The sequence below is a fragment of the Camellia sinensis genome, chromosome 3 (genome assembly GCF_055761805.1).
Source record: "Camellia sinensis isolate YWXY chromosome 3, ASM5576180v1, whole genome shotgun sequence".
NCBI lineage: Eukaryota > Viridiplantae > Streptophyta > Magnoliopsida > Ericales > Theaceae > Camellia > Camellia sinensis.
The window spans coordinates 218255894-218327576 of record NC_138963.1 but is presented as its reverse complement, the minus strand read 5'-3'; the positions used below and the strand labels follow the sequence as shown (position 1 = coordinate 218327576).

Sequence of the window (71683 nt, the reverse complement as noted above, 5' to 3'; positions counted from 1 at the left end):
CTTCATTTGCTGGCAAGTAAGGCACTTAGACACAAAGGATGTGACATCTCGCTTCATACTCGTCTACCAAAACTGACGGCTAAGGTCTCGATACATTTTGGTGCCTCCCGGATGTACTGCAAGGCGTGAGTGATGGAACTTCCGAAGCACTTCTTCCCTATAAGATTCAGGCACAAACAGACGATCTAGATAACATACACTCTGATCCAAGTGAATGTTCAAACCCTTTTCTTCTTTCCTATTGGAGATTCTATCACGAATCAACTCTACTTCACGGTCTCCTTGTTGTGCCACCACAACTCTACTAATCAAGACAGGTTGAGCACTCAAGGTAAACAATGTTGCACCCCCATCGAACTCATTCAATTGCAATTCAAACTTGCTGACTTCACCCAACATGACCCACTCCCGGATGGCTACACTCGCCAAACTACTCACGGGTTTTCGGCTTAAGGCGTCAGCCACTACATTGGCCTTTCCCAGGTGATAGTGTAACTCGAAATCATAGTCTTCTAAAAACTCCATTCACTTTCGTTGGCGCAAATTCAAGTCTTTTTGGGAAAACAAATATTTCAAGCTCTTGTGGTTGGAGAAAATCTCAAATTTCTCACCATACAAGTATTGCCTCCAAATTTTCAAGGCAAACACTACTGCGGCTAATTCTAAGTCGTGAGTAGGATAATTCTTCTGATGGGCCTTCAACTGCCGTGAACCGTATGCTACAATCTTTCCCTCTTGCATCAAGACATAACCAAACCCATCCCGAGACGTATCACAATAAACGGTGTAACCCAAGCCTCTCTCCGGAATGATCAACACCGGTGCCGTGGTCAATCTAGTTTTAAGTTCTTGGAAAGACTTCTCACACGCTTCACTCCATACAAACTTAACTCCCTTTCTAGTTAACCTAGTCAAAGGTGCAGCTAGTTTAGAGAAGTCTCTCACAAATCGCCAATAGTACCCCGCCAATCCCAAGAAACTTCGGATCTCAAAAATATTTTTAGGTTGCTCTCAATCTTGTACAGAGTCTATCTTGAAAGAATCTACGGTTACCCCTTCACTTGACACTACATGGCCCAAAAACTTCACCTCGGTGAGCCAAAACTCACACTTCTCAAACTTGGCATACAACCGGTGTTCTCTAAGCAAGTCAAGTACTATTCTCAAATGAGTCTCGTGTTCCTCCTCAGAAGTCGAATAGATTAGGATATCGTCTACAAAGACAACCACAAAATGGTCCAAATACTCCCTAAAGATTCGGTTCATCAAATCCATGAAAGAAACCGGTGCGTTAGTCAACCCAAATGGCATTACAAGGAACTCATAGTGGCCATAACGCGTGCGAAAGACTATTTTCGGGATGTCCTCCTCCTGGACTCTCAACTGATGGTACCCCGACCTCAAATCTATCTTGGAGAAGCAACAAGACCCTCTAAGTTGATCAAACAAGTCATCTATTCTGGGTAAAGGGTATTTATTCTTGACAGTAACCCGATTCAATTTACGGTAGTCGATACACAACCGCAATGACCCATCATTCTTCTTTGCAAAGTGTGACAACCCTCACCACTGTTTATTGCTAAACTGAGACTAAGCATGTTAATTGACTGATTGACTGAAAGCCTGAACTGATTGATTGAGTATATGAGTTTAATTGCATTTCTCTCTGTTTAACTAGTAAATTATATGTTCATGTTCTGTGTTTAAACTGCGAATTGAAGGCCTTATCGGCGGCCGAATCAGAAATTGATTAATGTTTTAAATGATCATTAGAAATTGTGTGATTTAATGGTATATTTATTTAAAATGCGATTTGGTATGATTAAATTAGATTAAAATAAGCTAGACTACAAGAGTTGGCCCTATTTACCAATTTGCCACCTAGTCGATTAATCTAGGCAACTCCTCTCCACTTCATACACTCTTGACTAAACATTTCATCAGCCCATTTTGAGAGTCACAACCGGCTAGAGAGAGAGAGGGTAGGAGAAAATCTTGAGTTCTTGAGAATTGGCTTTGAGATTGAGAGAAATTGAAGGGATTCTTGCATATTTGTGCTTCTACACTTGAATTGAAGACATAAGGTAGAGAAATCACTCTCTTAATTGTGTATCTAAGTTGTATCTAGCATGAATCATGGTAGTTTAGAGAGCTAAGTCTAGAATTGGCTCTAGTATGTTGTATTGTAGCTCAAATCATGCATGCATGTTTACATTATTGAGTTTGGAGGTTGGATTTCATGAGAATCTTGCATGCATGTTCATGTTTGTGTTAAAATCCATGAATTCATCTTGTCTTTGAAGAAATTGACTCACTTGAGCATGTATTTGAAGCTTTAAAGTTGATTTAACTCATGCATATTGCATTGAGGTCATGTTCATGAAATTTGGTTTGAAATTGGGTTTAATTGAATTACCTTTGGGCTTCGATTTCTCAAATGGATCTTTGAAACATGTAATGTTATGAGTATTGAAGTGTTTTCCAGAAAATTAGCCCAAAATGATCGAATTTGATACATTTGAAGTTAATTTTGAGCTTGAGGTTCAAATCTGGAAATTTCAGATTTTGGACTCACGCTCGAGCGGGGTGACTGGCGTTTGAGCGTGAAATTCGTGCATCCAGCACTTTAGTTGTGTTTGCAGTTCGCTCGAGCGGGGTATTGGACGCTCGAGCCAGATCTTGTGTCTCACGCTCGAGCGGGTGTAGAGCGCCTATCGAGCGTGATTTTCACACATCCAGTACTTTTGACTGTTTTACAGTCCGCTCGAGTGGGTAAGTATACGCTCGAGCGGAACCCTTTTGTTGCATGTCTGCTCGAGCGGAGATAGTCACGCTCGAGCAGGACCTCTGTTTTCTAAAAATTCTGAAAATATTTTTAAGCGCATCTTTGCATCCTCATTTTATTCTAGGCATTCCTAGGCCTAGTTTAAGGCATCTTAATGAGGATATTGATGTAGAACCACACCGAGGCAAATTAGGGATTAGGTTATTATTTTTTCCCAACTATGTAGCTTAGTGTGTGTTCAATCTGTAACTATGTAGGGTTGGCATTCCGGAGATGCTCTAGCTTATCTGTAGCCCAGAACTCTGTGAGTAACAATGTTGTAAAGATATATTCAATAATGATTATCTTCTGAACAACTGAACTGTGCTGTTTTCTGAAATGATACTGTTACTAAATGAATGATGTCCTATTTGTGAACTGTATTCGTGGCATCCATAGTAACCTACTATTACTGTACTATACTGCTACTGTCACAGAGATCTCTGTCGGTTCCCATGTTGGAACCACTACTGTTTACTGATATGATGGCCATCAACTGACTGTTCAGTCTATAAGACCTACTGTACTGTTTTGCTATTGGATGTACCACATATGACTATTATAGTTTCTGAATGACTGTTGGCATGAAATATGAGCCATAAACTGAATGACTGATATACTGTCTAATTGACTGTTTTCAATACTGAAAGGACATTCATTCTTAACCTCTTTACGCATATGTTATTCACTGGGCTTTAGCTCACTGCTCATATATATATGTAGGTGTTCAGGCACCGAACCGTGGCTAGGGGCGTCAGGCAGGCTCTTGTTTTGTCAGCCAACCATTGTGCCTCACTACGAGGTTCCAAGTGTGGTCAAGCTTAGGCTGCTTTTGGGATGTCTTAGTTTCACCCAACTGTCACTGTTCTGTAATACTGTATAGACTGAATGTTTTTGAACTGTACTGTTTACATAGGGATTAAGTCCCTGTCCTGAAAGATTGTAAATATTGTGCATACTGTTTGGTACTGACTGTATACATGTATGAAAAGTCTTTTGCATACAGACTGTCACAGCTCATTGGATAACTTTAATTACTGTATTGGCTTCCGCCAGCCCCTATACTCTGTATTATTGTTCTACTGTTAAGCAGGCCTTCGGTAATCTCAGATTACTGGCCGATTACGATGCTAAACCCATAGGGGCGGGTTTGGGTCGTGACACAAAGAGAGCCGGCGCTCCCCAAGGTGACGTGCTAAGGCGAATAAAGCCCTTGTCTAGAAGGTCTTGGAGTTGGATCTTCAACTCATGTAACTTTGTAGGTGCAAATCTATACGGCGCCATAGAAATTGGTGTCGTTCCAGGCACTAAATCAATGGTGAACTTAATCTCCCGGTGGGGTGGCAAGCTAGTAAGGTCCTCGGGAAACACGTCCAGGTATTTACACACTACCCTAGGCAGCTCAACTCGAGTTCCGGCACTCTCATTATCCAGAAGAGTAGCAAGAAGGTCACTAAGCTCATTCCTACCACGAGGATCAAATACTGGTGACAAGACCCTATCAACCCGGTCTCCCAGAAAGTAAAAACAATCACCACTCGATGTGCACACTATGACCCTCCACCGAAAACAATCAATCACTGCCCGGTACAAAGACAACCAATCCATACCTAGGATGACGTCAAAACTCGGCATGTTAAGTTGCTTAAGGTCCTTGAACTCCTGCCTCAACCTCTCCCTAGCAGTAAGGGGTAGGTACTTGTCTTGGAAGGCCACCACAAAAGCCACCTATGTTGGTGCTATTTGGCCCTTGGCATACTTCCACCATTGTCTCGCATCCCCTTTGAAGTAGTAACTCACAAGAGTCACCCTCAACTCACTATCTTTTATATGGAGCATCTCAAAAGACTTTACCGTTTGTTCTAGCCATTCATCTGCCTTCTTCGGATCGGGGCCACCATGGAACTCATCCGGTTTGACCCACAAAAACTCTCTCGTAAAGAAGCTCGCCCTTGTTTCCGCAACATTCTCCATTGCTTGAGTCTCCGCCCTAAGTATATTCATGGACTCTTTCAATGCCCCCGCCATCTCCAAGGCTAGAGCCCCTATTGCGGCTTGGCCGGCTTGTCCCGGCACCTCCACTTGCCCCACTTGTTCGGCCATGTCAGCTTGGCCTAGACCCTCTTCTTGTATCGAAACCTCGTGGGCCGGTATCTCATGTACACCCAGGCGACCTCGACCTCTCCTTCCACCCCTACCACCTCTTGTTCGAATTCTTCCCGACATCCTAATTAAAGAACAAGGTAGATAATTTAGTACATAATTCCAAATGTGCTCATAACTTGCCTCACACGTCAAACTATAACCATTATACACATTCTAGCACACAAGCAATCCAATTCATTCCACATAAGCACTCCACACAAGCACGTAGTTACATAAGCATATACGAATTATCCTTTAGTGATGAGATTCGTCCCATGAGAAACCAAGAATTCTTAGTAGAATGAGTATTGATCAGGTACCCTTTTAATAAGACCTCAAGGAATCTAATAGGCACAAATAACATCCCAAAAAGTCTAATCCCATACCCACATAGTCACATAAGCATGCTATCACATAATCACATAGACAAAACATTTCCTAATCATGCGAAATGAGCCCATTGTGGTATGGCAACCACATCCTGCGAGCCCCAAGTATTCAAACCCGGTAGCTCTGATACCAAGTTATAACGCCCCGAAATAATTAAACATGAACTACCCACATTAATAAGCATTCACTAAACAATGACAGTAATCCTTCCCTCTCTAAATATTAGATATTGGATTTTATACAAAAGTTTCACATGCGGATATACATTCAATGGTCAAACTACACATGAATCTATAGCATGTGAAGCACCAAATCTCAAAATAATAAAATGCCCTTAAGGGCTTACATCTTTCAAGGCAATAGCCCGGTTACACAGAAGTGGTCCTTCGGACCCATACACGTTAGCCCTTGGCTTTACAAAGAAAAATCACAACAAAAGAAGAGCCATGTGCTCTTTACAATTATCCACGCCCTCAACTTGGCGGAATCACCACATCTTTACCTGCACTAAACCCCATAGGGGTGAGCATAAAGCCCAGTAGATAAATACCAAACAAAGTATATATATTTATGTTAGATGGCCAAAATTTAATGCAAGTGCACATGCAATGCAAAACTCCCTTCAACGTATTATTTATGTCTTTCTTGAGAAACACCATGCATTTCATTTACAATTACAATCTCATCAATTTCCAAATTTCAACTTTTTAATCACAAGGGGCAGTAAATATGACACTGGTAATCCCTAGACTGGTGTCTGCAAGTAGACTCTACGAGTACTACCAAACTGTCATTTTTACCGGTATTAACCAGAAGGCTCGACACCTATACGCGCGATTTTTTGGTCTTTCACCATGGGCGCTCAGGCCAACTTATCAAATTCATCTACACCTCCTAACCGGACTTATCACCGTATTTACCCCTTACACAGCTTCATAGTTCTCATTACAGTGTAATCCTTCTCCAATTAAACATGATGAGGATGTGCAATAATAATAATAAATCAAATGGGAACATGATGCAATACAAAACATCTCAAAACATTTTTCCGTCTCAAAACGTTTCTACAACAAAATCAATTTACTACCTTATTCATTCATTCCTCTCAATAATATGCCACAATTGGCCATATCTTCAATTTAAAGCAATATCAATCTCTCCTCATGCCCGATCCACAACAAGTTAGCCCCTTAAGGCTACATGTGGTGCCTTTCAAACATCACTCCAATGTTCACAATTTTCACATTTCAAGATGCAAAATCATTTGTTACTCCATAACAATGCACTTTCAAATGTTTAACAATGAGGTTAGAGTGGTATTTCATTTCTCATATATCAAGTAAATCGTCATTTTTGCTAAATATAAGACGAAAGTTCACTCCCTAATATTAAACAACAAGATGTCCTCAAGACATGTTTTTGTCTTTCAAAATTCCCAAAATTTCTAGGGTTTTTATGTCAAAACCAAAACAAACATCTCCCCCTCTTATTAAGTTAGTTAAAGAAAATTCTAAGAGTTAATTTAGGAAGAGAGAAAGACCAATCCCACCTTCATAGCCCTAGCATTTATGAGACACAACCAAACCTTCAAAATCATTTATGAAAACCTTAAATCAACCAAATCTAACATAAATATATATATATATATATATATATATATATATATATATATAACTCATGGAGATTTCCCTACCTTAAAGTTTGATAGAGAAGTGGAGTAGAAACCCTAGAGTTCAAGGGTGAGAGAGAGCTTGGATCTTCACCACAACAAGTGAAGTTCTTGTTCTAGATCTTCAAGGTTGTGAGAAATGATGATGATCTAACCCAATGAAGCAAGAATCAAAGGTTTTTGGTGCTTTGGTTAGGGTTTTTAGAGAGAAGGAGGAGAGAAAATGTATTTAGAGAAAGAGGGAGATACATTAGAATGAGACACAAATAGCCCAAAAGAGTGAAAAAAAATAGGGTTTTCGAATTGACCCCGCCCCACACGTGCGGCACGTGTCCCTGCATGTGCGGCTGCCCTCTCCCGCACGTGCGGCCCTGATCCCCGCACATACGGCTGGTCCCGCACTTCCTTCTCTACACCTACAATTTAAGCAGAGAGCAAGCCAACGATCCCCTGAATTTCGCAAGTGCGGCCTCACTTCCTGCACGTGCGGTCCTTGATTTCCAGCCCAAAATTTTCCCGTCTTGCTCCCGGGCATTCCGGGTTTGGGCACGCACCCTCCGAATCAAGAGATATTCAAAACCCAAAACAAGACAAAGACAAAAACTACATTTTGAGAACCATATCCGAATGAGTCAAAACCAATGAAGACAAAAAGGAGGGCGGAGCAAAGGAAGGAGTGAAGAAAAGAAATGAAAAAAGAGGAAAAAACCTGGTCGTCACAACGTACCGAATTTATTTTATTGAACCAAATAAATATTTAAAAGATCAAGTCGAGTATGTGACACGCTGTCCTTAAGACAGATTCGCTCCGCTACGGTGCTTACGGACTAATGACGCCTATCTCTCAAGATATAATGATCTTCACAAATTTGTAGTAGCACTCCAAACAAATTTGTACGGCAAACTAGAACCTGTGTTCTATACTCTCTAAATTTTTTCCTAAAAAATATATGAAGAATATGTGCAACAAAGCAAAGATTGGACAGCAAAAAAGAATTTTTTCAAATGTCCAAACTGCTGAAACAATGCAGGTATTTATAGGAAGAATGTTCTGCCCGAATAGGTGTAAAATTGAATTGAACCGGTGCTTGACAGATTTGCAAACTGTTTGGTGGTTTATCCCAATTTGTTGGACAGTTTGAACCTGTTGAATTGCTGGAAAATGGATATAGTTTGGGGCAGGGCATGGCATGGCTCGGCTCGGCTGAGCGGCGGCGTGCGTGTGTGGTGGTTTGAGCCAATGTTTCATTTGTCTATAACTCCTCCCTTCTACAAACTTGGGGTGCCCCTTGAGACCCAACCCAAGTAAGTACACTAAGAGCTTATATACTCACAAAAGCTCTCTTAAAGTTTTAATGCGGGACAACTCATTTCTAGGAAACCCACATTTAATTTTTTAAATGTCCATTCTACGAACCCAAAAACGATGTCAAGTTCCCATTCACTCATAAATGGTTTTGACGAACCGTCTTCATCGAGTGACTTGCCATGCGGTAAGGAACACATTACCTCTTCGGACCTACCCCAAAAGACGTTTGGGGCCAACTCAATTTTGGGCTCAAAATTGGCCCAAAATAAGCCTTATAGAACAAAATTTTCCAACAAATGTGACAAGTGACTTAATTTAGTTTTGCCAAAAACTTATTTGCTACACCATATTTTATTTGATTAACAAATGACTTACTGCATCATTTTAACACGTAGTAATGTTTAATTTGGCCATCATATAATATTGATTTGAGACAAATTAGACACGCGGCAAGATTTAAATTGCTAATAATTGTGTGATATTTTGTAAACTTTTGTAATACATAACAATTTATAATTTTTGAATTTTTTTTTGCTTACAAATGCCTTCTCGAAACTTACATGCGTATACGTCTTAGAAATATGAAAAGTGAGCATATACATTTTAGAAATATGAAAAGTGAGCGGGACACTATGTCATTGTGTCCTAGAACTACCAAATAACTTCTTGGTAGCTGAAGAGCATTGTAACCCATAACTGTGCTTTGTTTTGTTTTTTTTTTTGTTTATCGAACTTTTGTGCTTTGCTCCTCATGCCAACTTTTCCCTTCATTTCATATTCAAACATTCTCAGGTCTTCAATATTTTAGGTAAAAAAATTCGAAAGTCATTATAAATTATCATATTATTTTTTATTTTTTGTACATTTTTTTTATAAAAAATTAAAAATTATTAAAATATCCCACCTCCAAATGAGGCCAACCATGCCCAATACACAGCTTCTACTTTGCCTTGTTTTGATACTGATTTATTAGTAAAATTATTATGGATTTTTCTTCTTCTTCTTCTTTTTTTTAAGTTAATAAGTCAAATTTTGTTTCTTATCACATTTTCATGTCCATTTTCTCAAATGACATTTGATCAAAATTCTTGGTTGGATGAGTTGTGTTGGCATGAATAGTGTTGTTAAACTTGACGCAAAGTTTGACAATTTCATTTTTTAACAACCTTTTTAAAATTGAAGAGGAATTTTTTAGACAGAGTTACTGTAAATAGAAACTATTATAACAGTTTACTAGAAAATTGTTCTTATTATAGTATTAGTATAGACTATTTTAAAATTATAAAAGTTCACCCTTTGTTTGAAAATTTAATACATGACTTTCCAACTTTTTTTTAAATATTGTAAATCTTAGTATACAAATTTCTCAATTAAATACAATCAACCTCTGAAATTAAATTTTACGTCTATCTATGGCCACTATCTTTATATTGTTCCTTCGTTTTTTTTTTCTTTCTTTTTTGTTATTTGTTTGACAATAGATGGATTGAATTTATGTGAACATGATTGTCTTTTTTCTTTTTTGTTATTTGTTCTTTGTTTTCACAACCCTTTCCTCAGCTTTCCCTGATAGCAATTCCAATGGATGGTCAAACTCATTGCCATTTGTTAGCAGATATTTTAATAGTATAATGTGTTATAGATTATATTATGTGACTGGGCTCCAAATAACTTGTTAATCCTTTCTTTTCCTCCAAGAAAACTTGCCCACCAAGTCTCCAAGTCAAGTCTTCTTCTCCAAGTCTTCCAAGTCATGTCTTCTTCTCCAAGTCAAGTCTTCTCCTCCTCCAAGAAACTTATCCACTAAGTTTCTTCTCCTCCAAGACACTTGTCTACCAAGTTTCATCTTCTATAAATTGATCTAACCTCTTATCTTGGAAGTGAGAAGAAGTTTTTGTTGTATTATTATGTTTTGTGTGAGATTATTAGGCAAATAAAAAAGGATGTGTGTGATAAAGCTTTGGGTTCAACCAATTGTGTAGTATTGGTGAACCATACGACTTAGTCGATCTGTTATATCCTGGAGGGACAAGTCAAGGTTTTTCTACTGCACCGGTGTGAGGCTTTACCTAACCGTAGAGGGCTTGAATCTCCTTAAAGAGAGCGAATTTCTCGCGCCTTAGCCTTTACAATAGTTATTGTAATTTTTATTAGTTGTATTTTTCAGTGTTTTATTTGTAATTATCACCAACAATTTTAAGGAGATTCAAATAGCAAAAATTCATGGAGCCAGTACTGGAGAAGCCCAACAAGAATACTAGTGATCTCAACAAGGCCTTCCGGTTCAAAGGAGCCCATTTCAAGAGATGGAAAGGCAAGGTGCTTTTCTACCTCAGTCTCCTCAAGGTGGCCTATATCCTGACCGAGAATAATCTGAACAAAGTCTCCACTGAAGAGATGACCGACGAAGAGCATGTTGCTCATCTTGAAAAAATTTAGAAATACAACACAGATAAGTATAAATGCCGATATTATCTTTTGAATTGTCTTTCAGATCAATTTTATGATTATTATGATACTACTTACACCATTGCCAAGAAAATTTGGAAAGCCTTGCAGAATAAATATTACACTGAAGAGGCAGACGCTAAAAAATATGCTGCAAGCCATTTTTTCCGCAATCAAATGATAGATGAAAAATCAGTGGTGGAGCAAGTTTAAGATTTTCAGATGCTAGTGGCTAAAGTTAGATCCGAAGGCATCAAAATTGGAGACAATCTTGTTGTAGCATGTATTGTTGACAAACTACCATCATCTTGGAGGGAGTTCTAGAAGTCAATGCGTCACAAGCAAAAAGAGACGTCCTTGGAGACTCTAATCACACGGATTCAGGTGGAGGAGGAAGCACGAGGACAAGATGCGCTTATAACACGAGCATTCCATTGCAAAGGTAAATTTAACTTTTGAAAATACTTTATCTAAAGGTCGATTTCATAAAAATAGTCACTTGAAGCGAGTTAAGAAAATTGGAAAAATACTAGAAGGCCGCAAAATAAAAATTACCCGAGGCAAAAGAAATGGAACCAAGAACCCCATTCACAAATCTGACAAATGTGACATGTTTTGTGTGTGGCAAAAGTGGGCATATTGCTCGAACTTACAAATTTTAGAAACAACAGTCTCGACCACAGGCTAATGTCACCGATGAACCATTTTTGGCTATGATTACAGATATTTTTATGGTTCAATCTGTAGAAAGGTGGTGGGCAGACTCTGGTGCCAATAGGCATGTCTGCTATGATAAAGATTGGTTCAAAGATTTTACTCATTTTAATGAGGAGAGGACTGTTATGCTTGATGACTCCAGTTTAACCAAGGTGCTTGGGTGTGGGGATGTTGAGATGGATTTTACCTCTGGACGTGTGCTTGTTTAAAAGATATGTTGTACATATCGTCCATGTGGAAAACTTTGAAGTCGAGTTATTTGCTCAACAAAGCTAGTTTCAAGTAGACTATTGAATCTGACCAATATGTAATCACCAAAAAAGGCATGTTTGTGGAGAAAGGGTATGCCTGTGATGAAATGTTTGAATTAAATGTTGAGAATAAGAAAGCACACGTTTCTATTTACACGTTGTCTTCTATGAACTTTTGGCATGCTCGTTTGTGTCATATTAATAGCCGATATGTGGGAGTCATGAGTAGTTTAGGATTAATTCCCAGACTAACAAATAAGTTTGAGAAATGTGAAGTTTGCAGTCAAGCAAGGATAACTAAAAGGCCTCATAAAAGTGTGGAGAGAAATATTGAATTGTTAGAATTAGTTCACACTGATTTATGTGAATTTGAAGGAATTTTAACACGTGGTGGAAATAGATATTTTATCGCTTTTATTGATGATTTTTTAAAATACACTTATGTATACTTGTTGAAAAATAAAAGTGATGCTTTTGAAAAATTTAAAGAATTCTTTCTTGAAGTTGAAAATCAATTAAGTAAAAAGATTAAAAGATATAGAAGTGATAGAGGCCGGGAGTATGAATCTTTTGGATTCAACTCGTTTGCTCAGTCTTTAGGAATAATCCATGAAACTACTCCACCATATTCACCTACATCTAATGGTGTAGCAGAAAAGAAAAATAGAACTTTAACTGATTTAACAAATGCTATGCTAATTGAAGCAGGTGCTCCTTCAAATTTGTAGGGAGAAGCAATTTTAACTGCATGTTATGTTATGAATAGAGTGCCACATAAAAAAACAAAAGTTACACCTTTTGAGTTGTAGAAAGGGTATAAGCCAAATTTGAGATATTTGAGGGTTTGGGGTTGTCTAGCTTTTGTTAGACTTGTGGACCCTAAAAGACTTAAATTAGGCGTGAAAGTTGCCACTTGTGCTTTTCTTGGATATGCGACAAATAATACAGCCTATAGATTTTTTGATATGGAAAACAAAATAATTTTTGAATTAGGTGATGCAATTTTTCATAAAGAAAAATTTCCTTTTAAATCTAAAAATGGTGGGGGTCAAAATTATCAAGAAAATATTTTACCTGAAACCAGTTCCTCTACTCCTCTTTTACAAAACCAAGACACTGTAGTTTTTGAACCTAGAAAGAGTAAAAGAGCCAGATTAGAAAAAGATTTTGGCCTTGATTATCATGTTTTTCATGTGGAGGAAACTTCATTAACTTTACAAGAAACTTTGGCATCTCTTAACTCTGTTTTTTAGAACGAGGTTGTAAATGATGAGATGGAATCATTATTATCCAATAAAACTTGGGTATTAGTAGATTTATCACCAGGTTGTAAAACTATTGGCTATAAATGGGTTTTGAGAAAAAAACTTAAACCGGATGGAACTATTGATAAATATAAAGCAAGGTTTGTTGCAAAATGTTTTAAACAACAAGCCGATCTTGACTTTTTTGATACATTTTCTCCGATTATTAGAGTTACATCCATTAGATTATTAATTGTAGTGGCTGCAATTCATGCTTTAAAAATTCATCAAATGGATGTTAAAACAGTTTTTTTAAATGGAGACCGGAGTGAAGAAATCTATATGGATCAACCTGAGAGTTTTGTGGAACCCGATCAAGAAAGCAAAGTGTGCAAGCTAGTTAAATCCTTATATGGCTTAAAATAAGCCCCTAAATAGTGGCATGAGAAATTTGATTCCTGCATGATTGAGAATGACTATAAAATGAACGAATGTGATAAATGCATCTACTATAAATCTGAAGAAAATTCACATATCATTATTAGCCTCTATGTGGATGATTTACTTATATTTGGCTCTAATTTGCATATCAATTTTGAGAAAATATAATTTTTATAAGTGCAAGCATGTTCTTATTCCTTTCGATCCTCATGTGCGTTTATTTCCTATTGAAAATGATGAGGATGTGATTAATCAAAAGGAATATGCTAATATGATTGGTAGCTTGCGTTATGCGACTGACTATACTAGACCTGACATTGCCTATGCAGTTGGCAGGTTTACTAGCAAGCCTGGCAGTGATCATTAGCTAGCCATTAAGCGGATTATGAAATATTTATCTGATACCATAAAAATATGGCTTGTTTTATAAAAAGTATCCTGCAGTACTTGAAGGTTACAGTGATGTCGATTGGAATACCTTGTCAGGTGATTCATTATCAACCACTGGTTACTTGTTTACATTGGGAGGTGGTGCTATAAGTTGAAAATCGAAAAAGTAAACCATTATTGCTAATTCAACAATGGAGGCTGAGCTTATTGCTTTAGCTACAGCTAGTAAAGAAGCAAATTGGTTGAGAGATTTGTTAAATGAAATCTCTTATTGGGAAAAATCGGTTCCACCTATATTGATTCATTGTGATAGCACCACAGCAATTGGTCGAGTTAATAATCGTTATTATAACGGTAAATCCAGACCTATCAGAAGAAAACACAGTACTGTGAGATCTTATATGAATAATGGCATCATAAATATGGATTATATTAAATCTGGTGATAATCTTGCAGATCCATTAACTAAGGCCTTAGTAAGAGATAGAGTCTGGAATACATCGAGGGGGATGGGGTTGAAGCCCATTGAATATAGCATGAGTCATATATGAGGATACTCAACCCAGGGACCAGAGATCCTGTAATTAGGTTCAATGAGAAAAACGATCATATGATGGCCGTGAGAAATGCACTAAATTACTTTTTACCTATCCTTATGATGTAAGTGCATTTATCCTGTAACGTTGTAGAGGTTGAATTATTAAAAAACTCTTAATGAATTTCTGTAGCTCTTATTGAGTGTGGTGTCATAGTTACAGGAGCACCCTTGATAAAATTCACCTATGTGAGTGTGGTAGTGGGGCCGCTACCTATGAGATTTGGGCTAATTCTCAAACATACTCATGAATCCTGGGATCGTACAAGGCCGTAATGTGCTGGCTCTTAAAGCTTATGTGAACACCTGGAATATTATGTGTGTGCAATAATTATTTATTTCCCTTAAGTAGTCATAGTTCAATGCTGAGCATACTGTTGGCTCTGAAGTAGACATTATTGTTTCACTAATGGAGGTTCAATGCAGAGCACACCTACCATGATGTATAATATCCTTATTTGCTTAATAATCTCAGTTTTTGTTACCTATAATATTAAAATAGGTGGGAGAATGTTAGCAGATATTTTAATATTATAATGTATTATAGATTATATTATGTGATTGGGCTCCAAATAACTTGTTAATCCTTTCTTTTCCTCCAAGGAAACTTGCTCATCAAGTCTCCAAGTCAAGTCTTTTTCTCCTAGTCTTCCAAGTCATGTCTTCTTCTCCAAGTCAAGTCTTCTCCTCTTCCAAGAAACTTATCCACCAAGTTTCTTCTCCTCCAAGACACTTGCCTACTAAGTTTCATCTTCTATAAATTGATCTAACTTCTTATCTTGAAAGTGAGAAGAAGTTTTTGTTGCTTTCTTATGTTTTGTGTGAGATTATTAGGCAAATAAAAAAGGGTATATGTGATAAAGTTTTGGGTTCAACCAATTGTGCAGTATTGGTGAACCATACGACTTAGTCGGGCTGTTATATCCTGGGGGGACAAGTCAAGGTTTTTTCTGCTGCACCGGTGTGAGGCTTTGCCTAACCGCAAAAGGCTTGAATCTTCTCAAAGAGAACGAATTTCCCGCGCCTCAGCCCTTACAATAGTTATTGTAATTTTTATTATTTGTATTTTTTATTATTTTATTTGTAATTATCACCAACACCATTCAATTCTAATAAGTTGACAAATTACTTTTCAAATTATAAATTTGTTAAATTTTGTACCAAATCTAACACAAGATTTGACTAGAATTTTCTCAATTTTCCTCTCTTCTTATAATGTGATTCACAAACATTTTTTTGTAGTTAATTTTGTTTTCTCTATATCCTGTACCATTAAAATAAAATTGTCAAAAGTTTATATTTTAGGGTACTGTTATGGTGTGCAACCCCTTAAGGTTGCACACCATATGCAACTAACACAAAAGGTGTAAATGGAAGGTGTAAATATAAAATAGGACAGCAAACAGAAAGGCGTAAGTGTAAGGTGTAAGTTGCACACTTAAGAAAAGTCCTATATTTTAATGCTATAGTTAGCAAAATATGAGCATTAAAATTAAAATTACTCTTACCCTATGTGAAATGATTTAAAAAGATGTACTTTTAAATGTAAAAATTACTTTTCTTGAATTTAAAAGAAAATATTGTATCGCAAATGTATAAAAAAAAGGTCCAAATATTTCTAAAAAGAATAGTGACCTTTGTCAGAATAATATAAAACTAATTCAAATAAAATAATTTATTACTATATTTTTAATTTGTTAATATTACTATTCGTATACTGGGAAAATACTTCACCTAAGCACAATTTGTTAGATAATCTTCACCGTATTTAAAAGGATTTAATTCTGTTGTGTACAAAACAACAACCAGAATAAAAGAAATAGAGAAAAAGGAGAGAATATGTTTGATTTGTACATAAATAAACAAATTAAATATGCATTAAAATGTTCTTGTAAGGAAAGACATGTTCAAAAAACACAGCATTCCTGGACTCTATAATAGTGTTCACATTTATATCAGGTATTTCTGATTTATAAGTCAGAAACCGATATGCACTACTATTCTGAGCATAACCAATAAACACACAGTCTATTGTTTTTGGTCCAATTTTAGTCTTTGTAGGAACAGGTACTTCAACTTTTGCCAAACACCCCCACACTTTTAAGTATTTGTAGGAAGGTGGTCGACCTTTCCACAATTCATAAGGAATGCTTTTGGTTTTCTTGTGGGGTATTCTATTAAGAACATAATTAGCAGACAATATTGCTTCCCCCCACAAGTTCTGTGGTAAACCTGAACTTAGTAACATGGCATTCATCATTTCTTTTAGGGTTCTATTCTTCCTTTCAGCAATTCCATTTTGCTGTGGAGAATAAGGGGCTGTAGTTTGGTGAATAATGCCATGTTGTGCACAAAATTTATTTAATGGTGCATCATATTCACCACCCCTATCACTTCTAATATAAATCAATGAATTTTAAAACAAATTCAAGGAATAAAAAACCAAAATAATTATGACTACTCCAGGCAGAATTAATGTTTTGACAAAATCATATCCTAATAAAATTTTTTGCCTAAGAATCAAACAATTCAAAAACCCATTTGATTGTATACATTATTGCAACTCAATAACCAATAAATGTCACTGTCATAAAAATATTTGTGACAGAAGAAAATTAAATTATCTCAACTAATGCAAGAGATACACCCCCATATTAATAAAATGGTTCATGGTTTAACAAATTCTACTACGCAAGTAAAATAATTATTAATGACATCTCATGTCACATAATTCAATAATCAACATAAAAATTTCTTAAATTACTTCCCAATTAAACAGACCGATATAATTACATACATCTTCTTGTTTAAATTTCTTTGATGTTTAAACACCCATTCAAAAATGATTAGAAATATTCAAATTAACCTGCTTATGTCCTAAGTCGACATAACATTATCATTCCAAATCACTTGAAATTATTGTTAAGAAATAACTTGAGTTGATATCATACATGCATATCAAACGCATCAACTAAAAATAATGAATTAACAAAATAAATTAATCATGCACGATCCTATCATTTGCATCATGAAATAAAAGGATTCTCAAATCATAAATAAAATCCAACGCATTTAAACATCAAACTTATTAAATGAAGAGTTTAAACATTTCTAAGGCTTCATCTTTACTTCTAAGTAAATAAACATAACAATATCTTGTGCAATCATCGATAAATGTTATGAAATACTTTACTAAAACCAGAAAATAATTATAACAACAAAATAATTTTATTTTCCTTGTTACTAAAACTAGAAAAATAAAATATCACAAGAATTTTCTGTAATACCAAATAATATTCTGAATTGTTAATGACACCAGTATCGTACTACTAGTAGTTGTCAAAGAAAAGAGACAGTATATTACTACTATCTGTCAAATAGCATAAATCACTATTTGTTTTTCCAACCAGAATATTAATTTGAAAACACAGAAAATTAAATACAATGAAGATACCCAAAAAGGAATCTGTCTTAAGAACACAGTGTCAAACACTGGACTTGATCAGAAAATAATTCGAACAAATTAAATCAAGTAAGTTATTTAATTTATTTTCAGTATTGTTTTTATTTATTAAAATCAGATTTAAATTTTGTTTTTTGTAACAAAATAAAATCTGTTTTTTATTTATTTATTTTTATTTCGAGTTTGATTTTTGTAATCAAACAAATTCTCTCCTTTTCTTTATTTCTTTAAATTCTAATTGTTGTTGTGTACACAATAGAATTAAATCTTTTAAATACAGTGAAAATTGTCCAACACAATTATAGGGTATTATTTGGGCATGTGAGGTCTGCTAAAGGTTTCTAATGATTTGATTAATTTTGTAGATAATAAAAAAAATCTATTGATTCGATCCTTTTTTTTAGAATTATACTAAAGACTCCAAATATTTTACCAAATCTTTTACATGGGTGTGAGACCCACACACATGTGGATTTGTGTGAGTCTCACCCTATGAGAGAAATTTGATAGAATATTTGGTATAATGTTTGGAATACATAGGGGCATTTTGGCAACATTGGTAAAAAGCCAGTTTTTTTACTTTTTAGTTTTTTTAGTCAAAAAAACCAACTTTTTTACCCAAAAGAACTTAGCTCTTTGTCAAAAAGTCACCAAAAAAGTCTAAAAAATTAATTTTTTACCAACTTTTCAAAACATCACGTAGCATTTCTCTTCTCTTTACCGCTAAAATGTTATGAAATAATGTAGATGATGTGCGTACATATGAATAAATAATGATAAAATACGTATTACTATATAAAAGATATGATAATAATATTTTTATTTATATGATTAATAAATGATCGAATATTAAATTAAAATTTAATAGAATCAATATATTTATCAAAAAGTCTAGGTGCACAGACGATCGAATACATATTCAAACATAGAAATTGTGCATCCGATTATTCGCTCAGACGATTGGCCAAAGCTTGTCAACTACAACTGTCATGGTGTTTTCTAGTTGTCCGGTAAGTGTTCGGTGAAATAATTTCTGTGTTTGATTTTATATTTAATCCTCGTAACATTACCGTATAAATATACCAAATTGTAGGAATATGTCTCCTTCAAACGTTAAAGAAGGCTAATGCAGTTTACTCAATTTAATTTATTATTACGCTTCGACGGCAAGGTTGTACTGATGGTTATATTTGAGGTTTAATTTTTTAAATATTTATATATAATTATTTAAATGAATAATTAAATAGAGTATTACAAAAATTATTTTTTATTTTAAAATTATTACAGGATTATATCTTCCACTAATCATAAATTATCATATATTTTATTATTTTTTAATCACCTATCACAAAATCACAAACTCTTCTCTCACTATCATGTCTATTAGGGATGGTTAACAGATATTTCCATTCGTCCAAACCGATCTACTCGAACTGATTCGTCGCATTTTAGACGGATGCGTGATGGTGAGCGGACGGTTGCAAATTAATTTTTTTTTCAATCCACCTAGTTTTGAACGGATGGCGGACTTAAGATTCTTTTGACCGTAATCGAACTGTCAACCGTGAGTACCCTTAGTAATTTGTAAGACTTTTTGTTTTTGATTTATTTAGATATTTTGTTTGTGCTTTTAATTAAAAAATAATTTAGATATTCTGTTGTATTTTTAATTTGAAAATCTCTTTATCAAATGACAAGTGTTGATATTTGGTATTTTTATGTGGAAAATATAAAACTTAATTTTGTCATTTTTAAAAAAAATCAAATTAAATAGTTTTTGAATAAAAAAAGTAATGAAATAATTTTGATAATGTATGATTTTTTTATATGAATTTATTCTTGATATTTGACAATTTACTTGATAATCTTTTAGTTATGTTGAGTTGGATTATTATCCCAAAAAAATATTGACAAGTTATTATGCCTCCGTTTGGGAAGTGGGTTGGCTTTTTGGCTTTTTGGCTTTTTTGGCTATTTTAGCCTGGGCTAAAAAGCTTGGTTTGGGAAGGGCTTTTTGACTTTTTGGCTTTTTGGCTTTTTTTTGTGAGAGAAGAGTGTAATGATTATGGGTTGGATGTGATGTTTTGTTTGTTGTGGCTAAAATAGCCTGTTTTGTCTTTTGTGGCTATTTTAGCCCCAACCCACTTGCCAAATTAGTTCAAAATTTATAAAAATTTAAATAACCAAATCGATTTGTATCCATTGGCCAATCCGCTCAATTCATATTTGTCAATCTAATAGACGGATGTGAATTAATTTTTATCAATCTGACAAACAAGTGACAGATTAAATTTTTGAAAAATGAGTAAGAGCTCTAATTATCACTACCGCTAATGATGTGACAATAGGTGGAACCCGCTGCCACAATATGTATTGTGGCTATTTTTGTTTTGTTTTTTTTACTTTATCACCTCATTAGTAATAGGTTTAGAGCCACTAAAATAGTGATCTCTAGGATCACTGTAAATTTTTTTGACCGCAACCAAACGTGATAAAAATTATTTTCATTATGTCTATCAACAATAAAGTTTTTCGGCAGATTAATGTCTACCAGCAATATTGACTGATATAAATTATTTTCATTTTCTAATCTCGCAAAAATAAAAAGCATATTTTATTTCAATTTTTTTTTTTTATTTTCCACCACCGGGCAGGTTACACGTGTCAATTCGATTAACATGCGCCTCCCCAAATTTTGTCGTGAACCGCACGCGTGACGAACGGTCAAATATCATATGGGAAAGCTCGGGAAAAACGAGGGAAAATCTGATGGAAAAGGGCAGGTGAAGGAGATCGATCCAAGTCCAAACAAGCCGAAAATAAAAACAAAGATCTATATATGTAGTCAGGAAAAACCAAGGAAAAGTGTTCGTTTATCAGCTGGGTTTGGGTGAGACTGAGATTATTTTAGTTATAAAAGGATAAATTTTTTTTCTTAATTTAATAAAATAAAATTTTATATTTAAATTATAATTATTTTATTTTTTTATACAAATTAAAAAAGTCAAAAAATTGATTTCAAACGAGATTTTCTATCTTCAAATTAAAATAATTAAAAAAATTAAAAAATCAACTTAAGTGAATCGTAAAAGGGCCTTTGCTTTGTCTTGCTAAAATGCGCCACACCTTTTTTTATTTTCTTGATTTTTCTTTTCTTACCAGAAAAAGAGACTAGACCCTCCCTCCTTTTCTTTATTTTAAAAAAAAAATGCATATTGGTCTTTTTTTAATTTCTGACTCTTTCTCTGAACTTTTGAGTACGATTTCGTGTTCTCATAGTTTTTCTCTGCTTTTTTTTTTTTTTCCTTTTTTTTGTTGTTGTAATTTCTGAGTTTAAAGCTGCAACGGAATCACTAGTGTGTGCGCAGGATAACAGCGTGTACACTCTTCCCTGTTTCAAGCAACCAGGACACAGAGAGAGGGAGAGAGAGTTTTTGGTAGTGTGTTGATGGAGATGGGGAAAGCAAAGATGGGGGAATCAGTATGATGACTACTTTCATTGAAAGGTCGGTTTCTTTTGTCACTCGTTGAGAGCTATGATTTATATATATATATATTTAAAAAAAAACAATAACAAAAAAAAAAACAAGAAAGCACTTGATAATCCGACCACTCATGCTTTGGTCCGCGTGCTTTGATGCAGCCCCATTTTTTTTCCTTTCACTATTTACTGTGATGAAGTCTTGATAGATAGAGAGAGAGAGAGAGAGAGGCCCACTTAGATTTCAGTAGCTTTTTGCAGGTTTTGTTCCTTGGTTTTGGATTTTTCGGACATGCCCTCTGTCCAATTGGCTTGTTTTCCCTCCTTATTTCCTTAGGATTCTCAGGAATAAAGTACGTGATTTCTTTTGTGGGTTGTTGGGTATTTCTAATTTTCATGGGAGATATGTGATTACATGAAGTGGGTATTGGTTTTTCTTCCCATTTCCTCTAAAAAATATGACATTTCTTGAGGTGGTTCAACCCTCAAGTCTGAATCTTCTGAAGAAGGGGGTGTTTTCTTGAGGTGGGTTTAGGGAATTTTGTGGATTTTGTATGGAAAATGCTAACTTTCCGATTAATTGAGTCTTGGGTTTCCTTTTCAAATTGGCTTGTTTAATGTAATGATTGGTTTCTGTAGAGGGACACCATATGGGTTCTGTTGAAGACAAGGTCAAAACAAGGGGGTTGGTTTCTGGGGCACACACTTTATTGGAGGACATGAAATTGTTAAAGGAAATGCAGGATCATTCTGGTTAGTCTTTCTTCAACTGTTGTGGTTTTGTTTTTAATGTTTACTTCATTTTGCATCTTAAAATTGGCTACTTGACAATGGTAAGGCTTGCCATTAGGGTTGTGATGGCACATAGGTTTAATTTTGGCCTTTTCAGACTCTGTTTTGGCAAGAGTCTCGTGCACTGGCTGTCTTTACTTCAATTTGTTCTTAAATTTGCTAATACATATGGCTTGTTCCTGAAAATATGGTGATTTGGACTTGAAAGTTCGAAGAACACTCTTATGAACTTGTTTCTTGAGCTTTCCTAGTATGTATCTTTGATAGGTTTGGCCCTGGTTTGTTTCAGGGGTTCGCAAGCTGATAAATTCGGAGCTATGGCATGCGTGTGCTGGCCCATTGGTGACCTTGCCTCAGGTTGGAAGCCTTGTTTATTATTTCCCACAAGGACACAGTGAACAGGTTTGCATATCTTCTGTTGATTTTAGTTCATTTATTTTTTCTGTTAATTTTATAGTAGGTTTTAGTTGTCGTCCTCTTGAAAATTTCATGCTCATTAGCAATTGTCTTCCTAATAGGATATGTCTAGCAGTGTAATTGCCAATGACAATGCATGAAGAGATAGGGTCAAGGCTGAAGCTGTTTAAGTCTCTGTGTCGTCATACTTAAGACTTGGATCCAATCCTACTTTCATTCGGTTGAGGGGAGTGGGGTGGGATATAAATTTAGGTAGGGCGAGCTCTGTCTCACTTGTGCAGCTGATGAAATTATTCCTATTATAGAAAAGGAGAGAAGTAGAAGTAGAATCAGATCAATGTGAAGTTACTCCTATTTTAGCAGAAATTCAATGAATTAATCTTGAGACCCGGCTCAAGAGAAGTTGCAGTAAAACAAGGGATGAAGGGTAGAAACAAAAATTTTCTTTAACATCTGATTGTGCCTTTCCCAAGACATGTGACACTTTGTTACTGATAGATCTTTGATGATAGATCTTTGATGAACGACCAAGCAAAATCTAGGGTTGCGTTTGGTAGGGCTTTAGAATTATAATTTGAGAATAGAGTTGTATTTTGAATTTGTGAGTTTTGGAATTATGATTTGAGTGTTGGATATTTGTTTGGTCATGAATTTTGAATTGAGTGATGTGATATATGATATTTGATTAAAAAATTTACAACTTATAATCAAACATACAACTCAAAAGTCTATTCAAAACTCATAATTTTTTTTTAAAAAATTCTCAAAATATTTTTTATTTAAAATATAAAAATAACAGGTGTCAAAAAAAAAAAATCACTGTTCGGTCAACTGACCGGATGTCCAGAGGGACATTTGGGTGGATCATTGGATAGATGCTTTTTCAAACACAGGTGTGGAAATTATTTTTGAAACGCAGAACCAAACGTAGCATTCAAATCAGTGGGTGGAATTATGATTTGAGAGCCCACTTAAACACAGCCTAGGATTTTGTTTTGTAGTTTCTAGTGTCTTATTGCAGATGAATTATTCATCTTGTTTCCAAGGTTTTGCGTCATGGATTGCTGGGGTAGATAGCTTCAATCCAAACTAGAAACTTTTGTGGTCATATGAAGTATGAGGACTTTTTGTCAAAATTCAGCCACTCATTCCTCATGTGACTTTAAATCTAATCATTTCTGACCACAGTTCTGGCATTTTCAAGTCTATTATCTAGGTATAATGCTCTTAAAATTTCTTACAGCACCACCACATGCACAATTTTAGTGGTTTGCCCACATTTAGACTTTACAGGTCATATAACAGTCCAAAGAATGGTTTGGACTATCAATCTTGACTCTATTTTAATTTATAAAATCTATCATTTGGTAGTCTTGGCCTAATAACGTTGAGGTTATGGGTTCAAGTTTTGAGACCGCTACTTTGCGCATTATGCCAAAGGTTAGGGGGTACTCAATTTTTCTCCTCTCAAACACACATTGATGTGTATTAATTGGGCGTTGTTTGTGTCATCTAGTAGTCTTTATCCAACGTCAATTTGACATGTTGAGTCTGTGGGAAAGGAGCAATACTGCTGCATAGCTGTCATTGTAAGATCTAAATAGCTTACAAGTTACAAAGATATTGCAAATTTTGTATTTTTCTTGGAAGTTGGAATGGTTGAGAAAGGAAAATAAATGCATATTTGCAACTTGTTCTTTGTTATTCTATCATATTTTCAACTAATTAGTTTTTTGGTAATAAAATCGCTTACCAACTAATGATTAGCTCTATATATTTGTTATTTTTTTTTGGGTAAGCCCTATATTTGTTGCTCTTGTTAGCTAATGGATTCTTAAATGTGTTATACCAGGTGGCAGTTTCCACAAATAGAACTGCAACCTCACATATCCCTAACTATCCAAATCTCCAGTCTCAGCTGTTGTGCCAAGTTCACAATGTTACTCTACATGTATGGTGCTATCGGGTGGCTTCCCTCTTTATTGATACCAGAAAAATAAGTCAATATATCAAATTTTATATTTCTCAATTTATATGTTGCGAGTCTTATCTTTCCTGGTTTGTCTGATGATATAGGCGGACAAAGAAACAGATGAGATCTATGCCCAAATGAGCCTTCAACCTGTCAGCTCTGTAAGCCTAGCTACTTTAAAAATATATCTAATCTTCATTTGATTAGTTTTATTTTTTTTTTAAAGTTAAAATGTGAGTTACTGATCCTAAATATATGTAAATGCTTTTGGATCAGGAAAAAGATGTCTTCCCTATACCCGATTTTGGTCTAAAGCCCAGTAAACATCCAACTGAATTCTTCTGCAAAACTTTGACCGCTAGTGATACAAGTACACACGGTGGCTTCTCGGTGCCTCGTAGGGCAGCAGAAAAGCTCTTTCCACCATTGGTGAGGCTTTCATATTTTAGAATGAGATGACCTTACTAGCTGTGGTGGTGGTGGTGGAATTGAGGAATGTCGCATTTTAATCTTAGTAACATCATTTTTATTCTTTCTTTCTTTATTTAGGACTATTCAATGCAACCACCAACTCAAGAGCTCGTTGTTCGTGACTTGCATGATAATACCTGGACATTTCGTCACATATACCGCGGTGAGGATGCATATGATATATCCTTTTTATTTATTTGTTTTAAGAACAACTTATTTCCTTTTAGGACAAATGCTTGACTGCCAGTGAAGTGACCCAAATGTACATGGTTCATTTTGTTTGTAGTTATCAGTGAACATTATTGACAATTGTTTTTTTGTTTTATTCTTCTCAATGGCATTATATTTCTTATCTTAAAATTATTTTGTTTTTGTTCCATTTTATTTAGGGCAGCCAAAGCGACACCTTCTCACTACTGGCTGGAGTATGTTTGTTGGTGCAAAGAGGCTTAGAGCAGGTGATGCTGTTCTGTTTATAAGGTATTTACAATACTTTATTTTTTATTCTACTTTGAAACTGCAAATAACACCAAAATCTTAAGATAACCTCTATGTGTGTGCGCACGTGTGTGCCCTTGCTTGTTTGGGAATCCATTTGCTTAGTTTTGAATTTTCCACCTTATGTGTACACTTGCAACCTCAACCAGTGGATTTATTTATGAATGGAGATCGAAATTTAATTTTATTATGTTACAATAGATGCAGGAAATTGTTTAAAAAATGACATTAATATGATGCTTTATTTGACTTCTATTGTATATTGTCTTATTGGTTACAATGTTATTATACATTTGTCTAAGTAGGGATGAAAAATCACAACTATTGCTGGGTGTGAGGCGTGCAAATCGTCAGCAAACAGCTTTACCATCATCAGTCCTATCTGCCGATAGCATGCACATTGGAGTCCTTGCTGCCGCGGCCCATGCTGCTGCTAATCGAAGCCCATTTACAATTTTCTATAATCCAAGGTATGTTTGACAATTACCTTTTTACCTAATTCTGGAGTGTTCATATATTTGAGACCTTTTACAATTTCCTGATTGTTTTGTGATCTCTACTTATCTATAGGGCATGCCCTTCAGAATTTGTCGTTCCTTTGGTCAAGTATCGAAAATCTGTATATGGCACGCAACTCGCAGTTGGTATGAGGTTTGGAATGATGTTTGAAACAGAGGAGTCAGGCAAGCGCAGGTAACAATCTCAACAAGTGCACATTGGTATCAAATCAATGCACGGTGAATGTTTGTTTTGGTTCAAAAATGAGTACTTGTTTCTGTGAATATGTGGAGATATAAGTTCATCTTTCTCGTATTTTCTGCAGATATATGGGTTCAATTGTTGGTATTAGCGAGTTAGATCCGCTAAGATGGCCCGGTTCCAAATGGCGCAATCTTCAGGTGCACCAGTCTGTTTAAGGACTAGAATTCTCTAATGCAATCTTCAAAAACTTGCTTGTTTGCTATTATAGTTTAGACTTTTAATGCATATGTTTCGTAAATAGGTAGAGTGGGATGAGACTGGCTGCGGTGAAAAACAGAAAAGAGTGAGTCCATGGGAAATTGAGACTCCGGAAAGTCTCTTCATTTTTCCGTCTCTGACTTCAAGCTTCAAACGACCTCTACAAAGTGGCTTTTTCGGTAAGTTCAACTTGATTCTATCTTCAAGTGTGCAAATTTTTAAATATTTTCATTGAACAATGATAACTATTATTGTAACAGGAGAACAAAATGAATGGGAGAGTCTGGCAAAGAGGCCTTTCATCCGAGTTCCTGAAAACCTAACTGGTGATCTTCCATATCCTCCCTCGATTTCAAGCCTATGGTCAGAACAACTGATCAAGATGCTAATAAAACCGAGCGCTAACAATCCCGGAACTGTTGCTCCCATTCAAGACTCCGCTGCTAAAGGATCTTCGTTGCAAGAGGCTACGACTATGACACAGGTGATGACCAAGCAAAGACCTCAGGTCATCCCGCCTGATAATATTTTGTCAGAAAGTGAAAACCGTCCTCAAATCCACCTTGACCAATCCAATCCCATAAACCCAAACTTTGCACAGCTGCAAGCTCCAGAAAAACTAGGAAATCAATTGCCATACGGGTCAAGCACTCAAGTGTCAAAAGTCGAACCCATACTTTCATCGGCTCAGTTAAGCCAGTTAACTTCTACGGGGCCATGCAACGAAGACAAACTGGCTTCAAACACTACGATTCCACAGAATCTTGTAAATCAGTTGACATTCCTCAACCAGAACCATTGTTTGTCACAGTTGCAGACTAGTCCTTGGCTCATGCAGTCACAGTTCGAATCATTGGCAGCCCACCCTCAGCAGCTTGATGCTCACCAATTAGAGTGTACTAATTTCAATGGTTTAATTCCATACCCTGACATGAATGATTGGAATTTGAACGCTGCTATTCTCAGGTCGCCCGGACCTTCATCGGTGTTTGGAAAGCAAGAATCTTCAGTGGTGTTTTCGGAAACCGTTAAGCCCACTGTAACCTCAGTGGGCCACGAAACGTGGGATCACCAGCTGAATACTTTACGGTGTTTGTCCCAGACAACCCAATTCGCTCCTTTACCTCAGCAAGATCTTTATAGTCTTCAGTGTAGATCTAATCCAAATGGGTTGAAAGATTTGTCGGATGAAAGCCATAACCAAAGTGACATATATAGTTGTCTTAACTTTGATGGTAGCAATGGTGGAAGCACAGTGATTGATCCTTCTGTTTCAAGCGTGACCATCTTGGACGAGTTTTGCACGTCAAAAGATGGTGCTTTTCAAAATCCCTCGGATTATTTAATTGGGAACTTCAGTTCAAGTCAGGATGTTCAGTCCCAGATTACATCAGCTAGCCTAGCTGACTCTCGGGCATTTTCTTTGCAAGAGTTCCCGGATAGCTCAGGCGGTGCTTCTTCAAGCAATGTGGATTTTGATGACAGTGGCCTTTTGCAGAACAACGCATGGCAACAAGTGGCTCCACCAGTACGAACCTATACAAAGGTTAGAATTTTTATAAATTCCGAAGAATCTTATTTGTATCCTAATTCTTTCATTAACCGTGGTGGTGATGAATAAATGCTATTGGCAGATTCAAAAGGCTGGATCTGTTGGTAGGTCAATTGATGTATCGAGTTTCAAGAATTACGATGAACTGCTCTCTGCCATTGAGTGCATGTTTGGACTCGAGGGGCTGCTCAATGACAGAGGTTCTGGCTGGAAACTAGTGTATGTGGATTTTGAGAATGATGTTCTACTTGTTGGGGACGATCCATGGGAGTAAGTCTTCCTTCGCTCGCACACTCTTTTAAATTTTCCTTTCTTAATTTGCTTAGCTTTTCTATCAAATTTGGTGTTCTGAAATTCCATTTAAATCCTAAACTTCTTGCTCTGAAAATCAATTTAACTTGCTTTGCTTTTCTTTTGCAACTATGTTTTCTTGTTTTTCTGAATATTATTAATTTCGGATGGCTTTGATTCAATGTTTTTTGTCTGCAGGGAATTCATTAGCTGTGTCCGCTGCATACGAATTCTATCACCATCTGAAGTTCAGAAGATGAGTGAAGAGGGAATGCAGCTTCTCAACAATACCGCCAACATGCAGGGTACTACCGTACTGATATCAGAAAGCGGCCGTGCTTGGGATGCTCCTAACTGATCCACTTCGGCCTTACCTGATACAGAGGCTACCCTCTTGCTGCCTGCTTCAACAGCAGAGATTGGTTGGTTGATTTATCTTTTGCTTGGCTGATTCTGAAAATTAATTTGTGGCATCTTAATTGTCATTAAAAGAGAACCTCGAGCAAGGCCAAGTGATAGAGCTTTGTTTTAGATTTGGATTGTAGAGTTGGAAAATTATATGTATGAACAACGTTAGATATACATTTTCCTATGTACTAGTGTATGAGATTTGTCATGAAGAGCCAATTCATGTAGCTCGTGATCATGCTTCTTTTGCTACGTGATTTACCACTTGTCCAAACTGGAACAGACACAAAATACTCGTGTCATGTTTAGATTTTGAATTTTTAAAGAGAAGAAAAAAAAAAAGGAACAGATATATTAATTCTTTTTGGTTATCCATAAAAAATAAAAATGTATAAATCATTTCATGTCATGACAAATTCAAGATCTTCAAGCAAAGTAGTATAGAAATTTCGCCGAAGTGTCTTTTATATAACAGTGATCAAATGGATTTAACCATTTCTTTAGTTTTAGGAGGATTAGTTTTTTCATGTTATTTAAACTAAATAACCTTATTTTTGTCTCAATAAGCACAAGTGACATCAAATATTTTGTCAGCTCAAATTCTCAAAGTATTTTTTTTTTTTTTTAATTTATTTTATAAATAACCCTAATACCAAAAATTATGGACAAAAGGTTGTGAATCTCAACAATTTGAAACGAGTGCAGTTAATCATCTCAGTCACCTTCAGAACTGCATATACCAACATATCAAAACCAACTTCAAATGCTACTGATGTTAAAAGACAGAGAAAAAAAACTTCAAATGCCACCACCAGGTGGCCCATCAGTTCAACACAACCACTTGACAATGAAGTTTAGTACCATGTACATTTTGTGATCATCGTTCCGTCAAACAAATAACTCAGGCGCGGACTTAAACTGATTGTTGAAGATCTACTGTCAGGTGAAAATGAACTTGAAACAAGGATGTCCATCCTTGCTAACCACCTGCAACCGTAGTAGACCTTATATACAACACTATTCTTACCCTCTCAAGCTCTCAGTAGAAGCTCATGATCATTATACTCTTACTGGTTTCTGTAGAACAACAGACAAATAAACCTCCGATTTCCCTGACCCATTTACCTTATCTCCCACAACCCATTTCAGTTTTTTGAACCCAAACCGTTCAATTAATCGGGTTAAAGCTCCTTTCTTTTCATCACTGGTGCAATAAAAGTTGTCCAGCCAAAACAGTCCACCGGGCCTCAAAATCCGATCAATATCAAACATTAGGAACTCCAACTTCTCCGAGCGGCCACCAACATCCAATGCACTCGCAACATGAACTAAATCGAACACATTATCATAAAAGGGGAATCTATGATCCAAACTCAAGTACAGAGGGAAAAGCCCTCTTGCAGCGATGAATTCGCTAAACGGGGCATCAATATTCAATGTAGCAGTGATTACAGTTACATTCCTCTCTGCCATTCTTGCAGCAAAGGTTCCAGACCCACCACCAAGATCAAACCCAATTCTGATTCCACCACTTCCCAAAGCTAGCACATCATCAATAACGAAATCATTTTTGGTTCTAGAGTTAACATACTTTGGATTTTCAAACCCATTAACCAAATCAAAGCAACCAACACAATCTTTACTTAATTTCTTGCTATTCAAACACTGTAAATTCTTGCAACCAAGACCACTCCAGTTTACAGTCTTATCACTAACATTCTTCCAAAGAGAAATTGGAAAAGAGTACAGACCCACCTTGGGAATAGACTTGGCAAAGCACCTCCTTCTCGGCAGAGGCTCGCATCCTCTCAAAATCAGCTTCTGGGCAAGGCTCCAATCGTCGGGGCAGGGTCCACTGACTCTGTAATTCATGTATTGAGACAACAAATCCATCGATTTCTCACAGGAATGGCCCACAGAAGCCACCATTTCGGTGATCCCAGTTCTTGAATCTTTCCCCAGAGGGAGCTTGTGGTGTTGGAGGAAGAGTTTGAGCTCATTCGCAATGTTGGGTCTTGAAAGATCGATTGTTTCATAGCCGAGAAGCCCTTTCTCCGTCTGGGTTGGCTTGTTCTGAGAAGAATCGATCTCTCTGAGGATCAAAGACACTTGCTGTGAGATGAGAGAGATGTTCTTGTGAGCATGGTGAAGTAGTGTCTGGTTCTTTGGGGATGATGTGAAGGAGTAGAGAGCAAAAAGATTGGTGGTGAGTACAGAGAAGAGCATGAGGACATTCATTGCCGAAGAACTGAGTGTAACCCTTTTGAATCTGGCTGTTCCATCGCCTATCTTTAGTGAAACCAAGCCCATCTTTGCTCTGCAAGAGTTGTGTGGGTGAACTGAGATTTGTGGAACGGTTGTAAGTCAAAACCTTTTCCGAGTTTGATCATTGATGGAAAGATGAGAGAAATGAGACTGCCTTTCACAAACCATAATTTAAAATTATTTTTTTAATATATAAATAGTGCTTAATATTTAATTTGTATGAATTATATTCAGAAACTTCACATCAATTCAAGTACTTTCCCTTAGTAATTATCAATTGAAGCACAAACACACTATTGGAATTTATTTATTTTTTTGCTGTTGATAATATTATGTATTTCACATGTCTCGAAGTTTATTTGGATGAGGAAATAAATTTTTCTTAATATCTTTTAAATTCAAGAATGTAATTATAATTAGGAACTACAATACACGCAGTTATATACTTTAGAAACTACTCAGCTTGTTTGGTTTTAGTTTTCAGAAAATAATTTTTAAAAAATTTTATTTTTTTATTTTTCATATTTTAATGTTTTCAATGAATTTTTTAAAATATTTTAAGTAATTTTTTTTTAATTTTTAGACACACCTAATATAAATACACTTAAAAAGTAAAATATTTGTAAATTTTTTTTTAAAAAAATACACTACATATCAAAAAATACAAAAAAATATGAAATTTCAGTACATTTGTTGTATTTATTAATTTTTTAAAATATTTTTTCACAAATATTTTACTATTTAGATACATTTAAGTAAGTTGCATCTAAAAAAATAAAAAACTACTTAAAATTTTAAAAATATTTATTGAAAACAAAAAAAATATGCAAAAACAAAAAACTTTATTTTCAGAAAATTGAATTTAGAAAACTGAAACCAAACACACTGATTTGTGTATATGTATATATATATTTGTTGATCTTATCGCACTTATTTTGCCTATTAGGATAAAAATTATCACAACATTAATTTTTTTATTTTCAAATTAAAAAATATTATATATAATTTTATTTATTTATCTTTCTTTCATACTTTTAGACCAAGTAAATAGATTTTGAAATTATTTGAAATGATTTACATAAGTATACTTTTTAACTTTTTAATAAAAAGTGCGCAAAAGAATAAAGAAGTAATGTGACTTAAATAAGTATACTTAGGCCTCGTTTGGGGACTGACTATTTTAGCCAAAAAATCAAAAAGCCAACTAAAACTAGTCACATCACCTCTCTACTTTTCTACACATCTTTTCGTAAAAAGCCAAAAAATTACTAAAATAGCCTGTTCCCAAATGAGGCCTAAGTGTACGTATTTATTTTTTTTTAACAATAATTGTACTTATTTAAAAAATGCCCAATAAACTCTTCATGTATACGTATGAATTTAAACATTATTGCTTTGTGTTTAAAAAAATATAAAAAAAATATATACATAATATTATTTTTTTAAGAAAGATTTATTTATATGCAACCAACATTTTATTTTTTTAGAATAAAAATAATTACTCCTAGAAAGTGTTAGTAGGGATGTCAATGAATAACTTATCCTGTGGGTATCCATGGAGACCCAACCAATTACATAGGTTTTCTCCATTTTTTTTTTATCCATTGGGTAGGGTAAATGATATTCTTTAAATATCCACAGGGGATGGGTACCTACTAATTTTCCCATATGTTTTTTTTTTTTTAAAGATTCATAACCAAAACTAAATATACATTCAATCTTTTTTGTTTTATTTATTTTTTCAGGTTCACAACCAACTCTTTTTTTTTTTTAATAAGGTTCACAACCATTTTTTTTTAAATTTTTAAGATTCACAACCAAAGCTAAATATACATTCAATCTTTTTTTTTTGTTTAAGGTTCACAACCATTTTTTTTTTTTTAAAGATTCAAAACCAAAGCTAAATATACATTCAATCTTATTTTATTTTATTTGGCTCAACAACAAAATCAAATACACATTAATTAACATTGTCACATTATTCTTGTCAAATTTTATGCATATCTAGAATTTTTTAAATTTATTTAAAAAAATTCTATTCCTACAAAAAAGTTTCATCTTCTTTTTTAATTTTTTTTTAATTTTATGTATCGCCTTCTCCTCTCTATTAATTGATCTTCGATAATTTGAAGGTGAGTTATTGCTCTCGTTTCCATCTTCTTCTTGTTCTTCTTTTTAATTTTTTTTATTTGCATTTATAGAATAAATTTTCTTGTTTTAATATCTCCTGCAATTGTTTTATTAGATTTCTCTCTGATTTGATGGTTGCCTTAGATTGAATTTTTCAATTTTCATCTTAACTAGCGATCACCTTAATTAAAATTTTATACATTTTTGTCTTCAATTTTCATGTTTTGGTTATGATTAATTGCGCATTTTTGATCGATAGTCACAATCTTGTCACCGCTAGATTGTCGTCATCGCAAATCGCCATTGCTGTAGTGAGAGGATGAGAGAGAGTGAGAATTAGAACTCTAATTGTCAACAGAGTAGTGAAAACATATGGAGAAATTATTTTCTGATGTACCCAAAAAAGAAAATGGGAAAATTAGTGGGTACCCATCCCCGGTTAAGATTTAAAGAACATCACTTACCCTACCCGAGAAACAAGAAAAAAGGGAAAACCCAAGTATTTGGCTTGGGTCTCCATGGATACCCACATGGTAGGTTATCCATTGTCATCCCTACTCTATTGACAATTAGAGTTCTAATTCTCACTCTTTCTCATCCTCTCACTACAACAACGACGATTTGCGATGACGACAATCTAGCGGTAACAAGATTGTGACTGTCGATAAAAAACGCGCAATTAATCATAACCAAAACATGAAAATTGAAGACAAAATTGTACAAAATTTCAATTAAGGTAATCATTAGTTAAGATGAAAATTGAAAAATTTAATTTAAGGTTACCATCAAATCAAAAAGAAATCCAATAAAAAAATTGCAGGAGATATTGAAATAAAAAAATTTATTCTATAAATGCAAATAAAAAAAAATTTTAAAAAAAGAAGAAGAAGAAGATGGAAACGAGAGCAATAACTCACCTTCAGATTATCAAACATCAATTAATAGAGAGGAGAAGGAGATACATAAAATTAAAAAAGAAGATGGAATTTTTTTTTGTAGGAATAGAATTTTTCTAAATAAATTTAAAAAATTCTAGATATACATAAAATTTGACAATAATAACGTGACAATGTTAATTAATGTGTATTTGATTTTGTTGTTGAGCTAAATAAAATAAAATAAGATTGAATGTATATTTAGGTTTGGTTGTGAATCTTAAAAAAAATAATAATAATAAAAAAAAATTGAATGTATATTTAGCTTTGGTTAAGATTGAATTTTTCGAAATAAATTTTAAAAATTCTGGATATACATAAAATTTGACAAGAATAATGTGACAATATTAATTAATGCGTATTTGATTTTATTGTTGAGCCAAATAAAATAAAATAAGATTGAATGTATATTTAGTTTTGGTTGTGAATCTTAAAAAAAAAAAAGATTGTGAACCTTAAAAAAAATAAAAAAAATTAAATGTATATTTAGCTTTGGTTGTGAATCTTACCTAAAAAAAAAAAAAAAGGTTGTGAACCTTAAAAAAAATAAAATAAAAATTGAATGTATATTTAGTTTTGGTTGTGAATCTTACCAAAAAAAAAAAGAAAAAAGAAGAAGAAGTTGTGAATCTTAAATAAAAAAAAGATTGAATGTATATTTAGTTTTGGTTGTGAATCTTAAAAATATAAAATAATAAAAGATAAAAAAAGGGAGTCAAGTTAAGTTGAGAAATATCCAAACCCATTAGGAGATGAAAAGGATAATAGCCATGGGAAATGGAGAATAGGAAATGAAAAAAAATAATTATAAAAAAATAAAAATAAAAAATTAATATCCACCCCACTAACCCCTTGCCATCCCTTAGTGGCAAAAATCAAAACACCATGCATATAGGTGTCGGCCGGCTGGGATGACAAGAGATCCGGTGACATCAACCCAACACGTGCACCTTCTCCTAATTCTTATGCTATTAATATTATCTTTAATATCATCTTCTATGATAAATATAGGGCAAATTACATATACCTCACTTGAGATTTGGCTAAATTACAGATACTTCCCTGAAGTTTTGAAAATTACATCTCGCCCCTTAAGGTTTGTATTTTCATAACAATTTGTCCCTTGAGGTTTAAATTTCATAACAAATTACTCCCTAATTTGCTATGCAAATATAGCATTTAGGGGAAAATTTATAATTTTTCAAACTTCAAGGAGGTATTTGTAATTTAGCCAAACCTCGAGGAGATATATGTAATTTGCCCATAAATATAAGGGTCCTAATTCTTATGCTACTAAAGTTATCTTCTATGATAAATATAAGGGTAAGATATTTGCTTAAAATAGAGATGGTTTTTTTATAATTTGAAAATTCATAAATATTTTTTTATTAAAATTTTTTATTTAGTAGAATTAATTAAAAAATTAAAATTTATAATTATTTTACTATGTAATAATAAAATTATTTAAATTATTAATTAAAATATATTTATAACATTATTAAAAATTATTAATTAACTTGATAATTTATTAATAAAAGAAATAATTTTTTAATCAAGAGTAATCTTAGAAATTATGAAAAAATATCATTAAATGCTTCATCCAAATTTTCCATCCTTAAATTATATATAAAATAAAATATCATACATTAACCAAAAAATAAATTTCTTTTATAAAACATTTCATAATATTAACCTTTCTCTTTAATAAAATTTCAGAATGTATGTGTAATTTATCGTCAATGAAATAATTACAAAATATCAATCGGTTACTATTCCGGATCGTCAAAGTTTCCGGGTAAAAGAGGAAGAAAGAGAAGGAGAAGAAGAGAAAACGGAGACAGAAACAGAGGAAGAGAATGGGGGCATCGTCTTCGACGGAGCAAGTTTCGGTGGAGCAACGCGAGGCCGAAAGCTTAGCGGTTTCAATTGGAGTTCTTCCTATGCTTCAGAAAGCTTTCTCTGTGCTCGCCGATCCACAAACAAATACCATTCCACTCCGCTCTCTTCAGGTGATCCCAACTCAAACCCTAATCCTTTGTTTGGTTCCCAAGAAAGTGTGGGAAAATCCAAAGGTCACCAAAATTAGCAGATCGCAAAAGTAGATGTTCCGTATGTCTGTAGGAATTCCAGATTAAATCCAAATCTAACTTTATTAGCATTTTCTATTCTCTAACCTTGATTGAATTGAGAAGAGTAAGACAGATAGTATTTTGATATCATGTCTTTATGTGCGAAATTTAGTTCATAAAAACTTGATTTTTAGGTTTTAATTGAAAAAATTGTTAGAATGACGTAAATAGAAGTCTTTAATAAGTTATTGATTCTTTATTTGCTTAAATTTCCGGTTTTTGTTGTAATCGTATTCTTTGTTTTCGCTTCTCACATACCAATATATTTGTTACAGCAATGCTTTAGCTTGGTCTTTGAGAACCCAACAAGTGAAGCAACTGCAATTCCACCAAACTTTCAGGGGTTGTTGAGTCATCTAGGTTCTTCAATAGTTGACCTATTTTTCTTGGCTGACAAAGGAGGAGTCAGTTGGATTGAGTTCTTGAAAGGTTATGTAAAGTGCTGTGGTAGGATGTCTGCTTCAACATCATTTAATATGTTATTCAGAGTATTTGCAATGGCAGCTGTGAAGGCAGATATTTCTGCGAAGCTGCTGTTTGAATCTGATGATTCTGACTGTAAGATGAGTGGGTTTTTAACTCCCACTGATGTACTCATGCTTCTCTGGATGTGTTATGTAATGTCGTTGAATTCTAAAATTTTGAAGTCTTTTGGAGGGAAAGGAGATTATAGTCTTCCGGATTTAAGTCATTTAGTACTGTCAGCTGTTTTATTGTGTGCCGAAGTTGGCAATGACTTGAATCCATGGGACTGTGATATCTTGAGCATGGCTGTGCCACTTCCTGCAGGAAAGATTCATATGTGGGCCTTGAAAACAGTCCCAAGCCTTCCTGATTGCTTTACACAATTTGTCCATGGAAGAATCCAGAAAACCATTACACAAAAGGTAGTGTATATATATTTGAATTGGTTGAATATATTGTATCCATGTTGTCCAAATTCCACTATCAATTTCCTTTACATTGGTTGTGAATTGTGTATAATGCGGTTTGCTGATGCCATCCCTTCTATATGTTCAAATTTATAAATTGATAGTCACTGTGAAACTAAAGAAGGATCAATTTTTCAGTCTTTCTTAATTGTAAGTACATCTGGCCTTATACATCTCGTCCTGTATTTGATTTTGGAACCAATTCAGCGTTGGGGGTATGCTTCAATGTTTTACTTCTTGGTTTCTCAAATCTAAACTAGATGTACATTCAAAGCCATGTACTACCCCAGGTTATTAGTTAGTTGCCAGTTTATGCGTTCTTCATTTATTACTAAAGCGGGGAGTGGATATGTGGAAAGGGGAATTCATCTTTCAAGCCTTGGAGTTCACAGTTATTTAATGAATCATTAATCATTTGTCATTCACATCAGGCATACCTGGTGCTAGAGGTAGGAGCTAGTTTAAAATTCTAGAAGTATTGTATTGCAAGGGCTACTAGCTCTCCTTGAGACATTTTGTCAATCTATATATTAATCAGCCTTCTTATTGTGCTTCAGGATCAACTATGTAGATCATTCATTCCTTAACATTGTTTTTTTGGCTGGTATTTTATTATTGAATTATTGGCTAGAACTACACTTAAGTTAGAAAGGGTAAAAAGCTGTTATTCTAGACTGTTATCTGTTTTGTTGACTTCGGTGTTGTTTTTGTCCTGTCCTTGCAGATTGCATAATGGTCCTGTTTTTTCATGGCATTTCAGAGCCGTCATTCACCAATTTTTTTTTTTTTTTTTTGTTCGACAATTTGGTATACTACTGGTGCTGATTGTTTCTTACCAGGCTGTCTTTCTACTCAATGCTGTCATACGTAAAGATGGGATTTTTTTTTTTGTTATGTAAACAATTGAGTTTTTCATAGCATGATTAATGTTGTTTTCAAACCACGGATACTAACTGTGGAATTTTGATCACTGGCAGAATGAGTTGGAGCCATCATGCTTATCAGGCCATGATCTTTCTGCAACAGCGGTATGCAATACTAATCTTCTAACCCAAGGAAGGGCCTGGGCCATTTCCCTTACTCTGAGAGGCACTTTAAGTGAAGAGATTTTGAAAGCATGCTTCCCCAGCTGCAGTGATGGAACTAGTGATAGCCTACTTTATCGGTTTGTTCCCTTTTGTTGATAATGTTGTCTTAATTATCTGTTTTTAATTGCTATGCTACTCCAGTCCTTTAGGAATCCAATTCATGCATTACTCATTATTACTGTGAAATCTTGTGTGTTAACACTTTGCATATTGATGGCTGGTCTTTTGAATCAATTAGTTGGTTTTTAATTAGAAGTTTACCAGTATATAATTCGGCTCCTTCAGCAAACTTGTATTTAGATACTTCACACGCATGCCGAGTATTACATATATAGACATACCTAGCTGTTCAATCCATGAACTTAACTTTTTTCTTATAAAAATTATAAAAAAATCTCTAGATTGAAGTACTGTATGGACTTAATATTACAGAAGCATGATGAGCATGGGAGTTGACCCATCCAATGTTGGGCTTGGCGTCCATCAAAATAGTTAAGATTAACAAGGCTAATACTGAGAATTTTTACACTGGTGCAAGTTGCTCTCTCTCTCTCTCTCTCAGCTGCTAGTTGTACAGCTTTTTCAAGATGTTGGTAGCTTTTCTATTGGAACTTGGAGGAGACCAAGATACATTAAATTTCAAGTTCAGATGTCTATTGGCAATTGAATCTGCTAAATGAAGTTGAATTTTGTGGGGAATATGTTCATAATTCAGCATTGAAATGTTCCTTAGATTTCTTTGTAGTTTCAGTCCAATTATCGCTAGTGCTATTCCATTAGATATTTTTTCATCGTTTTTGGATAGGTTACAGTAAATCCTTTAATTTAGCATTTATTTATACATTCTTTAGGTCATCTTTTCATGGGAAAGGTTTGAACCGGTTCTGGTCAAATGTTGAAGGTTATAATGGTCCCATGCTAATTTTAGTTGCTGCTAGTTTGGGAGATGTTCATGACGGTGATGGCAATGTCAAGAAATGGATCCTTGGTGCACTTACTCATCAAGCTTTTGAAAATAAAGATATGTTCTATGGAAGCTCTGGCAGTCTATATGCTATAAGTCCAGTGTTTAATGTGCTCTCATCTTCTGGTATGTAACCTGAATGGGATGAGTCAGTTTTCCTTTAAATTTGGTTATCAGGAACTACGTACCTGGAAATCATTTATTTTAAGTATGACCACTGTGAAACTGAGCAAAAATCTATTCACCGGCAGGGAAGGAGAAGAACTTTGTGTATAGCCACTTGCATCCTACTGGTAGAGTGTACGACCCCCACCCAAAGCCTGTGGGAGTTGCATTTGGAGGATCTATTAGGAATGAGAGAATTTTTATAGATGAAGATTTTGCCAAAGTTACTGTTCGCCATCATGCAGCTGACAAAACTTACCAATCTGGTTCCCTTTTCCCTAATCAGGTACAATTTAAAGTAATTTTAGTGGTGATATTTATTGTTGGTAGAGAACTGAAGTCACTGATTTACACATTGTTTAGAAATTTGTATCCATTTCAGACACTATTTTATGGATAATCCTTACTTTGTTCAACTATGCTGTTAGTTTTGATTGTAGATGAATCACGTGTCTGTATGTATCCTTTAGGTTTGTTTGCACCACGCCTGCTCCTGCTGCTTCTCCTCCATGTGTGACTTAGTCGGTTGATTTGTATCCATTTCATCTTGTCTAACCTCAAATCAATGCTAGTTTTCACCAAATACCGTATCTGTCATTTCTCTCTGTTTCTTTCTTGGGTACCCAATAGAGTAGAAATCCCAGGCATAATATGCATTCTATGTTTAAATATTAGTTAATTCAGTTTTGCATGTCAGAATGTGACATCTGAATCAGAGTTGGCATGGTACAGGGGTTCTTACCAGTTGAAGCTTTGGTTTTGGATGTGGAAGTATGGGGGTTAGGGGGGAGAACTGCCAAGGAAATGCAAAATAAATACAAGAAGAGAGAAGAACTTTTCACCGAACAGAGACGCAAGGTAACCTCCATCAAAGTGTTTTGTCTACCATTCAGAATTTGCTTTCACAAGTGACATGGTAACATTTGCCATTTTTCTTACTCATTTTTGCAGGTTGACTTGAAAACATTTTCCAATTGGGAAGATTCACCTGAGAAGATGATGATGGACATGACCTCTAATCCCAATAGAGTTGAGCGGGAAGATCGTTAAGCTGGATCCTATTTGAACATGAATGTGTGAATGCTGTTGTACATAACTACGAAAAGTCATGAGGCAAATATTTTATTTCGTAAGTGTGGTTGTCTGCATGTAAAAGGTATGCTTCGATATGGTACTCCGTGTCAAATAAGAAAGTTGAGTTGTGAATTAGAATTTCTAGCTTCATCTGAATAACCTTGGTGCCCACTATGTTTTCCCTCTTTTCAGACCCAAAGACTGCACAGCCAGGCTGCTTTGTGAAGGATATAGGATAACAAAAGCTCCTTGTAGAGCGCGTCAGGTTGGGTTTGTTTTGCCAATCAGGGAGCTATCATACCAACTTGGTATGCAGAATCTGAATGTAGCTATTGTGATCTCACTCTCAGAGGCGTAAATTGTTGCAGTAGCAATACAGTATTGGATGTGAAATTTGTATAATAAATAATTGTATGGAAAAGCATTTTGGTTTGTGGTGGGTTTTGATAATTTGGCTGGGGCTATGGTTGTCAAGCCAGCCGCACCAAGGTATTTTTTGTTGTGTATGATGTTGCAATTAGCAGATCCAGGCTAATTTTTAGAGCTCTTGGAGGTCGAATATGAGCATTTATGTGGAAATTTGCGTACATTCCAATTTTTAGCTCTTGGTGGTTAGCCTTCCAGATGAAAACTGGCACAGGTTGAATCGGTTTCCTACTCCTAGCCTACATCTTACATCTTACATGTTGTGGGATGGTCTTCATCTTTGCACTCATTCGAATATATAGAGCATGAATTTAGACAGACCTCAGTCCCATTTGGGTGGATGTTTTAAGGAGACGAGCAATGAATGATTAGGGACTTAGTATTTCATACCAGATGAATGATTAGGAAATAAATAACCACTTAATATGCATTTATTCGATACCAATCATCATTATTACCACATCTTTGAAACATTTCTCATCCACTCTCCCTCAAGTTGACTGCAAGTTTAACCACCAAAAGGACCCATGGCTTTTAGCTAAACCTAAACGGCTTCAGCCTCCATTTAGCTCAACTCAGATTGCCTAGGTCTCCAATCTGTTTGTGTTTTTTTTATATCTTGTGCATTAGCACGAGCTTGATGGATGCCCAAGCTCTTCTAAATTGTTTATGCAATTTCCTTCTAGATCTAACATTCTGCACAAGCCAGAATAGGGCAAAAGATGGATTTGCTACTAGCATAAAAAAAAAAGAAAAAAAAAAAAGAAAAAAGAAAAAGAAAAAAAAAGAGTATAACCATGCGTCCATAACAGTACATCTCATAATCAGACGTGCAAACTGCGGTTTCGAAAGAAACAGCTACATCAAGTCTTGTAGAAGACATCAGTAAAACTCAAATACAATGCCTCCAAAGTGATACCTGAACATATGCCACAGCTTCATAAGGCAGCACATCCATGAATTATGTTTGTTTAATAATTCTCTCAACATAATGAACTGTCTGATAGCTGTTTGATCTAAGGCTGTCAAAATGATCCTGGAGCAATACGGAGATGAGATGAGATACACTTACTGCTTCTTCTCTTCCGCTTTCCTTGGCTGAAAAAAGAAGAAAAAAAAGAGAAATAACTATTAGAGGATAGCGATGAAGCATAAAGCATATAACCCTTGACAAAGTGAATGACTAAAAATAATTCATGTAGCTAATCCCATTTAATTGGGACACCAATCTTAGTTTGGTTTGGTTTAGCTATAAAGCAGAATCCACGATCCACTTGTAAGAGTTTTGACCAAATTCTCCAACCTCTTACCCAAATAGTGCGCATGAATGCTGCATATGGACAGCTCCTAAACTCTACAACATTAATGGCTACTCAAGAGTCTAAAGACAAGGAATCAACTGAATTGAATTTTACAGTCATATGAGTTACTCAGGATTTTCCCCTTGGAAGAATACAAGAAGTAGGGTTGTTACAATCATCAGAACCAGGTTATGTTTTCAGAAAACCCAGCAATCCAAATACTCTCTCCTGAAAATACCACAATTCCTTTCCCCCAATTCTGTCCCTGAGGCACCCCCTTCCCTTCTATTTTCCAATCCCATGCTCCTGTCTTAACTCAATAATTTTGGGAAGTTAGCAATAACTCAAGATAGAATGATATTGCTACAGACTAAAGTAATGATATAAGAAACCATGGTTCTGAGTTATCTGACTCAGAAAACACCTATGATATATAAAGAGTAGATGACAAATAAACTCCACGACTTCTCAGAGGCATAGCCTGCAGGAGTCACCATTTAGTATTTACCCTAAACTAAACAAAGCCTGTACACCGACCGTTCATTAAACTTCAGCAATGTCACTCACTCCTGGTTTCTGAATGTTTGTCCAAAAAGGATCTTAACAAATCTCAGTCTTGAAAATATAGGTGATTCATAAGTGAAGCCATTCAACTGTACCCCTACATTTTTATCAGAAGGACCATACCCAGCCAAGCCTCGACTCTTCACTCTTCAGAGCAGGTGACGTTCTACAGAGAAGATTTGTTAATTTCTGGTCCTTAAGGTTTCATTTTTAAAATACTTCATGCTTCTATCATAATCTGTAACATAGAATAAAACCACATTACCCACTCCTAAACTTGTAATTAGATGATATCCAGTAGTCCAAGGTAAAATCCAAGGGGCTATAGAAAAGGTAACCTACAAGTGTTTTTTGTAGGAGCAAAACCAAAACATCCATGAGCTGCAAGGCAACATCCAACAAACCAAGATAATATTCCAAGATAGGTAGGAAGATTAACACGCAATTGCATGCATCTAGATTAAATCATAATGGATTCGGGCACCAGTGCAGCCTTCCTCCAGCATGTTTTCCCACTTTCAGGAAAACCAAATCAACTGTGTGAGTTATCTTTTCTCGCATATGAATTACATGTAGTTGTCAACTCTGGACTTGTAAAAAAAAAGTGGTTGCAACTCTGGACTCAAAAGAACAACACCTAGGCAAGAGCTCCTCAAGCAACATCAATGTTTCAAGAGTTAGTTTCTTCCCTCTTCCATTCAGATTAAAATCTTTTCATGTATCGTATCAACTTAACTAACATCTTTAATACCAAATATCTAAACCCGTAAAACCCAAAATTCTGATTCATCTGCACCCCATAATGTATCCGGTATCTTTTTGGGCAAGTTTTAAGAAATTTTTTTCCCCAACTGAAACAGAACAGTAAGCTCAATGTAAATGGGTCAGAAAATTGTCATTACACAGCATAATTAAGACTAACAATCCCAAAGAACAAATAACAATGATAAAGCCTTTCAGCACTCTATTCAATGTGTACTTACAACCAACTATAGCTAATGTCCTCACCATTTAGTGTAAACTTACATAGGCATAGTAACATAAAGCTCAATGTGTACTTGTGTACATGGTATCGTGGTTAATATCTTTTTCAAACAATTTCCTAAGCCTTAATTCTTACACTCATGAGTTCTCTCAGCATTTTAGATCTATAACAATAACCAACACCTAAAATTAAGAATTAATGCGAATAAATCATAAAATATTACTGGAATATAGGCAGATTAGTTTGTTCATTATTTGCCATAAATGAGGAAACACCACAATACTACCATTGGAGACACACTAAGAATTAAAAACTAAAATGACTCAAATCATTTAGGGTGTGTTTGGTAACGTTTACGTTTTCAGTTTATATTTATAAAAATTTTATAAACTGATTTTTGTTTATTTTTTGAAAAACATAAACTACAAACGCGTTTGGTAATTGACAAAATGTTTAAAAAAATTTTAAAATATAAAAAAGAGTGAGAAATGACAAGTGGCGGTGGAAGACGATGGTAGAAAGTGGTGACGGTGGGTGGTGGGTAGCTGGTGGTGGTGGATGGGTGGGTGGGTGGTAGCGAGTTGGTGGTGGTGGTGGTGGTGACGGCGGCGGCGGCGGGTGGTGGTGGCAGGTGGGTAGCGGATGGTGGGTGGTGGTGGGTGATGGCGGGTGGTGGGTGGTGGCGGCGGGTAGGTGAAGGGTGGTGGTGGTTGGTGGATGGGTGACGATGGCGGGTGACGGTGGCGGGTGGCAGGTGGTAGTGAGTGGGTGGTGGTGGTGGTGGTGATGGTGGTGGTGGCGGCAGTGGCGGGTAGTAGGTGGTGGTGGCAGGTGGGTGGCGGATGACAGGTGGTGATGGGTGATGGGTGGTGGGTGGTAACGGTGGGTGGGTGGGTAGGTGACGGTGGGTGGTGGTGGGTGGTAGCGAGTGGGTGGTGGTGGTGGTGGTGGTGGTAGTGGTTGCGGTAGCGGTAGCGGTGGTGGTAGTGGTAGCGGGTGGTGGTGGTAGGTGGGTGGCGGATGGCGGGTGATGGCGGGTGGGTGGGTGGGTAACAGTGGCGGGTGGTAAGTGGTAGCGAGTGGGTAGTGGTGGTGGTGGTGGGTGGTGGGTAGTGGTGGCGGCCGGGTGGGTGGTAGGTGGCTGGTGATGGTGGGTGGCTAGTGGTGGCAGGTGGTGGATGGTGAGTGGTGGTGGCAAGTAGGTGGCGGGTGGTGGTGGCGGGCAGTGGATGGTAGTGGCAAGTAGTGGGTGGTGGCGGATGGATGGCAAATGGGTGGCGAGGGGTGGGTGGTGGTGGTAGGTAGGTGGTGAGTGGTGGTGGCAGGTGGTGGTGGTGGTGGTGGGTGGTGGGTGGTGGCGGAGGAAAACGGTGGTCGAAAATAGTGACAGGTGATAACTAGTGTTGGGTGGTAAAAAAAAAAAAATTGAAAACTTAAAATGGAAACACATTTTTTGTGTTTTCATTTTTTGGCCAAATTTATAACCTGAGACCACTGATTTATAAATCAAAAATTTTACCAAACAAGTTTTTATTTGAATTTTTAAAATTTTTGTAAATATAAACAGAAAATTGAAAACGTAAGTGTTACCAAACGGCACCTTAAGGTTACAGAGGAGCTTGTGGAGCAAAGCGGAGTTTTAGCACAGAACCCTAATTTCTCAGCTCGTTTGAGTAGGGAACAAATTGTCGATGCCAAGTTTCAGCTCAGCCAAATTTTGGTACCATCATGAACCTGATTCTGGGAAACTAACTTCCATTTTTCTCCAAACACAAGGTGTAAACTTTCAAATCTTATGGTAATAGCTGTAAAAAATAAAAAATAAAATAAAATTGGTTGAAATATTGCGCATGAGAAAACTGATTCACTTAGCCATCCCAATTGGTAATCAGACAAAAAATGTCTAAAAAATTGAATCAGGAACAGCTAAATCTAATAATAAGAAATCCATCAAATCAATTTTAAATAGAAAAAAAAGAAAAGAAAAAGAAAATCAAGAAAAGGTAACAAGACACACCAACTGTTCGACCAAATGTCTGACTGAAGAAGAGGCATAGATTTGAAGCTAAAGAGAGACTTGATTACCTTAGTACCAGGGGCAGATTGGCGGAGCTCATCCTCGGGGATGATGACGGGCCATTGCTCACCAGCGTCGCGGAACATTTGCTCGGTCTCAAGAAGCTGACCCTTTTCAAGAATCATGGTTCTGATGGTCTGTGCGGAGGTGGAGGTAGCATCGAAGACCTCTTCGACGCCGTTGACGAATGTGACGGTGATTTGGGGAGGGTGATCGTCGGTGCGGCGCTTGACCAAGAGCTGACATGTTGGGTTGGATTCTTTGGCCTTGCGAGCGTTGCACTGTGCCAAGAATTCCATACACGCCGCCGTGCGAGGGTCCAGAGCGTTGAACTCTATTCTCACCTTCGACAAGAACTTCAACATTCTCTCTCTCTCTCTCTCTCTCTGACCTCCAAAAAAAAAAAAAAAAACCAAAAAAAAAAGTGCGATGAAATTTGGAAGAGGAGACCACGGTGGGCTGGGAAAATTCTATTCCCACAAGTCGATTCCCCACTTTACATATTTAATGATTTTTTAAAATTATATTCTTATTTTAAAATAAAAACATCAAAATACCTTTTATCTTTCACATCCTAATTTTTAAACCACTCAAAAATTTTTAATCCTAACTAGTCACCACACCGCCACCGGCCTCCTCCCTTAACCACCTCAACCACTCTCTGTTATCTCCGTTACCTTGTGATGGTTTATCCGTATAGCCCAAATCATTGCTATATCTGCTATTACGATCACGCCTTCCATTATTTGTATGCGTGTACGAGAGAGAGAAGAGGATTGGAGGTCACAATAGTGGTGTCGATGGGTGGAGATAGTGGCGGCTGACATTAGAGAGAAGCTAGGCAACAACGACGAAGGGTAAGGAAGTAGGGTTTTCTAGTTGTAGATAGCGACTAAGGGAGGTGACTGAAAGTGAAAGCGGTTGGGGAAATGGCAACTACGAGGGGAGAATGTGGTGTTGGCACTGGCATTGTCGCCAGTGGTGGAGCTAGGAAATTAAATTAAGAGGGACACTTATTAATTACAGCTTTATTTTTCTTTTCATAACCAACAATAAGAAGATAATAATAATTTTTGAATTAATATTAAGTACAAAAAATTAAACAAATTGTTACAAAATATTTCACATAAAGTTTTACAATTAACTTCGAATAAAATTGAAGAGAAAGTATTACGTGTAACTAGTGTATCATGGATAATGTAAAAAAATCATATATTTAAGTCGTAAAATAAATTATATAATGGTAAGATAAATTAAATTTTTACAAAATTTGAGTAAAAATTTCATATAATAGTGACATTACGTCATTATTGATATATGATATTACAAACCAATAGTAAAACAATATATGAACGGTGAACTCCACATGCAAATATAACTAACACTTTAGTAATTTTTACATATATATATAGTGGGATTAATTATATATGCATATCAATAATGATGGATATTACTTTTATATTGAGATTTTTCACAAAATTTTCATATATAAAAATATAATTTATTGTAGTCACTTCATTTTCAATAAAACAATCACTATTGTTTCCATAAAATTAAAAATGCCCTTAATGTTTTATTCTAAATATTATTTTTATTTAAAATTTTATTTATATACATATGTTAAAAAAAAAATTTTGAAAAATCCAGGGAGGGCGCGTGACCCTCTTAGTCCTCATGTGGTTCCGTCACTGGCTGTGACTAATGATGGAGGTGGCGATAGTGGCTAGGGTTAGAGATTATGATTAGTGTTGGAAGGATGAAGAAGAGGTTATTTTTGGTATAATGGGTTGTGTATTGAGTAAAATAATTTTTTTTTTCAAATTTATTAAGTGTGTGAACTGAGATATAATGTGCACAGAGATGAGCTGAGTTTCTCTCCGGTGGTTTATCCATTTTAGTCACTTTTATTTTCTTTTTCTCATGGATATAAACATTTTGTTTTATTAAAAAAAAAACACGTATTCATATTAATTTGTTAGTAACATTTATTTAACATAGTGTTGATTGATTTATTTATTTTAATATTTTTCACTACATAAAAGTAAATAAATCATATATATAAGAGCAATTTTTAAGTGTGCGAGTGCATATCATTGTACTTACGTAAATTCTCACAAATATATCTCACAAAATTACTTAAGTTTTCATATACGTAAGTTAACTTGTAAAAATTTGAGAAATCACAACTTACATATATTTGTAAGAACTTAAGCGATTTTGTGAAGTAACTTATGTATATTTGTAAGAATTTACTTAAGTGCATATGATATGTACTTTATATACCCAAACACTTCCCATTTAGCTTCACTAACAACCTCTTATTTTCTTCTTCTTATTATTTTTAACATGTCATAAAACGTCCCAATTTTTTTGCAAACAAAATGACTAGAGTATTTCTAACCAAATTTGAAAATGTCAATTTTTTTAAGGACTTACATAGTAATTTAACAATTTTGAACTTTTTGCCAAATTTATTATTTTTATTTTTTGAATTTTTTTTATTCTATCAAGTTTTGGGTTGTGGGGCTTGCGACCCATGAAACGAAAAAAAAAGAAACAATTCCATATGTCAAATTTTTTAGAAAGAGACATGCCAAAGCCTCATAAATACTAAGCACACTGACTAAAGTGACTCAAAATATCAATCTCATTATTTGAAATGCTTCGTTAAAATTCACATATCGATTGAAAATGTTCATACATTTCATGACAGCTAAATTGTTTTAAATATGATTTATAAATTGATTTATTTATTTATTATAAAAATACGGGAAAAAAATAGAGAGATGATTTGAATTAAATAAGCCAATAATCTAATAAGTTAGCTTTTTTGGCAACATTATAAAAAATCAATTTTTTGACTTTTTGATTTTTTTGATCACATCATCTCTCTATTTTTTTAATACACAAAGTCAAAAAGTCACAAAAAAAGTCAAAAAATCAATTTTTTACAAACTTCTTATAACACCACTAAGGGACAATTTGGGAACTTGATAAAAAAATAACTTTTTAACTTTTTTACACTAAAAGTTACAAAAAAAGCCAACTTTTTTACACAAAAAGTCACCAAAAAGTCAAAAAAATAAAAAAAATTAATTTTTTACTAATTTTTCAAAACACAACTAAATGTTGCCAAAAGATAACATAGTAATTGCAAAGTTAACATCCACCCAAACAACAAAGCCAAATAGTCTAATTATTGTATTAAGCTCCAAAAATACCGTCATCATGGACTCAAGTTCCTTTAATAACCAAACCTCAGGTTAGCAAAAAGAAAAAATGGCAAATAGATTATAAAGAACTATAAATAAATGAATATTGTTACTTACTATGACAAAACAAAAACATAGTTGATTTAGAATTCTAAAAAACAGAGTATTAATCAATTCTAATGAGCTGAAAATTCAATAAAACAAAAAAAACTCAGCCATCACATCATTGGAAGGGCCAACTCATCAGAGCTCCCCTAGTACTCCAAGTAATCTTGAAACAAAAAGGTAATCTCTTGTCCCTAGAGATGACAACTGATCAATATGGGAAAGAGTAGTAAGAACTAAGAAGAGGTTAAAGTATTTGCAACCATGATCATACACTCCCCTTCTTCTTCCTCCCATTTTTTGGGGTAAAGATTATGCAGAGGGCATACCATCAGCAGAGCAACTTCCAAAAAGTCATCAGGCATAATCACCACGGAAAAAGTAACCAACAACTAATCCAAATTTAAAATATATAGATCAAATTCATCCAGAGTATAACCCAAATCACATCAAGTTTGTGTCCGAACATATGTTGTTCAAGATAAGCATTGTTAGTGTATAATTGTTAATAGCTTTAATTGTATAACTTTAGCACTTTATTTTTTATGCTTTCGGTGCCTCAATTGGCATCCTATGTTGTCTTCTCCTCTCTATAAAGAGAGTGCATTCTCTTTGTAATAGATACATTTTTACAGACAAATTCATTGTCTCTCTCTCTCTCTAGCCTCTCTCACTTTCTCAAACTATTATTTCAAGCATAATTAAAGTCACAAAGAAATGAGTAAAGGAAAGCTTGATCCACTACTAATGCAAGCAATTGCTGAAAGTGATTGGTAGGCACCAAATATGCCACAAATTTCTCAGTAATCAATTTAATAAAACTCCAAAGGCAAATACCAAAAGCAAGATGACCTCGACCCTCTCCCGCACAACCTCTTCCAGAAATAAGCAAATACAAATTTGTATTTTCATTTTCCTTCTGAAATCATACTCAAATTAACTTCTAAAGAGTACAGTAAAATATTTTCATGTCTAAAATAGGATTTTCTTTTATTTTTGGGTTAATTACATTTTATCCCCTTGTACTTTAACTCAACAACACATTACCTCCATATGTTTAAGAAATATACACATAACCCCTTACGGTTTGGAGTAAACTGCAAAGTTTAACTCCCTTAATAGTTTCTACAAAAAGTCTATAATACCCTTATTTTTTTTGGTCTAATTTTCTTCTCAATACCATTTCAAACTAGATCTATATTTCCATTTTCTTCTATTGTTTTCTCTTTTTCTCCTTTTCTTCTTCCCTTTTTTTTCCTCGTTCCTTGGAAGACCACGCACCATCCAACATCATTACCATACCAGCAACCTCCCATTTTTTTTTCTTTTTTTTAAAGCAACCTTCATTGCCCCATTTGGATGAAACCCACAGACATCCGTACATATATTTATATACATGCATATACATATTTATTTGCTCAAATGTGTTTCTTAAAACCGACAATACAGTAGAGAGAGATTGTAGACTAGAGAGATTAAATCAATATCAATTTCTTGAGAAATGGTAGCAAAAGTTAGGAGTGCAACTCGGGCGGGTTCGATCGGATTAGGAGATTGTCCAAGCCCAGCCCAAATTTTATTAAGACCTGCCCAAGTCTGAATTGTAACAGCCCGACCCAAGTTAAACCCGAATTGCTCGAATTGTAAATGAATTTCAGTTTTTTTTTTTTGCAACTACATTATTAAATTATTAAAATTTGACTCTATTTACATTTTTTTATTTATAAAAAATCATTAATACCATCAAAATAACTAATTTATATCATGTAAGAGAGATGCCTCTATAGTAGGTGTTATAATTTATGAGTGAAAATAATTTTCTTTTAATGTTATTTCTATATATAATATATATTCAATATGATTTAATAATCTAAATTACTTTAATATCATGAAATGACTAATAATTTATATATATATATATTTAATATTTTTATATATCTATATATGTATAATTTGGGCTTCGGATTGCTCGGGTTGTTTGACGTCTTTGCCCAAGTCCGCCCAAATTTAATTCGGACTTTTGAATTTTTGTCCAAATCCGTACCGAATTTGAAAATATCTTGTTCAAGCTCTAAACAAATTCGGGCTAGATCCGGATTGCACCCGCCAAGGTTTTTTTTTTTTTTGGGCAAGTAAAAAAATTGGGTAAGTAAAAGCTACCAATCCAGTCACAAAATTGGGTAACAAAAGCTACCAATCCAGTCACAACCTATTGCGAAGATATTCGATTGCCAACTCGATCGAAGCTCAAATCATCTGAAACTAGCCCCACCAAACTCAGCTGTCCAAGGTATATGCTGCATTGGGAGGTACTTGGGGATGGTTTAAGTATCAGCTCATCTCACCAAATGCATCACTTGTTATGATATCTATAAATAAACATTAACAAATTCCAAATCAATAACCTATTTTAGTGGGTTTGTATACCATTTGTGCTATAGTGTGAGTTCGTTCCATGGTGATCTTGGGGGGTTGGTTGAAGTGAGGAAAAAAGAAAGGGATATGAGAGGGAGGAGATTACATGCAGTGGATAAAAGAAAAGGGAAGGAGTGATTGTTTCATGATGTCTGTGGGTTGTTAGAGGAAGTGAGGGAAACAAAAGGGAGATGAGAGCGAGCAGACTGTGAAAAGAAAAAGAAATGAGAAAATGGCTCTGTCAGTGTTGTTAATAGTGAAAGGGTGGAGGTAGAAGAGAGTAGAAAAACAAAAAACAAAAAATAAATTAAAAAAAAGAAGACAATGAAAAATAAAAGAGTACAAACGTAATTTTATTAGTTTATTTTGGCACACGCTCAATTTGGTGCGTGTGTTGCACTTGCCGTTAAATATAACAAAAGTCATTACTTTCAAACTACATGAGAGTTATGTATATATTTCTAAATCACAGGGAGGAGGTAATGCGTTTTTTAAATAAACCACGGGGGGCTGAAGTGTAATCTAGGACAAGTTGAGTCCAATCTAGGATATATCTTCACCCTTTTTTACCAAGGCAAAAAATTAGTACTCAAAAAGCATGAAAAAGTAACCTCATTATTAGAAATTACATTGTAAGGAATGATAACTAAAACATAAAATATACCAAGGACACGAAAATTGGGAGCTATACCTACAATTCAGGAATTGTTGGTAGATATCAAGGCTCGCACTCATAATTTGAGTATCACGCAATGTTTCACACAAGAAAAATAAATAAATTGAATCAATACTTCTTTCCAAAAAAAAAAACCAAGTCAGAGGAGATATATAAAATAGGCCGGGCATCAATTAGTCATTCCTCTTGAAAAAATATACAGAGTGACGCTAAATGCATGATCATGCACCTGTAATCTCCCTATCCAACTTCATTCTCTTTGCACTTTGCACCTCCGGCATGCTACTGGCCCGCTGCAGCGATGACGCATCATGTCGATATGAACAGTTGGATCCGTGCCGGCATCCCCTTGAACTGTTAAAATAGATGCATGGCTTCATAATCTTGGGCTTCAAATCCCTTGGTGTAGGGTTATTTACCGATTCCTGGTTCACTCCTAATTGGTGGTTGTGATGGCTACTACCAAACTGTGGAGGGTTCTCTTGTCTTTCTCCCCCGTGTTGTTGAATCAAACTCTTATAATAGTTAATGTCCTTTGCAACAGGAGGCCCCACAGGTGGAGAGGGAACTGGAAGAACTTCAGCTGGAATGGGTCCCACTCTATTTGGTGGAGTGTAGAACTGTCCACTTGGAGGACCTGCCAATTGGGGTCCACCAGCTTCTGCCCGGCTGATCTGAACTGGAGGTGGCTCAGATAAAATTATCCCGGGAGGCCTTGGCATGGGGGGCATGGTCTGAGGGTTAGCGGCTGCTATGTGGTCTGCAATTAGTTTTTCAATTAAGGTTGGATTGCTGAGAATTTTAATGAGCAAATCCTGGTCAATCAAGCTTCCTTGGTCATTGCTTGTCATTATTGCAGTCAAGGCTGCTTGTGCAGCCGCTGCCACATCTGGTTCAACCCCAGGGATCATTCCAGCAGCCACTGCATTTCCATTGGCATTAGGGTTAGGGTAACTACTGGAACCGCCCTGTGATGCAGTAGGCATTCCAGGAGCCAATAGTGGAGCCTGTGAGCTCATGGGAATGGTGTTCTGTACCATGGGATCAACTGATGTATCTGCATCTTCATCTTCAATGGGCGTGATGGAGATCTGAGGAGTGTTCAGATCATTGTGAGAGTCTTCAATGCCCATTAACACAGAAGGGCTGCATCAAGACAAAAGGAGATGTTTAGTGCAAGGAAGAGGATATTCTAAACGATAGAGTTTCCCTAAGAAAAGCAACACACTTTGGAGGAATGGCAGATGGACGAGGATAAACAGCCTCGAGCACTCTCATCTCCCGCTGGTTTTGTATCTCCACTTCTTTGCTTTCTTCCCCAGCAGCCACTTGCCATGTGGAGTCCAACACAAACTGTGAAAATAAGAGGAAAACAAGTATTTGTTATAAAACTACACTTCTGACCAAATTTACTTTCGGAATTTAGTTACCATGTGCTAATCAAGAGTCAAATAGTTTAATACTGAAGAAGGATAATAACTAGTAGCTTCTTTTTTCTTTTTTTTTTTTTTTTGGGGGGGGGGGGGGGGGGGATAAATATAATAACTAGTAGCTTTATGAACCACCTAAAATTGAAGAGCCAATTATTTTGATAGGAGAAAAACTCCAAGAGATACTCATGGGATTTCCTCTTCAAGGACATGCCTCCTGGTTTTATAGCTGTTCTGGTGTTGCTTGTTGGTTGCTCCAAAATAGATCATCTGTCTCTCTCTCTCTCTCTCTCTCTCTCAGCTCTTTTTAATCTAATTATCATGCAGGAATATTTTGACAAAGTTACAGACCTAGAAGGTTAAAATTCAATTATCATTTCAACTATATCACTGATATAACAGGATGTGATAAAAACTTAGGTTTACAAATATCATATTTGTACACTTGTAACAGCGCCCAAGGCACTACAATAACACTGATTTCGTTTTTTTCCTCTTTTGCCCTAATAAGTTACTTGTTTTTACAATTCTTATTTTTATACACATTTATATTTCTAACTACAATTCTCATGTTTAAAACAATATATATATATATATATATATATAACCACAAACATTTATAAGGTCTTTGATAAGAATTTTCTTCATCATAATGATAATAAGATCATTTGTCTGCTCATTTGCCCAAACATACCAACAAAAAGTGAAACTATTTTTTTCCAGACTTGTATGTTGTGTGAATAGTTCTCTCTATTTAAGCACAGTCATATTAAAACAAAACACTTCACAACAAAACAAAGACTGAGGCACTCAACAAAAACAGTAACTTACTTTAGGAGGAAAACTCCATTTAATAAGAGGGATTTGGGACAACTTATTCTTCAACAGATTGGCAGGATGAGCACCTTCAAAACCGGGTGGCAAATTGTCATCAGAGCCCATTCCTGTTGGTGGCGAGAGCCATGATTCCTTTGCTTGGAGGTGATCCTGAGCACCCAACCCAACTTGGGCAGGAGATTCATCTGAGAGAAACAGCCTCACCTATTTAAGAAAAAACCATTAGTCCACTGAACATTCAAATATATCAATTTGAATGTAATATTATAAAATGCTTGATCCTAGATTTATTTTACAACCTCCCCTCAAGCAACCAGATAATAAGAGCTGGTTAGACAAGGCAATTATGCATATATACTAAACAGATTATATGGGTCTGTTAATCCCTTTTAGCTTCGTTCATAGACAAATAAATGTTTCTAAGTGAGAATCGAGGAACAAAAGCAAAGCAAAATAATAAGCAAAATCATTGTACGAACTACCAAAAGAAACCGTCGTCTCTGGCACCAAATAAAAAAAATAAATAAATGCAATTCAAAAAAGAGAAAGATACAACCTCAACCTGATGGAGCTCATAGAGAACCACACTACGACAAAAGAAATGTTATCGTAGTGAAAATAAGAACTTACTAAATGCACATTGTTAACGAGAGAGAATGCAACTAATTTCAGCGCAATGCAAACTCAGGACAACATACCCACTATCTCATGCATATTCATCCAATCAAAAGGAACTCAAGCATCAACTTGATTTACCGAACCAATTCCAGTACTAAACGCGACCACTCCATCATGCTACCTCCACTCCCTTAAAAATTAAACAATGGAATATAATGAAGTTGGATGCATTACGAATTGTTGTTCGTTCAGGTTTCAATTGTTTTTATTTTGTTTTGTTTTTTACTACATGCAAATTGATTGTGTATCATCAATTGACTATGTTGTTTTTAATCAGTTCTACAGATGAAATGACGTTATTATGCAATGACTAAGATATGAAAATTTGTTGAGGTCAATTGCAACAGTTAATATATATTACATGTTTTTTGTTAAAACAAAGTATTAACATATTAAAATTTCTTTCATTTATGATTTGAGAAATTCAAATTAGTTTGTCAATTTATTAAAAATAGATGATGGATATTGATTCGTGTGAATTTTTTTTATAGGATTTATAGAATTTAAGTTTTTGAATGTCATCACTGACAAAATATCCTTGAAGTCACCACTGGTTGAGACCATCCCTTACACACAAACAACAGCCCCTTAAAAGTTGATATTGATAACCTCCAACATTTGCGACCTTAGAGCTAAGGTTCACATCAACCTCCATTAACCTTTTTTGTTACTTCTACAAATGGATAATATACAAAAATAAAAATAATGCCATCCTCAACACAATGAGCTACACAGAGATAAGATTTCATAAATAACTTTTAACAATGATACTGAAATAAAGGCAGCAGTTCAAACCTTAATTTGACACAACCTAAGGCAAAATCTCAGCTTGTTAATTGGAAATCCATGCCTGTCTGGATTTAAGAGATCAATATCAATGTCTGTGAAAAAGGAAAATTAGAGATTATAGAAAACTTTGGATGTGGAAAAGGATGGGAAACACTGGCCATCGAGCCTTCCTGCTGAGCTATAGGGAACCTGAACTGGTTTGATGTTTGCATGGGAACATAGCAACATCAAAAGGATTACTATCAATTCCTGGTTGGGTAAGATATGATCAAAGCAAAGAAAGTGATTAGGAGAATAAAGCTCTTATTGATGACTACCAAAGCCGAATGAGTCAGATGGGGCACTTGATGGAAGCAAATGGGTAGATAAAACTAACTTGTTAATACCAGATAATCTCAACAAAGAAAGACACTTATGTTGGAACAGCCTGCCTGGAGATAACAAAGTTTTTGCTTGCTAATATGGCTTCTGTTCACTTAAACTTTTAAAGAGAGCTGCACACTGAGTTTTTCTGTTCTGTTTTCTCAAGCATTCAGAAAAATAAATAAAATAAGACAGATACTTTTCCCCATAAAACTCCTGCCCTAGTCTTTCTATTTCAGCAGAGGATATGGATATGAAACAAAAAGTCACAGTCATGTCAAGATCCTATGGGGAACTCTCTTTGTTGGATCGCAAAAGCATCCTTTCCTATTACAATGTTCTGTATTAGCTGACAAGAAACAAAATTCAAACTTAGAGGTTGTTTGGGGTGTCCTAAATAAGTGCACTTTTTGTCTTTTTGGACTAAAAAATTGAGGAAAAAAATATGGATGTTTGGGTTAACTTTTTGACTTTTTATGAAAAAATGTGTATTAAAAAATTGTATAAATTAGTGTGTAGGGAAAAATTAGGATTGAGAGTTGTGCAGCCGTAATTTTTGACTTTTGGTGAATAGTGATAACTTTTTAACTTTTTGAGTAACTTTTTGGCAACTTGTTAAACTTGGCCTAAAAAAACTACATTTGGTCAATATATTATCATTCTATTAGGCTGAAATACTTTGAGATAAAAGTCACACAAAACTACAAAATCACTAGTTTGTTAGAAGTCTTCAAATCTAGTTTCAAGCTAGAATTCCACATAAAAAATTTCTAGACCATTACTAGCAGAATTAAGAAAATTATGAAGCAGATATACAGTCAATAATCTAGCACTTCAGAGTAAACAGTGTAGATGTACAAACCTCTAGGTCAATTGGATCTACGACAATCATCTGCTTTCAAGAGGTTTAGATATCACTAACAGCACATTTGAATGGCAATGCATTTCCTTTTACCATATCCCGTTTCCACAACCACTCCACAGTAAGCTGGTTTGGCATATAATTTCTATACATATTTACGTAGGCATTACATATATATGTCCTACATAGCCATAATCATATGTTTATAAGATGTACACCTATGTGCACTATTCTCCTCTATACAAACTTATACATCCTTATATTTGTGTCAGTACTTGTATGTGTTCCACAAATAGATGTGCATACACAAACACACATACATTCATGCACAATTGCTCGATGTCTATTTCGTTCTTGAGTTTTTTATTTCAACATGTCTAATTTTGAAATTGAAATCACATTTAGAAGTAGTTATCAAACATGCTTTCACTTTTTACAATTTTATTCCAAGAAAAAAATTGTTGATTTTCCACTTCGAAAAAGAACTTTAAAAAGTGTTACGAAACATTACCTTAGTGTTTGCTCTTTTGAGTGTAAAAGAACCATAATTAGTATATGTACATTAACTTGAGTGACAAGTCTAATGGATTTCAATCATAACAGTTGCGCTTACTTTTGTTTTGTCAATGCCAAATTGTTTTCTTGCCTGCCTCTTGTTTGTCTAAAGCTTTCAACTTGTTCAACCCACCAACAATATCATTCACTCATTAATAGTGGTTGCACACAATATCCCTTGATAAAGATTCATCCTTCATCCTTCTTTTCTTTAAGGTAACAACATCCCCATTTCAACTTGAAGCCATTCATGCATATGTTCATCTGAATTGAGTCTCCTCCTCCTTCAAGCAAATCACAATCATCAATCACATATAACCAGACCATCTTCAATGTTTTCCCTTAGCTCCTCCCACATCCATCATTGCATTGCCACTTATCCATCAAGATTCTCATATTGGCTTAAAATTATTACTTATGAAAATGTTCATTTGAATTTTACCACTATTCTTTTACAATTTGTGATCGTTGTCTGCTTCAATATTTTCCTGTGTTGCCTTATGCTGTCAAGAAGGAACGATTTTTAAATATATCCCTTTGTAAATTGCTAACTTTTAAATTGTATACATTACAAAGCAATTTTGCATCTTGACTCTCATATCTAGTAAGCTTCCTCCAAATAAGTTTCCAAAGTTTTGCAAGATCAAAGTCATTTTGAAAACACACAAAATTCCAATAATCAGGCAACCAGCTTCTACTTTCTCAGAGCTACATGCAAGTTAACCATGACTCCTCATGTTGCACTGTCTTTTCTTTTCTTTTTTTTTTCCTTTCCATTTACTACTTACTAGTATGAATCTAGAAACAATTTGTTTCTCAAAATATTCAAAACTAATGCATTTGTTTACACTAACACTTCCCACAACACAATTGCCTCAACTTTTCAACAAATAAACTCATTGTTGTCATTTCCTTCCCCTTTTTCTTATCATCTTTGATGAATTTGTAATGCGTTACATGATGCAAACATGCAAACTTAAGCATATAAAAAAAAATAAAATCAGTTCCATGTACAAAACCCATAAGAAATTTTCGAATTTGAACTATCAAAGAAAAAATTGACAAGCTGAATGATATCAAAACTGTTTCTTGAGATGTTTGGTTCGATTTACCATTTTATTACAGTTCAAAAGTTTCTGAACCACAAATCGAAGCGAAAATAATCATCAAGAAGATAGTGTACAAGATTTTTAAAGATATACCTGACAAAGATTAACATCTGAAGCCCAAGAAACCCTTTTTGATTTCTTCATTCCTCGCATAATTACAAATACAGATTTGATAGTCAATATGTGTCTTTATATCTTTATACTAATCGATGAATCAATCAAACCACAACAACAGATCAGTCAAAATAAAACAACTTTTTGAATTCGAAACCCCTAGATTACTCTTTCGCTAGTCGCGAAAACACTAATTGGGTTCCATTCTAACACGATCGAAGACGATTGAGATACAAAGACTGATCATCGATTTTACGTATACATAGAGATGTATGTACACAAGAGAGGGATCCAAGGAAACCCTAGATAGCAAACCCTAAGGTCCTCTGGTTCCTCTAGATTTTGCTGCGCTTTTTTGTTTTTTGTTTTTTTAATTTTTTGCCTTTTATTTATCTCTTGGAAACACTGGCGTACGTGTACTTCGTGTACAACGCGAGATCGCGTGTTTGAAACGCTTTCTAGGCGCGTGAAGAGATAAATTTTTGGGCCTAGGCATATTACATATACCTCCCTCGAGATTTAGTTAAATTACAAATACTCGCTTGAGGTTTCGGAAATTACAGATATCCCAGAGGTTTATATTTTCATAACAAATTGCTCTATGAAGTTTATATTTTCATAATAATTTGCCCCATAATTTGTTATGCAAATAGTATCTTCAGGGGGTATCTGTAATTTTTCAAACCTCAGGGGGTGTCTGTAATTTTGTTAATCCTCGAGAGGGTATATGTAATTTTTCCTTTGGGCCTAGGGTAATTTTCCCATCGGACCATTCTCACTAATTTAAATTAAGAGAGTCACAGGGCGATCCTTTAAATTTGACTTAATTTTTATGAGGTTTTGATCTAAAATAATTGATCTTCTCATTTTACTCTTGACATTTAATTCCCACATAGAAATAGCTCAATCATTGCACACTCTCTCTTTCTTTCAATCGGTTATCGAAGACCACTTTCGACCTTTAATAATATTGTTTTTAGGCCATTTTCCATTTCTATCATATCAATACTGTCATGTTGGCAACAAGAGAAAAAGAGAAGAATAAAGATGAAGAAAATGAAGGAGGGAAATAAGGAGTCCTTATTAGAAAATAATTCTCCACATTTGCCAATCAACACAAAGATTCAAAGATAAATCCAGTAAAAAAAATTATGATTGGCACATTCAATAATAAATTTATCACTATTTGTTTTTTAAAAATTAAAAAAAGAAAATCTCATCTTTATAGTTACAAATCAACATAAGATTCAAAGACATGCTCAGTGATAAATTTATTACTGAATATTTATTAAAATATTACAAAAACAAAATCTCATCATTATCGTCACAAATTAGCACAAGATTCAAAGACATATTCAGTAATAAATTTAGCAGTGATAAACACATTCACTGATAAATTTCTTACTAGTTATTTGTTAAAATATTACCAAAAAAAAAAAAAAATTCTCGTCATCATCGTCACAAATCAACACAAGATTCAAAGAAATATATCAATGATACATTTATCACTGATATAACAGATTTGGTTTAGGAGAAATAAAAAGAAATAGAGAGAGTGAGGAAGAGGGAAGTGATAAATATAACATCAACAAAAATCAGTGATAAATTTATCATTGTATTAATATCAAAATTTCAGCAGCAGCAGTTCACACCATATTAAACAAATCAGTGATAAATTTATCACTGAATTAAGTGATAAATTCATCAGATTACTTCAACATGTTTTACAAATGTAGATCTTCACTAACACACCGTAGAAAGAGTCTCGATCTCATTGGCGACCATGTAAAGTATCAAATTGGCGCTGAAGATGGTAGATCGGCATTGAAAACAACTAGATTTGAAGCCATTGGTGAAGTTCGACGTTGAAGATAGTGGATCGATGATTGAAGAAAAACAACAGTGATGGCAGATGAATGATGGATGATGGAAGAAGAGCGGCGGTAATGGTAAAGAGGAAGGAGGACAACAATGTTAGGCGAGCAAGTCAAACGGTTGAGAGATGGTAAAGTATAGATCGGTGACGGTGGAAATGATTGGTGAACAATGGTGGTGGTAGTGGCCGGCGAAAGTGGTGGTGGTAACCTGTGGAGGTGGTGGTGGTTAGTGACGGATGACGATGATGGTTGAGGGTGGATGGCCATGGCCATAGCTACAATGTTGGTATTTTCTAGAGAGAGAGAGATGTGAAAGAATAAGAGTTTTGAAAAAATGATCAAGAAGAAGTTAATACAAATTGAAAAAAAATTAATGAGTAATAAATATTATAAACAATTAAAGATTTAGAAAGTGTTTGGGATGATTTGAAGAGAGATTTTTACCAGCTGGTAGTAGGGGCAAAATTGGGATTAAAAAAATATAATAGGACTTTCTAGTGCATGAGATAAAAACTTAGGACCTAATGGGTAATAGATTCAATTATTAGGATCGGCTGGTAAAAATCCCTTTAAATTATTGGGCCTACGGCAGCCTCATCTCATGACCCATCGAAACATTCTTAGCACTAGGAGCCAGAAATGAACCAAACAGTTGGAACTCGACTCGTATTCGACTTGTTAAAAATTCGTTTAAGTTTAGTTTATTAAATAAATAAGTTAAATTTGAATACATTTTAGAACTCGTCAAGGTTTTCAAACCAAACTTGAACAGTCAATTACTCATTCGATTCAGTTCAATAAGCCTAAAATTAGATAAAATATCAAACTACTCAAGCTCGACTCAATAAAAGCTCGTTTGAGATCAGTTCAAAATTTTAACAAATTAAGTTTGAACAAATTTTCAAACTTGTTAAACTTATTAAACCAAACTTGAATAGTTAACTGTTCGGCTCGTTCGATTCGTTTATCACCCTTACTTAACCTTAAAGAGGATGGTCAAACAGATACCTCATTTCACCATCATTACCCCTCTCAGCCCATTTCCTTGATCTAGGGTTTTCATATATGAGGGAAAGAAAAATAACAAGATCTAGGGTTTTCAAATAATATAAGAAAGAGAACAATAAAAAAAGGCCACGAGAATCTGTGATAGAAGAAGAAGAAAGAGGGGGTGACAAAAAGAAGAAGGTGCATACATGAAGGGGTTGGCAGTAAGTCGTGGAAGGAGGAGAGGTGTAGTGACAAAGAACTAATAGTGGTGGTGAGTTGATAGAAATGGCAAGTAGAGGTTTGTGCAGTGCGGTTCAGGCGATTTGAGAATAAATTATAAATCGAATGGCGGATTAACAAATCACGGTTTGGGTGGTTTTGAATAGATTACGGATTGAAGAATATTTTAACAACTTATCAAGTATTTGCGTAATATATAATACTAATTTGCATAATATTTTTTTACATATATAACACAAACTAATTTAATATAATATTTTTCATATGTATAACTATTAATTTTTTAACGCCCAAAAATATTCCAACAAAAATTTAGGTACATCAACCAACATTCATTAAAGGAATAATAGCAATTCTCCAACCTTCATATCATTGATCATTAAGGTTTATACAAAATAGTCCCACATGCGAAATATACATTCAATGATATCAAATACGTGAATCTATAGCATGTAGAACGTCAAATCCAAACATAAATAAAGTGCCCTCAAGGGGCTTACATATTTCAAGGCTTAAGCCCGGTTATACAAAAATGGTCTCTTGGACCCAAACAGTTATAGCCCTAGGCTTGCAAAAAATTACAATCACAACAAAATAGAGTCTTGTGCTCTCACTACATGTACCTACGCCCTAGTTTGGCGGGTTCATCACGTCTTTTCTTGTACCAAAATCCCATTGGGTGAGCATAAAGCCCAGTAGAGAATTCTTAACAAAGTATGTACATTTTATACAAGCTTCCCAAAAATGAAGTGCACATGCCATGCTATGTCTTTTTAAAAGAAGATCACATCTACATTTTTTGAAAAAACAACATGCTTATTAATAACTTGAAATCTCAACAATTCATAAACTTACAATTTAATTCAAAGGGCGGTAAATACGACTCAGGTAATCCCTAGATTGGTGTCTGCAAGTAGGCATAACTAGCACTACCAAAACCTCACTTTACCGGTGTAGACACCCCATTTTGACGGCCTTTTAAGACTTGGATGATCTTGCAGGTACATCCGGTGGCGAGTCTAATTGCTCACTGAGTGCTTGAAGTCCGCGGCGGAACGCCATAGGTTTGAGTTTTCCAAACCCTGCATCCTTTTTGCCTCATTTTTGGACCATGCTTAGGTCCTTTCAGATTGAGGTTTGTGATGGCCTGCCGGCCATTTTTGAGGGCTGCCGGCCATGGCTTTTGGCCTGCCGGCCATTGATGTGCCTGGCCGGCCACTAGTGCGGCCGGCTAGCAGTGTTTCAGCAGATATTTTCTGATATTTTGTGCCAACTGGTTGCATAGATTGATGCATCTTCCAACACATGTGTGGCTGGATCTTGATGAAAGGAAGTTGTATTTTCTATATATATGACCCCTCTCTTGCATGTGGAGGGGTTTGTGGGATCGCCTTTTTCTCGCGCCCCCGACCTTTCGGAAAAGGGTTTGAAAAGAAAGACCCTCACAGTTCGGACTCTACTTGTGGTTTTGAATCTAGTCTCACAAGAGCAATGTGAAACTGATAATCACCAAAGAGTCCAATCCGGCAAATCATTTTGGAAAATCAAAGATCGGTCTCTACTAATCATGATATGAGATTTTAAAAACTTCATGTGTTTTTGTTCCGGTTATTAGCTAACTTTACTATGTGACGCACATAAGCAAGTATAGACTAAGTCGCGAGATTTAGAACGAATTTAACTCATGTTTGTTTATCCTCAAGTGGGCTAAAATGCGGATTTGCCATCAAACATGATGGGTTTAAAACATGATTTACCACTTTGCAAAGTGGGCTTAAAACGTGCATTCGTTGAATTGTTCCAATTCAAGCAACAAAGCCTTCATCCACAGACATTCATGAAGTTAAGCATTTAAGTACGGAGCCTCATGGAAAGCATGCAAAACATGGCATTATGGCAATCACACTCATGCAAGCATGCTAAAGCATAAAAACTTACCGAGTACTCCAAGCCAAAACAAAAAAAACTAGTTAGAAATATGCATGATCCTAACTATGTTAAATGACTAATGCAACACATGCAATGATGTGACTAAATAGGCTCGGCTACGTAATCATGGTATTTGCAACACTTTGATAGCATGCTTTGAAATACGTATTCAAAGAAGTATTGAATTGACAATACAGTTTGAATGATGCACCGAGCCTCGGTGAATGCAAGACAAATGAATGGATGCAAACATGGGAGCATAAGGTATGTTAATTGAAAAATGTCCCTCAACTAACCATCGAAAGCGGTTAAATAAAAAGGAGAAAGACGTGGGGTTAGAAGACATGCACACACGCATGCACCCTTATTATAACATCATGCCCTCGCGAAGGAGGGTCTGAATAAATAAGCTAACTAGGTACGCTAATTAAGCTAATCATTACAACATGAAATTAAAGAAATAGTTACACTAACTAATTAAGTACAACACTTGAATTGAATAATTAGCTACGCTAACTAATTAAAGCAATTAAATGGCCTCGAGGGCAAGGGACGCATGCATGCTCGGTTGGCTTCCTCCCGAAAATCCATCGCCTTGCCATCGAATGCCTCTGTTTGCATTTGCTTGAACACCAACAGTGCTGCCAACTTCCAGAACATCTCTGCCTCAACTCAGGAACATACTTGTGCAAAATTTCATTGGTGGCTAGTCGAACACAAATGGTGGTTGTCGGCTACCATTAGTGGCCGTTCGGCTACTTTGGCCACCTTTCCCCTAGACTTCTCTTTTTTGCTGCAACAGAGAGCAAACAAAGGCAAAACAGTGTATTCTCAAGGAATATGTGTATTATTACCCTCCTTATCATTACACAAGGTCAAAGGAGTATAATTCTTGGCTCCAAAACCATCAACCAAGCATTTTCAATGCATGATGGCCAAAGAACCAAGAAGTACAACTTCATTATATGCAAAAACAAGACTCGAGACCATCGCCTTATCATGTGTGATCAAAGGCGATAGAGACCAAGGAGATTGGCTCATTTCATCACTTTGAGTATGAAATGATCCAATCTTCCTTGTGTTCAATATAACGTCCGATTGAACACATGCAATGCAATACAACATGCTTATCTTGCTCAAGTTTTACTTTGTCGCTTTTGTTTACTCATTTTAAGTTACCAACTCATTTTTTAATTGATTTAGTCCAATGGTGAGACTCTTCTAATGGAAAGAGGGCTTAAACCACAAGCACCTTGAGCATGAAAGAGGCCTCATGCAATGAACTCCCGAAGGAATTAAACCATTAGGCATGAGGGTCTCAATTCCACACTCAAGCCAACAAGGGATTCAAAGTCACTTTCAAAACAAATGAAAGAGTGAAGAATAAAGGGAGATTACAGAGATTTCAGTGCTGAAATTGCATGCAAAATGACAATACAACATGCAAGCAACTCATGCAAATCATGTTTAAAAGCCAAAAACACAAAATTAGTGAAGATCAATACACTATAGGCATGCAATACAAAGCTCCAAAGGTACAAACACTTCAAAACAGTCCTAAAACAGCCTAAAAGAAGTCCTAAAACATGTTTGAAGTAGGCTAAAAATAACTAGAATAAGGGGCCAAAACATAGCACAAGCTAAACGATTAAGCACAATTGCACTACAAGCATACAAAGCAAGCCTCAAGTGCTCCAACCAGCCCAAAACAGAGCTCAAACATGCCAAGAAAGAGCCTAAAACATGCTTGAATTAAGCTAAGTTAAGCTAGAAAATCAAGCTAACACGTGAAGCAACCTAGGCATGGAAACAAGACACAAGGAGAGGAGGCTATCTTCTCCTATTTTAGACTTCAAAAGTTGATTTTTACCATTAAAATAACTCTGATTTTTAGTAGTTAAAAGGGTCAAAAATTTTGATTTAAAGAGGGTAAGAAATGGCACAAAAGGCATCACAAGCCAAAGAACAAAAAAATGAAGATAACCCCTTAACTCACCAAGACTTAAACTACCATTTTCAAACCTCAAAAACAGAGTTTTTTGTAGTTGAAAAACTAGATCAAAACAGTACAAAAAGATAGTAACTCAAATTATGCAAGACAAGTTTAAAAGGTAAGTCTTATACCTCTTGAAGCACAAGACAATTTCAGGCACAAATTCAAGCTCAAAACTCTTCTAAGGCTCCAAAAAGACCTCCTAGAACCTGAGCTCCAAGGTAGTCAAGATTGATCAAGGGTCTATATGCAAAAGTGTAGAGAAATCTAACTACAAAGCACAAAATAAGAAGAGAGAGAGAGAATTCTAGAGAGGGAGAAAGAGAATTTTGATCTAAATTGTCTAACCCTCCAAAATGGGGGAGAGACCCCCCTATATATAGAAAAACAAGTTTAGAGCTTGTATTCATCCCTTCATACACGTGTATGGAGATGCACTTCGATGAACAACAGCTGGCATAGCTGGTAAACAAATATCTGAAAAAGGAGAAAAATGGTCGTCGGCCATCACCAGTGGCCAACCAGCCATCAATATGGCCGACCGGCCACCACTGATGGCCGGCAGGCACAAGCCATGGCCAATGGACTATGGGGATGGCTAACAGACCACCCTCTCCTCCAGACTTGAAGCAACAAGCTCTTAGTCCACAACCAAGCACAAAATAGACAAGTTGAGAGGCTCAAAGGCAAGGCGCTCGGCCGAGAACTTCAGGGACTCAAAATGAACACAAGCATACAAAACCATCGACTGTTCAAACGATGACGTCCAAGTCTTGAGGACGGTCAAAAATGAGGTGTCTACAGTTGTCCTTCTTGGACAGAACTCAGAAGTCATGAAATGATGGGAGTGAATGTCAAAGCCCAGAGACGATCTAATTTTGACAAGGCCAAAGACTTGGACAAACAAGCAAACAAAACAAAGGACGATTGTGCCCGTAGGCTGCCTACGTATCCCTTTGTAAGGAATCAAACTAGCGTAGTTCTGGTGAAAAATGCAAATGATATGCACGATGCAAGAACATAACTTATGATCATGCAATGAGGGCTGTAATGAAACATCTAGATGCAAATGTTATGCAAAGAAATGCTACAACAAACTTATACATAAGTAAGTAAACATAAACCAAACCACATTCATGCAGAAAGGATGTAAGAAAATTATGCAATCTTAAATGTGCCTTACACAGGAAAGGCAAAGAACAACATAACCCTCTGGCGCACTCGAGGCGTGAAACAAGATCCTAATGTGTGGCACACGCGAGAAGAGAGATGGTGTGAACCTAGGGACACACCCTAATGTTCTGAACCAAAGAGAATAGCGATAAATATTGAAACACGTCTAAATATTATGTAACTAAAACAAAGAGCGGTATAAGCATTGGAACCCATCCGAATGCTTCTAACCAAAGCATCCTAACATGTTACGCGAGAGGGAAAATGGAGTGGTGCAAACACTAGAGGGTGGTATAAATATCGGAGCACGTCCTAATGTTTCTAACCAAAATAGGGTGGTATAAGCATCGGAACACGTTCCAAATGCTTCTAAGCGCCGGGGGGGGGGTGGTATAAACCTCGGGAACACGACCCAATGTTTCTAACCAAAGCAAGGTGGTATAAGCATCGGAACACGTTCCAAATGCTTCTAACTGGGAGGGGTGGTATAAACATCGGGAACAAGCCCTAATGTTTCTAACCAAAGCAAGGTGGTGGTGTAAACACCAAGCGTACCCGAGTGTTTCTAACCAGCAAGTGTGGTGTAAACACCGGGCGTACCTGAGTGTTTCTAACCAAAACAGGGGTTCAAGGGATATGAATGATCTTACCTGGAGTTCCTCTGAATGAACCGTACATACAATATCGTCTGGTTGCACTGGTTTTGAATGAACCGTACATACAATATCGTGTTTGCATAAGAAACTAAACAGGTACAATACAATAAGAATGCATGTTCTATGCAAAACGAATAAACGTGACACAATGTCAGAGGCATGTTTCATGGCTGCAAATGAACCGAGCTGTTCATGAACAAGCTCGGCTCGGCTTGGCTCGGTTTGTTTGGTTAACGAGCCGAGCTCGAGCTCGAATATTAGGCTCGTTTAATAAATGAGCCGAGCTCGAGCTCGCATAAGCTCGGCTCGTTAAGCTCGGCTCGTTTATCTTTATTTAAATTATATAATAAATATATTATTTATATATTAAATAATATATAAATAATAATAAAATTACATATTAAATAATATAAATAATATTTTTTATTTAAATATTTATATTTAAATAATATAAATAATATTAAAAAAAAATTATCGAGTCGAGTCGAGTTGAGCCGAGCCGAGCTCGAGTTTTATTAAAATTAACGAGCTGAGTCGAGCTCGAGCCTAGTTCCTTTTCGAGCCGAGCTTGAGTTTAATAAACGAGCTCGATAAGTAAACCAGCCGAGCTCGAGCTCAGAAAAGCTTGGCTCGGCTCGGCTCGGTTCGTTTGCAGCCCTATGCACAACATGCAAGGAACAAAACAAAAGCATATTCTATGCGGCGCAAACGAGAGCATGTTCTATGCAATAGATAGGGTAATGCATATTCTATGCGATAGTAGCAAACACACGGTCGATGTGACAGGTACGAACATTTTCTATGTGAAAGTAAGGGCATGTACAAGGCAATACAACGCATCATGCGTATCCTATGCAAACATGAGAACATGTACAATGCAACATAACACAACATGCATATTCTATACAAAATGACAACGATGCATCTTTAATACAACATGCATATTCTACGCAAACATGAGAGCATGTACAATGCAACACAACACAACATGCATATTCTATACAAAATGACAGCGATGCATCTTCAATGCAACATGCATATTCTATGCAAACATGAGAACATGTACAATGCGATACGACACAACATACATATTCTATGCAAAATGACAACAATGCATGTTCAATGCAATCATTAGTGAATGCACGTTCCAAACGAGAATAACAAATGCATGATCCATGTTCGACTAAAGTACAAAATGCGTGACGCACACCTTAGATATACGACGAAAATGCTCTAATGCACTGTATTTCTTACATTGCCTTGCATCTGCTTGTCCCAAACATACTTTTGCATTGTATTTCTTACAATACTTTTCATTTTCTTGTCCTTATCGCAGGGGGATTCACACGCCATCCAAGGATACAAGACCACCTCAACGAGAGAGTGGTACATGGAGCTCCCTGATGATGTTCGCCACATCATTGACGAGGCCAGTTTTGACTCATTTTGCATGGGGCTCTCACGCCTCATTGCGAGCGGGCCTTTATTAGACGCCTTGGTAGAGAGATGGTGGGATACCACCGATTCCTTTCACTTCTCTACTGCAGGGGAGATGACGATGACTCCCTTCGACTTCTCTATGCTCACCGGCATAGAGGTGGGGGGTCATCTGATTCCTTATGACACTGATATGGGCGAGTGAGAGGTTGCTCAGATTTACCTGCTGGGGATTCGCCCACCCATCTCCCGATTAAGGATGGTTCGATACTCCTGGTTCGCAGACCACTATAGAGGGATAGCACCAGTGACCCGAGAGGAGACCGAGCAGTATGCGCAAGGTTTCCTGATGTTCCTGTTTAGCACTACCCTGTTTGTCGACCGGGGAAACACCATCGGGCTATACCTCATGAGTGCGCTAGTGGACCTGTCCCGTGTCCGACTCTATGATTGGGGCGGCGTTGGTTTGGCTACCTTATACAGGTACATGAGCTCGACCTCCCACAGGAGCGAACATCTGATAGGAGGTTACTGGAGGGCCAGGGAGGTATGCTTTACTTCTCTGTTTTGCATTTCCTGTTGTGATTTCTGTTTAGCATTTTCTGTACACTGTACACACTATATACTGTACAAACATAATCTTCTTTCTGTTTTGCATACTCTGTACACTACACACACTGTACATTGCATTTTCTGGGCATGACACACGTATTCTGCTTTCCGCATTACTTGTACCCATCTGTTGTATACTCATTATTGCCCTTTCACTTTCTGCAGCTATGGGTGTACGCCTATTTTCCGAGACTTGCCCCAGAGCCAGAGGTGGAGATGCCACCTGTCGTGCCATACTCTCATCGGTACGACGAGAGATGCCAGAGGAGGTCCTGGGAGTCCTTCTCCTTCTTCTGTCGATACTTCGATACTGTAACTGCGACTGAGGTAACTCAAGCTTCTCTACTATTTCTGTTTTTCTTTGATTCTGACTTATATCGCAATATCTGATGGTAGTTAACAATCTCCACACTCTCCATTTACAGATCACTTGGTAGCCCTGGGCGACGATGTCTGAGGGAGTCGGAGATTAGTTCACTAATGCCCGAGAGGCTTATCGCTTCCGGATCCTGCTCGAGGGCCCGGTTTGTTGGGCATGGTTCTTAGGGGAGCGATTCTTGTGCCAGACCATCGGCTTGCCCGAGCCGATAGTTCCAATGCTGCCTCCGACATACATGAGAGCCACAGAGAAATACACTTTCTAGGAGATGATTGATTTCACTCGAGGCTGGGACGCCAACTTCTTTCGAGTTGAGGGTGATTACATAGTTTTCATCCAGACATACCTCATGCCACCCCTGACCGACGCCCGTGAAAGTGAAGGAGTGAGGGCTCTAGCTACGGGAGAGAGAGATAGAGCAACCGGGACGGCCAGGACCCATAGCAGGAGAGGTCTGGGCCGAGACAGAGGACTGGGTAGCCAGGGCTGCCTACCACACTCACCTACCGGCGACATACCGGGGAGGCATGCCAGATTCCCATTGAGCCCGCACCAGCCAGGCATGAGCTTGTCGGGGTTCGAGGCCCGACTCCAGTATGTACCATACTTTACATTTTGCATATTTACTTCATTTCAGTTATGCTTTATAGAACACTAATCCTCTCAATGCACTTACAGACACCTATAGAGTACATCGGGCAGGCCCTCGAGCTAGTGGCTTCCCTGATGGAGATGGTGTAGAGGAGCATGAACCTGCTCAGCCTCTACAAGATGCCGCTATACATCTGTATTTCAAACATAATCTGTTCCACACTACACTGTTCTAACATACTATACTCAAACACTACATTCAAGCACTGCACCCAAACACTACTTTCAAACACTGCATTTGATACTGCACTGCACTCAAACACTGCACTCAGACACTGCATTTGATATACACCACGAATGATATATTTGACAAATTGCCCTTTTTAGATCCCAAGTACCTTGGATATTCCAGCAGGAGCTGCAGCAGGACCATCAGCACCTCCTCTGGCAGTAGGGAGAGAGAGACGAGAGGTTCTAGCTCGCAGCCGAGGCAGAGGTGGGGGCACCTATGACGAGAGTGGCCCTTTAGAGCCCGTTTTGGACGATGATGATGACGAGATGAGTGAGGACGAGGAGGAAGACAGTCAGAGTCATCTGAGGACAGAGAGGGTGATGCTGGCTTCGATTCTGAGGGCGGAGATGATGCTGAGGTTAGTTTAGCAGCTAGCTCAGACTCGGGGGCCTCCGACAGCGGCGCTGATGAGGATAGTTCTGAGTCCATGCCTAAGAAGATGACGAAGAGGGCCTCTCGATCCTGAGGTGGATGGCACTGATCTAGATTTTTTTTTTAGCTAATAGTGTTAGCACATTGTACAGTTTTATTTTCTTAAAAACTTGTACCCTTTTGACAAAAGAAACCATGATTGAAATGAAAAATCAACTTTTGATGAAAAAGTGT

General features: G+C 36.0%; 5 protein-coding genes across 8 annotated transcripts; 2 read left to right on the top strand and 3 right to left on the bottom strand.

The window, feature by feature from the left end:
* Nucleotides 1-20737: 20737 nt before the first annotated feature.
* Nucleotides 20738-28955, top strand: MP (Transcriptional factor B3 family protein / auxin-responsive factor AUX/IAA-like protein). 2 transcript variants are annotated; one of them, XM_028217267.2, is made up of 15 exons: nucleotides 20738-21892; nucleotides 22007-22120; nucleotides 22449-22561; nucleotides 24429-24527; nucleotides 24653-24709; nucleotides 24825-24977; nucleotides 25098-25182; nucleotides 25409-25499; nucleotides 25823-25987; nucleotides 26088-26210; nucleotides 26341-26416; nucleotides 26521-26656; nucleotides 26738-28023; nucleotides 28112-28299; nucleotides 28519-28955. In XM_028217267.2, exons 2-15 carry the CDS (start codon nucleotides 22018-22020, stop codon nucleotides 28676-28678), a joined length of 2835 nt encoding a protein of 944 aa, XP_028073068.2. In that variant the 5' UTR covers nucleotides 20738-21892; nucleotides 22007-22017; the 3' UTR covers nucleotides 28679-28955. The 2 variants fall into 2 exon arrangements, with proteins under 2 accessions (XP_028073068.2, XP_028073069.2); XM_028217268.2 differs by having other exon boundaries at nucleotides 20983-21392.
* A 520-nt stretch (nucleotides 28956-29475) lies between these two features.
* Nucleotides 29476-31153, bottom strand: LOC114275257 (putative methyltransferase At1g29790). The gene has a single exon (XM_028217269.2). The coding sequence runs from the start codon at nucleotides 31036-31038 to the stop codon at nucleotides 29788-29790; it is 1251 nt and encodes a 416-aa protein (XP_028073070.2). The 5' UTR covers nucleotides 31039-31153; the 3' UTR covers nucleotides 29476-29787.
* A 4603-nt stretch (nucleotides 31154-35756) lies between these two features.
* LOC114275258 (TLD-domain containing nucleolar protein) lies at nucleotides 35757-40989 on the top strand. The gene is made up of 8 exons (XM_028217270.2): nucleotides 35757-36067; nucleotides 36463-37074; nucleotides 38097-38284; nucleotides 39059-39297; nucleotides 39423-39622; nucleotides 40069-40194; nucleotides 40288-40492; nucleotides 40603-40989. Exons 1-7 carry the CDS (start codon nucleotides 35915-35917, stop codon nucleotides 40384-40386), a joined length of 1617 nt encoding a protein of 538 aa, XP_028073071.1. The 5' UTR covers nucleotides 35757-35914; the 3' UTR covers nucleotides 40387-40492; nucleotides 40603-40989.
* A 649-nt stretch (nucleotides 40990-41638) lies between these two features.
* Nucleotides 41639-46294, bottom strand: LOC114275259 (uncharacterized). 2 transcript variants are annotated; one of them, XM_028217271.2, is made up of 2 exons: nucleotides 45772-46294; nucleotides 41639-41934 (listed from the first exon to the last, which is right to left on the bottom strand). In XM_028217271.2, the coding sequence occupies exons 1-2, from the start codon at nucleotides 46126-46128 to the stop codon at nucleotides 41905-41907; spliced, it is 387 nt and encodes a 128-aa protein (XP_028073072.1). In that variant the 5' UTR covers nucleotides 46129-46294; the 3' UTR covers nucleotides 41639-41904. The 2 variants fall into 2 exon arrangements, with proteins under 2 accessions (XP_028073072.1, XP_028073073.1); XM_028217272.2 differs by lacking the exon at nucleotides 41639-41934 and adding an exon at nucleotides 45057-45491 and having other exon boundaries at nucleotides 45772-46269.
* Nucleotides 46295-52094: 5800 nt separating this feature from the next.
* On the bottom strand, nucleotides 52095-59299 carry LOC114275260 (Zinc finger C-x8-C-x5-C-x3-H type family protein). Of its 2 annotated transcripts, XM_082922276.1 has the most exons (5): nucleotides 58888-59287; nucleotides 55912-55970; nucleotides 54433-54642; nucleotides 53400-53524; nucleotides 52095-53317 (listed from the first exon to the last, which is right to left on the bottom strand). In XM_082922276.1, exons 3-5 carry the CDS (start codon nucleotides 54541-54543, stop codon nucleotides 52393-52395), a joined length of 1161 nt encoding a protein of 386 aa, XP_082778402.1. In that variant the 5' UTR covers nucleotides 54544-54642; nucleotides 55912-55970; nucleotides 58888-59287; the 3' UTR covers nucleotides 52095-52392. The 2 variants fall into 2 exon arrangements, with proteins under 2 accessions (XP_082778402.1, XP_028073074.1); XM_028217273.2 differs by lacking the exon at nucleotides 55912-55970 and having other exon boundaries at nucleotides 58888-59299.
* Nucleotides 59300-71683: the final 12384 nt, after the last annotated feature.

What these genes read in the sequence shown, in the direction of transcription:
- MP (XM_028217267.2), top strand. Translation starts at nt 22,018, where the DNA reads ATGGGTTCTGTTGAAGACAAGGTCAAAACAAGGGGGTTGGTTTCTGGG. An exon ending in GATGCTGTTCTGTTTATAAG is followed by an intron (nt 25,500 to 25,822) that starts GTATTTACAATA and finishes TTGTCTAAGTAG; the next exon opens with GGATGAAAAATCACAACTAT. An exon ending in CCAAATGGCGCAATCTTCAG is followed by an intron (nt 26,417 to 26,520) that starts GTGCACCAGTCT and finishes TTTCGTAAATAG; the next exon opens with GTAGAGTGGGATGAGACTGG.
- LOC114275257 (XM_028217269.2), bottom strand. Translation starts at nt 31,038, where the DNA reads ATGGGCTTGGTTTCACTAAAGATAGGCGATGGAACAGCCAGATTCAAA.
- LOC114275258 (XM_028217270.2), top strand. Translation starts at nt 35,915, where the DNA reads ATGGGGGCATCGTCTTCGACGGAGCAAGTTTCGGTGGAGCAACGCGAG. An exon ending in TAATGTGCTCTCATCTTCTG is followed by an intron (nt 39,298 to 39,422) that starts GTATGTAACCTG and finishes ATTCACCGGCAG; the next exon opens with GGAAGGAGAAGAACTTTGTG. An exon ending in TCACCGAACAGAGACGCAAG is followed by an intron (nt 40,195 to 40,287) that starts GTAACCTCCATC and finishes TCATTTTTGCAG; the next exon opens with GTTGACTTGAAAACATTTTC.
- LOC114275259 (XM_028217271.2), bottom strand. Translation starts at nt 46,128, where the DNA reads ATGTTGAAGTTCTTGTCGAAGGTGAGAATAGAGTTCAACGCTCTGGAC. An exon ending in AATCTGCCCCTGGTACTAAG is followed by an intron (nt 41,935 to 45,771) that starts GTAATCAAGTCT and finishes TTCTTTTTTCAG; the next exon opens with CCAAGGAAAGCGGAAGAGAA.
- LOC114275260 (XM_028217273.2), bottom strand. Translation starts at nt 58,947, where the DNA reads ATGCGAGGAATGAAGAAATCAAAAAGGGTTTCTTGGGCTTCAGATGTT. An exon ending in CAGATGTTAATCTTTGTCAG is followed by an intron (nt 54,643 to 58,887) that starts GTATATCTTTAA and finishes TTTCTTAAATAG; the next exon opens with GTGAGGCTGTTTCTCTCAGA. An exon ending in AATGGAGTTTTCCTCCTAAA is followed by an intron (nt 53,525 to 54,432) that starts GTAAGTTACTGT and finishes TTATTTTCACAG; the next exon opens with TTTGTGTTGGACTCCACATG.